The following is a 69,904-nucleotide window of genomic DNA, read 5'->3' as shown; positions in this document are numbered from 1 at the left end:
CAACAAAGCAGGAAAGAGTATCCAAATGGAAAAAAGACAGTCTCTTTAGCAAATGGTGCTGGGAGAAGTGGACAGCGACATGCAGAAGAATGAAACTGGACCACTTTCTTACACCATACATAAAAATAAATTCAAAATGGAAGAAAGACCTAAATGTGAGACAGGAAACTATAAATTCTAGAGGAGGAAACAGGCAACAACCTCTTTGACTTCGGCTGCAGCAATTTCTTATTTGACATGTCTCTGGAGGCAAGGCGAATAAAAGGAAAAATGAACTGTTGGGGCCTCATCAAGATAAAAAGCTTCTGCACAGCAAAGGAAACAATCAACAAAAGTAAAAGTCAACTAAAAGACTAAAAGTCTGATGAAGAGTTAGTATCCAAAATCTATAAAGAATTTACCAAACTCAACACCTGAAAAACAAATAATCTAGTGAAGAAATGGGCAGAAGACATGAATATACACTTCTCCAAAAAAGACATCCAGTTGGCTAACAGACACACGAAAAAATGCTCAACATTACTCATCATCAGGGAAATACAAATCAAAACCACATTGAAATACAACGTCACACTGGTCAGAGTGGTTAAAATTAACAGCTCAGGCAACAACAGAGGTTAGCAAGGATGTGGAGAAAGGGGTCCCCTCTTACACTGTTGGTGGGAATGAAAGCTGGTGCAGCCACTTGAAAACAGTGTGGAATTTCCTCAAAAAATTAAAAATAGAACTACCCTATGACCGAGCAATAACACTACTAGGAATTTACCCAAAGGATACAGGAGTGCTGATTCATAGGGTCACATGTACCCCAATGTTTATAGCAGTGCTGTTAGTGATAGCCAAATTATGGAAAGAGACCAAATGTCCATCAACTGATGAATGGATAAAGAAGACGTGGTAGATAGATAGATAGATAGATAGATAGATAGATAGATAGATATAGGTATAGTTATAGATATAGATATAGATATAGATATAGATATAGATATAGATAGATAGATTATAGATAGATAGATATAGATATAGGTATGTACACTCACACACACAATGGAATACTACTCAGCAATGAAAAATAATGCACTCTTGCCTTTTGCAACAATATGGGTGGAACTGGAGGGTGTTATGCTAAGTGAAATTAGACAGTCTGAAAAAGACAGATATCATGTTTTCACTCATATGTGGAATTTGAGAAACTTAACAGAAGACCATAAGGGAAGGGAAGGAAAAATAAGTTATCAACAAGAGGGAGGCAAACTATAAAAGACTCCTAAATACAGAGAACAAACTGAGGGTTGATAGGGTTGGGGTTTGGGAGGGGGACGAGGAAAATAGGAGATAGGCATTGAGGGGGGCACTTGTTGGGATGAGCACCGGATGTTGTTTGTAAGTGATGAGTCATGGGAATCTACTCCCAAAGCCAAGACTACACTGTATACACTGTATGTTAGCTAATGTGGCAATAAATTAATTTTTAAAAAAGAATTAAAAGAAAATGTTGTTATGGCCCATATTACAGAAATTATTGCTTGTTTTCTAGGATTATCATGGTTTCCCATCTCACATTTAAGTCTTACCTTTTGAGGTTTTTTTTTTCTTTCCTGTGTGTGGTATAAGAGAGTGGCCCAGTGTCATTCTTTTGCATGTAGCTGTCCAATTTTCCCAACACCATTTGTTGAAGAGGCTGTCTTTTTCCCATTGCATATTCTTGCTTCCTTTGTTGCAGATTAATTACCCATATAGTCATGAGTTTATTTCTGGGCTTTCTAAGAACTTCCATTGATCTATGCATCTATTTTTTTTATTATTGTTTGGGTTACTACAGCTTTGTAATATAACTTGATATCTGGAACTGTGATACCTCTAGCTTTGTTTTTCTTTATGAAGATTTCTTTGGCTATTGGGGGTCTTTGTGGTTTCATACAAATTTTAGAATTGTTTGTTCTCGTTCTGTGAAAACTGCTGTTGGTATTTTGATAGAGATTGCATTAATATGTAGATTGCTTTGGGTAGTATGGACATTTTAACAATATTTGTTCTCTCAATCCATGAGCATGGAATATCCTTCCATTTATTTTTGTTGTCTTCAATTTCTTTCATCAATGCTTTATAATTTTCAGAGTATAGGTCTTTCACCTCCTTGGTTAAGTTTATTGGTAGGTGTTTTATTCTTTTTGGTGCAATTGAAAATGGGATTGTTTTCTTAATTTCTCTTTCTACTGCTTCATTTTTAGTGTATAGAGACACAACAATTTTCTGTACGTTGATTTTGTATCCTGAAACTTTACTGAATTCATTTATCAGTTCTAGTAGTTTTTTGGTGGAATCTTCAGGGTTTTCTACATATAGTATCATATTATCTGCAAATAGTGAAAGTTTGACTTCTTCCTTGCCAATTTGGATGCCTTTTATTCCATTTTCTTCTCTGATTGCTGTGGCTAGAACTTGTAGAACTATGTTGAATAAAACTAATTAAGAATTGACATCCTTGTCTTGTTCCTGATCACAGGGGAAAAGTTCTTAGTTTTTCACCATAGAGTATGATGTTATCTGTGGATTTTTCATATATGGCCTTTATTATGTTGAGGTGTCTTCCCTCCATACCTACTTTGTTGAGGGTTTTTATCATGAATAGTTATGTTGTATTTTGTCAAATGCTTTTTCTGCATCTATTGAAACGATCATATAGTTTTTATTCTTTCTGTTATTGATGTGATGTATCACATTGACTGATTTGTGAATATTGAACCACTCTTGCATCCTGGGAATAAATTGCACTTGATTGTGGTGGATGATTTTTTTAATGTATTGTTGGATTAAGTTTGCTGATTTTTTTTTTTTTGAGGATTTTTGCATCTATGTTCGCTAGAGATATTGGCCTGTATCTCTCTCTCTCTCTCTCTCTCTCTCTCTCTCTCTCTCTCTCTCTCCTATCTCTCTCCCTCCCTCCCTCTCCCTCTCTCATCTTTATCTGGTTTGGGTATCAGGGTAATGCTGGCCTCATAGAATGAATTTGGAAGTTTTACATCCTCTTCTACTTTTCAGAATAGTTTGAAAGGAACAGGTATTAACTTTTCTTTAAGTGACAGAATTCATCTGTGAAGCCATATGGTCCTGGACTTTTGTTTCTTGGGAGCTTTTGATTTCTCATTCACTTTCATTGCTGTTAATTTGTCTGTTCAAATTTTCTATTTCTTCCTGATTCAGTTTTGGGAAATTATAAGACCCTAGGTATTTATCCATTTCCTCTCAGTTGTCCAGTTTGTTGGCATATAATTTTTCATAATATTCTCTTACAATCCCTTGTATTTTTATGGTGTTGATTGCCATTTCTCCTCTTTCATTTCTCATTTTGTTTATTTGAATCCTCTCTCCCCCTCTCTCTCTTTCTCTCTCTCTCTCTCTTTTGGTAAATCTGGATAAAAATTTATCAATTTTGTTGGTCTTTTTAAAGAACCAGCTCTTGATTTCATTGATATGTTCTATTGTGTTTTTTTTCTTGCTTTGCTTTGTTATTTTGTTTTGTTTTGCTTTTGTTTTTTAAGTTTCTATTTCATTTATTCTGCTCCAGTCTTTATTATTTCCTTCCTTTTACTGGTTTTGGGTTTTGTATGTCCTTTTTCTAGCTCCTTTAGGTGTAAGGTTAAGTTGTTTATTTGAGATTTTTCTTGCTTTTGAGGTAGACTTGTATTGCTAGTAACTTCCCTCTTAGAACAGCGTTTACTGCATCCCAAAGATTTTTGAACTATCGTGTTTTCATTTGTGTTTGTCTCCGTGTATTTTTTGATTTCCTCTTTGTTTTCTTGGTTGACCCTTTCATTGTTTGGTAGCATTTTATTAACTTCCATGTGTTTGTGGTCTTTCCAGATTTTTTTCCCTTATCTGTTTGATTTCTAGTTTCATAGCATTGGGTTGGAAAAGATGCATGTTGTGACTTCAGTCTTTTTAAATTTGTTGAGACTTGTTTTGTGGTCTAATAAGTGATCTGTTTGGGAGAATGTTTCATATGCACTTGAGAAGAATGTGTATTCTGCTGTTTTAGGATGGAATGTTCTGAATATATCTGTTAGATCCATCTGGTCCAATGTCATTCAAAGCCACTCTTTTCTTGTTGATTTTCTGTTTGGATGCTCAATCCACTGATGTAAGTGGGGTGTTAAGGTTCCTTACTATTATTGTATTACTATTGATCACACCCTGTATGTTTGTTAATAGCTGCTTTATGTATTTGGGTGCTCCCATATTAGAAGCATAAATATTTACAATTTATATCTTCTTATTGGGTTGTTCTGTTTATGATTATATAGTGTCCTTCTTTGTCTCTCTTTACAGTCTTTGTTTCAATGTCTATTTTGTCTGATATAATAAGTATCGCTACCCTGACTTTCTTTTCACTTCCATTTGTATGATAAATGCTTCTCCACCCCTTCATTTTCAGGTTTTTTTTTTTTTTTTTTTTTTTTGCATGTGTCTTTATGTCTGAAGTGAGTCTCTGGCATGCAGTTCTTATTATTTATCCATTCTCTCACCCTATAACTTTTTTATTGGAGCATATAGTCCATTTACATTCAAAGTAATTATTAATAGGTATGTACTTACTGCCATTTTGTTACTTGTTTTATGATCGTTTTTGTAGTTCATCTCTGTTCCTTTCTATCTTTGCTCTCTTCTCTCAAGATTAGTTGGCTTTCTTTAGTGATATACTTTAATACCTTTCTCCTTATTTTTTGTGTATTTATTACTGGCTTTGATTTGTGGTTACCATTAGGTAACCATTAGGTTTGTATATAGCATCTTCTACATAAAGCAGTCTGTATTAAGTTCATGGTTGCTTAAGTTTGAACCCATTCTTTACTTCTCTCCTCTCCAGTGTTTTAGGTATATAATGTCATACTTTATATCCGTTTATTTTCTAAGCCCCTTGACTGAGTTTTACAAATACATTTATTTTTACAGCTTCTGTGCTTCCTGCTTTTCTTACTTTAGATTTTGGTCTTTCCTTTCCATTCAAAGAGTCCCCTTTAACATTTCATGGGGCACTTGGGTGGCTCAGTCAGTTGAGTGTCTGACTTCAGCTCAGGTCATGATCTCACTGTCCGTGATTTCAAGCCCCATGTGGGGCTCTGTGCTGACAGTTCGGAGCCTGGAGCCTGCTTCTGATTCTGTGTCTCCCTCTCTCTCTGCCCCTAACCACTTGCATTCTGTCTCTGTCTCTCTCAAAAATAAATAAACATTAAAAAACATTAAAAAACCCATTTCTTGTAGGGCTGGTTTAGTGGTCATGAATTCCTTTAACTTTTGTTTGTCTGGGAAACTTTATCTCTGCTTGTATCCTGAATGATAGTCTTGCTGGATAGAGTACTCTTGGCTGTAGATTTTTTCCTTTTAGCGCTTTGAATATATCATGCCGCTCCCTTTGGGCCTGCAAAGTTTCTGCTGAAAAAATCAGCTGATAGCCTCATGGGGCTTCCCTTGTGTATAACTGTTTTCTCTCTCTGCTTTAACCCTGCTATTGTGGCTGAGCCACTTTTTACTTCAGTCCAGTCATCTGCAAGTGGCTCTCTTTTCCTCTTGTGGGCAGTGTTTGGTCCTTGTGGTGTTTGTTGGTCAGTCTAGGGCTGTCTTGGGCTTTATTCGACAATTTTAACAAATTATTGGGAACTTTAATGAGAGAATTTAAGAATATTCCTGTGTATAGCTGTCACCAAAAAAAAAAAAAATCATAAATAGGCCATAAAAGTATTTTAAAAATACCAACCACCAACCTAATAGAAAGAATTCTGCCCAACACATCCTCTAATCATAACACATTTAAAGAAGAAATAAATAATGAAAATATTAGCAAATTGCTTAATTTCTTGTGATATTAAAAAACACTTTTTTAAAGTAAAAATTAGCTTAGGAAAAATTAATAATTCAATAAAAAATCTATTTTAAAGTAATAACAAACACAAGTCTGTATAGCAAAATGTGTTGAAATGTGGCCAAAACAGTGTTTAGAAAAAAATGTACTCATTTAAAAGTCTTTAATAAGAAGAAATTTAAAAAGGATATTAATGAAAAAACTATTATACTGTAAAATTCTAAAATAGAGCAAAGTATTAATCTAAAGCAAAATAGGAAAATAATATAAAAGCATAAATTAATAACATGGAAAATAACTGGTATAAATCAAACATAAAATTAAGAGCTGGTTATTTGAAGAGAAGAAAACTGATAAATCTCTGTTAAATATAATTTAAAAGACACAGAATACTTCCAGTGCATAAAGAGATCTGAATGGATACCCATGCATCTATATATCTCTTGGATATCTGCAACATCTATCAGTGAAATAACATCAACACATACACACACACACACACACACACACACACACACACAACCCTAACATTCCCCAAATTAATCTTTTTTTCTGGCTTCTTCTCTTTCTGACCATCAAATGTTAGAATGGCCTGTGTTCCAATCTCTTAGACTCATCCGTACATGATCTCTTCTGGTCCCTTGGCTTTGAAGATAATCTACTTAAATTCAAATGTCCAATTTATTATATCTATTCTTGACCTTTCTGTTGATCTCTAGATGTTTATATTTAATTACCTACACAGCATTTCTCCTTCGGAGTCTAAAAAGTATCCTTTGGGGCGCCTGGGTGGCTTGGTCGGTTAAGCGTCCGACTTCAGCCAGGTCACGATCTCGCAGTCTGTGAGTTCGAGCCCCGCGTCGGGCTCTGGGCTGATGGCTCGGAGCCTGGAGCCTGTTTCAGATTCTGTGTCTCCCTCTCTCTCTGCCCCTCCCCTGTTCATGCTCTGTCTCTCTGTGTCTCAAAAATAAATACACGTTAAAAAAAAAATAAAAAGTATCCTTTGATTTAAATACCTAAACAGAACTCTCTATGCACATCCACTCATCCTCTCTCAATTTTCTTTCCCTTAGGAAATGGCACCAGAATTCATAGAGGTCTACAGGTATCAAATCTAGGCATTATGCTTGCTTGCTATATCTCTCTCATCTCATCTCATCTCATCTTATCTCATATGAAACCCATCAACTAGTGTCTTACTGGCACTGTCTTTGAATAAATCTAGAATTCAGCTGCTTCTTACCACCTCTATTGCTATTGTTTTAATTCATATGTTCATCTCTTACCTGGATTTTGCAATGATTCCGACAGCCTCCTAACCAGCCTTTCTGCTTTTGAAAAACACCTTCCCAGGAGGCTGGCTGATCCTTTAAAAACTGCCCCATGAATTCCCATCACACATAAAGGAAAGTTCAAAGTCTTCCCTCAGCTCACTTGGTTGACTCTATCACTCCTTTGGCACAAATGACAGATCACATTATCAAAAATGGTGCTACATTACCACTATCCTTCATCTCTCTCTACCCCTGTTTCTGCTTTATTTTTTCTCACTACCTAAAATTGTAGTATTTCTTTGTATATAATTGTTTTGTTTGCTTATCTCTCCCCCTGAATGCCAGAATACTTCATACAGATTTGCTCTGCTCCACTATTACTTCTTTTTTTTTTTTTTTTTTTTTTTTTTTTTTTTTTAGATCTATTCAGAATCAGCAATTCCAAAAAATATCTAAGCAAGAAGGTGGATGGGAGGTTTGGAGAAGGTAGTGCATTCTCTGAGGCTGTGGAAGCTCCCATGTGTCATGGTCAGAGGCAACTACAATGAACACAGTAGTTTCAATGCATGCTAGGAATTAGAGTTTTCACACAAAATGGAGAAGCTATGACCTCAGTAGAGACTAGCTGTATTGATTCATGCCTGCTAGAAATGTAGACAAGGCCTGAAAGTACTACCTGCCATCAATAAATAGGAGAATGGGGATTCTGGGGTGGAACCAGAATGGATTCTTTATTTTTTAAGAGAGTCTCAAGATATAAACAAAGCACGCTAGCTTTCATCCACCTCTCAGAAGAATCTTAAATCAAAGAAAGGATTAAAGAGTTATATTATTGCTTCTCACTACTCCAAGTACAATGAGTATGGAAGTGCTGTGAGAAAAGTTGGGGGCAGGGGGGTCTCTTGACAGTCTGTGAGCCCTCAAGGAAATGTGTTGCCCCCAGGTTCAGTCAGTGGAGGAACAGCACTTGCATGTGGGTTTCAGTAAGCTCAGGAGTAGTAGCTCAGACAGGTGTGTGTGTCTTGTAGTTGCAGACATTCACAGTCAGCCAGCATCTGCATCACCTCTTTTTTGGAGAACCACAAAGGGTGGTTCTGAGCCTTCTCAAGAGTGATTAGGCATTTCAGGCTCAAATGACCCACCAGTCTTTTAAACATAGATAGTACAATTCCCATAACATCCTTACGTTTCTTTTTTTTTTTTTTTTTCAATGTTTTTTTTTTTTTTTTTTTTATTTTTGGGACAGAGAGAGACAGAGCATGAACGGGGGAGGGGCAGAGAGAGAGGGAGACACAGAATCGGAAACAGGCTCCAGGCTCCGAGCCATCAGCCCAGAGCCCGACGCGGGGCTCGAACTCACGGACCGCGAGATCGTGACCTGGCTGAAGTCGGACGCTTAACCGACTGCGCCACCCAGGCGCCCCCATCCTTACGTTTCATACACAGCATTGGCATCAAAACTCAAACTGCTATACTAAAATCAAGTGGCATCCTCCAGCTCTATATTTATGGACCACAGGCTTTAGAAAATGTACAAGACAATCTGGAAGGCACAGTAAGAAAATTTCAGTTCGAAATAGGGTTTGCTTGGGAAACTCCAGCCCCCGAAAGAGAATTGTCCTGGAGGCCCCTTACCAAGACAACCACACAAATAGATCTAGAGCTGGGATAGAGGCAAAATACACATTTTCCTAAATCTGGCAATCTCATCTTGTTCAATTGAAGAGAAAAAAGCCGGGGACTAGACTTAGGAGAATCTGATTTTAGGAACCAAATGATGGGATGAGGATATGGTTTCTCCCTCTCTATTGTTAACTCCAACTCTTGAATATAAGCTCTACTTCCTCACAGGTTTCCAGCAGCTCTGGGGCTAGAGCTTCCTCCTTTATGCTAGTCTGACCTGAATTGGGGTGGGGGTGGGAGATTCTCTTCTCCTAACAGGTAGGAGCCTTGGATGTTTTTAAATCGGACTGACATAGGTCATGTGCCCACGCTTGAACCAATCACCGTGGGCAGTAGGATGCCAGGCACTGATTGATTATAACTGAGCTATTTGCATTGGTGAGGCAGTGTGTGTGTGTGTGAAATGACTCTGATTGCTTTAGGTCAAATGGGACCCATCCCCAAGTATGGTGGTGGAGTCAACCCACCTAAACTGCATTTCCAGTGGCATATGAATGGAATGGCTGTTGGAGAGATCATTGGAGTTATTACCAGGTCCTTGATTTCAAATGATTTTTGTTTTCTTTTTTGTGTGGGTTTTTTTGGGGGAGGGAGGGTTGGGGGGGTTGATTTTCAAATTTGCTATAAGGAACATGTATTTTGTAATAAAAAAGAGAATGCAATACAAAATAAAATAAGATTAGAAACAGAATATATAACAATGGAGAAAATGTTAAAACTAATTTTAAAATGTTAGGCACAGTAAAATCAAAAAGACAAGTGAAATGTATGAATTTTTCAAAAAGATTTTTAATGTTTATTTATTTTGAGAAAGAGAAATAGAGAGCAAGCAGGGGAGTGGCAGAGAGAGAGGGAGACAGAGTCTTGAGCAGGCTCTGCGCTGTCAGCGCAGAGCCGGATGCGGGGTTCGAACTCAGGAACCGTGAGATCATGACCTGAGCCAAAATCAAGAGTCGGACGCTTAACCAACTGAGCCATCCAGGTGCCCCAAATGTATGACTTTTTAATAAAATACAATATATCATCATTGGACTAAAAAATAGAAACTCACAAGAACTGAAGGGGAAAATGGGTAAGTTATCAAAGAGGCATACTTCCTCTATCTACCATATTCATCAGAATTTGAAATGTTTCTTTAAATTTTCAAAAAGTAAATCATCTCTTGATTGCAAAACATGTTATTATACTTATGGTGGACATTTGTCATGTTTGTGACTGACAAGTATCTTTTGGAAACCTTTCTAGAACTGGGGAACTTCCCATTTTATAAATCCCACTTCTCCAGGATAGAAGCCAGGCCGTGCTCTCTCAGACTCTCTTGTAGTCAGGCAGAGGCAGTGATCTAGGTTTTACCAACCAGAGACACCTGCACCGGACATCATTTGCAAAGTGAAAAATAGGAGAAAGAGTACATGATGTGGGTCATCCTGGGGCAAATGTGGTGCCAGAGATTCTGCTGTCTGTTCACTGATGGGAACCACAGGGCCTGGGCAGCAGCGGCCTGCAGGAGAGGTATATGGACAGAGCATGGTGTGATTCTGTTTTTGTTTTTGTTTTTTTTTTTTTCTGCATAGCCTTCGATTCTGTCTCTCTGCCCAACCGATTGGAATTTGTGAAATTCCAAATATCATTGAATAGATTCTCTTACTGACTAAATTATCCAGAATAGATTCTGTTACTTGCAATAAACAATCAGATTGAGGGGCGCCTTGGTGGCTCAGTTGGTTGAGCGTCCGACTTCGGCTCAGTCATGATCTCACAGTTTGTGGGTTCGAGCCTCGCATCATCTTGCTCAGAGCCTGGAACCTGCTTCAGATTCTGTGTCTCCTTCTCTCTCTGCCCCTCACCCCCTCATGCTTTGTCTCACTCTGTTTCTCAAAAATAAATAAATGTAAAAAAAATTTTTTTTAGATGTTTAACAATAAAAAAAGAATCAGACTGATACATTGTCCAGTTAATTCTATGGGACAATTATAGAACCTATCTTGCAACTTAACTATCATTTAAAAAAATTTTTTTTGAGATACTTGAAGATTCACAGGCAGTTGTAAGGAATGACATGAGAGACCCATGTACCCTTTACTCAGTTTTCCCCAATAGTAAAATCTTGCAAAACTGTAGTACAATTTCACAACCAGACATTGATAGAATATTGATATGACATTGATAGAATCAAGAATATTTCCTTCACCACCAAGGATACTTTGTGTTCCCTTTTTATAGCCATGCCTACTTCTATCCCATCTCTACCTTTTCCTAACCACTGGCAACCACTAATTTGTTCTCCATTACTATAATTTTGGCATGTAAACTTTGTTATATAAATAGAATCGGTAAGTATGTAATTTTGAGGGATTGACTTTTTTTTCACTCAGGGTTTGATTCATCCAGGTATTGTTACTTTGTTCCTTTTTATTGCTGAGTAGTATTCCAGGGTATGGGTTACCATGGTTTGTTTAACTGTCTACCCACTGAAGGACATCTGAGTTGTTTCAAGTTTACTATGAATAAATCTGCTACAGACATTTGTGTACAGGTTTTATGTGAACATGACTTTTCTTTGGGACTCACGCTCGGAGTATAGTTGATGTGTAAAATAGTAGCAGCTTATTTAGTTTTTAAGAAACTGTCAACTTGTTTTCCAGAATGGCTGTACCATTTTACATTCCCATGAACACTGGATAAGAGATCTGGTTTCTCTGTGTATGCCCTAGCACTTGGTTGCCAATATTTATCTTACCCATTCTGATACATACTGGTGATATCTCATTAAAATTTTAATTTGCGTTTCTCTAATGGCTAATGATGTTGAACATCTTTCAAGGTGCTTATTTGCTGTCTTTATATCCATTTTGGAGAAATACCTCTTAATGTCTGCTGCCCACATTCTAAGTGGATTGTTTGTCTTTTAAATGTGGAGTTTTGAGAGGTTTTTAAAAATGTATGTTCCAGATACTAGTCTTTTGTTGGATATGTAGTTTGCAAGTATTTTTTTCCCAGTCTTAGTCTGTCTTTTCATCCTCTTAACATGATTTTTCGAACAGCAAACGTTTACAAAAATTCTTTTAATGTTTATTTTTGAGAGAGAGAAAGAGACAGAGACAGAGAGCAAATGGGGGAGGGGCAGAGAGCGAAGGAGACCCAGAATCTGAAGCATGCTCCAGGCTCTGAGCTGTCAGCACAGAGCCCTAAGTGGGGCTCGAATTCACAAACCCTGAGATCATGACCTGAGCCGAAGTCGGATGCCCAACTGACTGAGCCACCCAGATGCCCTGCACAGCAAAAATTATTAATTTTGATGAAGTCCAACTTGTTATTTCTTCCTTTTACAGACTGTGCTTTTGGTCCAAAGACCTGCAAAGCAGGAACACCAGTGTCCAAGGGCAGGATATCCCAGCTATCCCAGATCAAGCAAAAGCAGAAAATTTGTCCTTCCTCTACCTTTTTGTTCTATTTGGGCATGTGGCACATTTGATGGTGTTTACCCACCATGGTAAGGATGACCATTCTTGGTAAGGATGCTCTTGGGATATAATTGACATACAGCATTGTGTAAGTTTAAGGTGATGATTTACTACACATATAAAGAGAAGAGAAGGTGGCATGAAAGAATACTAAAAAATTAAGGACAAGGATCTTCCTTTTGAGACATTATTGACATGTACACATTTCAAACTTCAGTCTTCGGGGCATTACTTTCAAGTTTTTGCCATGTTCACCACCAATCCATATTTTTTATTAATTTGCTAATTTTTAAAAAAGTTTTTATTTATTTTTCTTTCGCGAGAGAGAGCACACATGCATGCATACACTTATAGATGAGGGAGGAGCAGAGAGAAGGAGAAAGGGAGAGAGAGAGTATCCCAAGCAGGCTCTGCACTGTCAGCACAGAGCCCGATGTGGGGCTCAAAGTCCCGAACTGCAAGATCATGACCTGAGCCAAAGTTGGAGGCTTAACCGACAGAGCCACCTAGGTGCCCCCATTAATTTACTAATTTAATTAAACAGGACTTATGTATTCTAGTCTTGTATCTATAAAAGAAAAAGTATATATGGAAATTGAAATATTAAAAGCATTCCATCTAGACTTGTCACTTAAAGTGTTTCAAAAACATAAGTTTTTCTTCCCAGAGGTAATCTGCAACTTTCAATATGGCTTCCTTTGAAAAAACAATTAGAATGCCCCCAACCCTGACCCAGTGATCTGGTTTTTCCTCCTCTGGTCAGTGTCCTCAGCATTGTCTATGACATCGAAGCTTACTCTGGGTCATCCAGGATGGGATTTATTGCTCCTTAGGAAGAAGCTTCTTCGTTGTTATCACTGAAATCAAGTGATCTGAGAGGTAAACTGTCACTGACATACATCCTTGAGAGTGTAGATAAATGTCCTGTCCTTAATTTTGATGCTTTAAGCACTGTCCATGTTGGCTGGTTATGGACAACAATAAAGACACGATCTTCAAAACGTGAAATGGATGTTTGAGAGTCTGGGGAGTAACAGCCCCCAAGGCAGTCATAACAAGATCATAGTAAAGGGTAGTTGAAAGAGTTTAGACAAAAGATTCTGCCAAGGAAGAGACTTCGAAAAATAGAAACTTAATGACTGAGGGTCTCAGTAGTGAAGGCTTTCCTTCAGTTCTCAGCTCTGATGATTGCTGACTTTATAACTTGGGGCAAGTGTACTGCACTTCATGCATCTGTCTTCTCATCTGTAGAATGGGGAGAACAGTTCTCATCGCCCTCATAGAATTGAAGACTGAATGGAAAATATGTACATAAGCAAAGCATTTTTATTGGAGTCCCGGCACATAGGAAGTGCTCAGTAAAAATTAAGATACTATTGCTACTGTTATTACTAGTTAATATTATTCTGGTATCAAACAAAAGATCCTGGAATTCAAGTAGACCAGGTGGAACAGTGAAAGAGACCAGGAGGCAGTGTCTGGCTGCCGTGCGAGCCTGTGGTTGCTAGCTGGGGCTCTCTCGGTGCTTACGGCTAATGATGATGGCACTGGTGTGTGGGGCTCCGGGCCGGCGGTGGTGGCGGTGGTAATGACTCACTGCACAGGGGGATGAGGGAGATAAAGGGGTTGTGCTTCTGAGGCAGCTCCCAGAACAGAGGCTGCAGGGCGGGCAGGGCGGACAGCACCCGTGTTGCCGCAGGTCCATGACTGGCTCAGCTTCTCCAGGACAGAGAGACACTAAGTCCAGGCCTCGGTGGATGTTCGCAGTCACTGATGTAACACAGCACACCTGTGCCTTAACCAGCTCTTATCTAACCTGAATTGCCCCCATTACCATTTTCCTAGAGAAACATCATCCCAGAGGGCTCCACTGGTACAAAAGGAGTGGGGAGGGAGCTAGAAGTTCAAGGCTGAGTATCTGGGGGAAGGGGAGGTAACAGACAAGGCACAGTTGATTTGTATGCAAACAGACCGAAAACCTCTAAAATCCCGAATCATCATTTTGGTGTCAAGATGATTCCTACAGCCACCCTTAACCAAGGTCCCACTTTCTGCCACCGCCATCACCATGCTCCTTGTCATCCAGAAATAAACTATGCAGCTCATCTGTGACTGTTAACTCGCTGTCTCCTCCCTGACTCTATCAGTTCCATGACTTTATTTCCTCCCATAAGATTTTTCCTTCCAAGTATTTACATCCCTTCTGCCGTCACCCTGGACCAAGCCTTTCCTCATCACCCCTGCACCACCGAAATACCACTGTGTCTCTTGTCTTTCATCTAAGCAATCCAGATCCAGTACCACACCAGCTTTTCACAGCTACTAGGTTCATCATGTGAAACTCCTCCTCAGAAGACTTCAGTTCCTCCTTTTGAAAAGCCCTGACTTTTCTTCATGACTTTCATGATACCCCATAGTATGGCCTCCATAGGCATGTGACCTTTGTTCTTCTTCACCAACCATGGACCCGTCCTTGCCTCCATCCCGACAAAGCCACCATAGCACAGTGTCAGGAAACACTGCCGAGGGGTCTTGAGTGTGACTGTCCTATTTTACCTGGGACAGGAAGACAAGGGACAGACTTGAAATGCCTTCTCTCAGAAACGTGCTCACTGGGACCCCAGGTGAGACCTCAGTGTGGTGTGGGAAGGAGAATTTCTGGCTTGGAACACAAGTCATTCCTACAAATATTTATAAAGCATCTCAAGTGGACACGAAAGAAAAAGGGACACTGTCCCGGCCACTAAAGATTTGCCATCACTAGGGAGGTGAAGATGCCCGTGGAAGAGAGTGCTGAATGAAAGGCATGGTAATGCCTCCTTCTTTTGTAGAAGGTATCAGACCCCAGGGCAGGGGCAAGGCAAACATTAGACTCATTTTCTAGATGATGAAACTTTCTTACCTGCCTGAGTTTAAATGGCTTATGTATTATCACAGGGCTAATAATTAGCTCATCTGGGTCTCCTGGTTTGTTGGATTTTCTTTGCGCTGCTCTGCTCTGCCTGCAAACAGCAGGGTTATGACACCCTGAGAGCCATCGAGCATTCCCAGGAGCAGGGGGAATGGACTCCGAGCTGTGAGAGCTCCTGGGGGAAGGTGGCATTTACCTGAGAATCGAAGGATCCGGAAGATTTCAATCAGAGAAGAAAGAAGGGAAGAAAGAATATTCCAGAAATAAAGAAACTCCATGAGCAAAGGCACAAAGCAGGACAAGAAGAGCCACCCAAGGGCAAAATTACTTGAGAAGTGAAGACTCCCTCCCTTTGCCTCCCCTGAGAGTCTGAGATAAAGGAGGAGGAGAGGTCTGGGTGTCTCTGGACTGATAAACAGACTCCACCCAGAGGCCAATAGCATGGGTATATGGGGACAGGAGGGTCAAGTGGCAGAAGTTCCCCTTCTCCAGTACAGAGGAACTGGGGGGGGGGCGGTAGGAGGGAGGCCATTTCCTCAACCCCACTTCTCAGATTCAGCACCTAGAGCAGAACCAGGAAGGATTCTGGGAGCCAGAGAGGACTGACAGACGGCAAGTCCCCTAGAGAAAACTGTTCCCTCTGGGGTCAGGTGACTAGGGTGGGGGTGGATGGCCACTGTGTGTGAGTGCCCTGCCCCATGGGAGAGGAGGAAATGTGAGGCTTGGAGAGCAGAAACGGGAAAGGAAAGGGAGGTGTCAGGAGGGGGAGAAAAGTCGGGGTGCATCCAGGGGAGGGGCCGTTCTGAAGCCAGTCTAGGAACACTGCCCTGGGATGATAGCAGGCGCGTGAAGGGAAGTGTCAAAGCCACCTGATAGACCTGATATAACTCTCTTTAATGCACCCCCTTCCTGACCCAGCTTCTCTCCCTTCTCTCCTCCTCAGTTCAAGAGGGTGGAGACAAGAGTGGGGAAGAACCCGGCCGGGGGGAATGAGCCGGGCATGGGGAAGGGGGCCTTTCTTAAGGCAGGAGGTAAGTGCGGTCCCTGACCTTTGCGGGGCAGACGTGTGACCTCCCTTCCAGCTCTAACACCCCACAGACTCTCACCCCTCACAGTCTGCCTGGTCCTTAGCATGTTTGTGCATCTCCCAGGGGTCCGAAACAGGTTGGGTTTAGGGAGAATGAGGAGAATCATCTCTCTACGAGGGGGCCCTGGCACTAACTTTTTCTTTCCCCTCTCTCCCTCTCTCCCCCACCCCTCTCTGCCAACCCCCTCTCTCTTGTGGCTTTCCACTTCCTAGTTCCCTGCACAGCGATCTCCAGTATCTCAAGTAGAGTGGCCCCAGGAACGCCACATAACGGTGGGGTTCATGGTCCGGCGGGTGCTAGTGGCTGGCCTGCTTTTCAGTCTGCTCCTTGGTTCTTCTGTGCTTTTGGTCTACATCTTCAGGAGCTGTGGCCCTAGTGAGCACAATCCTGGAATCCCCCAACCGAGCCAGCCCTCCTCATCAGGGCCTCTGTGGCTTTGTGCCCACTGACTCGTTCACCTCCCCTCCTGCCTCACCCTCTCGCCCTCTCCCTCCCAATCTGGCCCCGCTGGGCTCGGTCAGGCCCTGTCCTTCTCCTGGGGGGCCCTTCCCTTTTCCCCACCAGGCTGTCCTTTGCCCAGCACCTCGGGGGACCCCTGGCCATTTCTTTCTCCCTCTCCCAGCTCTGAGCTCCCCCCCCCCCCCACCTGGCAGGGCCCTGCAGGACGCCCGAGTGTCATGATCTTCAGGCTCATTACCTGGCCTCTGGGAACACCAGTGTGGCCCCCTGCACCGACTTCTTCAGCTTTGCCTGTGGAGACGCCAAAGGCACCAAGAGCTCTTTTCAGGCTCTTGCAGAGGAGAACAAGAGGAGACTTCGGAAAATACTGGGTGAGGCTCGCTGGGTGGAAGCGTCTCTGCAAGTGGGTGGCCCTGAGCCTATAACTATCTTGCTGTCCCAAACCTGTGTGGTTTGTGGCACAGCTGCTGGTTTGCTGCTCCGTCTCAGTAGCTACCACCTCAGTACCTCCTCCCTTCTCCTCTCTGTCCCTGTTTTCATCTTTCCTTTGCCACTTGCCCACGACTACTGTCCTCTCTTCAAGCCCCCCACATTTCACCGATCTGCCCCTTCTCTGTTGCTGCGCCTAAATCTTCCATTTCTCTCCCGCGCCTGGGACCTCCCATGCCAGTGGCCCTCAGCACCTGCTGCACTAAAGTCCAGGTGTGTCGGTTGCCCCCAGCCCCACCTGTCTGCTATCTCTGGGGTCACTGTTAGCCTCTCCCTGCAGTCACTTCCCCACCCCCTCCCTCAGACGCTGGTGTGCAAGCTCTAGGGGAAGAAGTGGGGTGCTGGGGCTGGCTGGGAGGACGTGGCCACGCGGTGAGAAGGGGAGGCATCTGGCTGTGTGCCAGGGAATGGATCCAGCCACAGAGGGCTTGCCGGAAGAGGAGAGGACCAACCTAAAGCCCTGGGGGCGCAGAAGTCGCCTGTAGGCAGTGACTGTGCAGAAGACCGAAGAATTGAGTTCATCTCTGAGGGAGCAACCGAGGCCATCTGGGAGGTTGGAAGCGGGCCCCAGGAAGTTGGAGGATGGTGTGAGGGTGTGAGGAAAGGGAACAAGAACAGGTATGATAGGCACACATTTCCAGTGTAAGGGAGCCCAGGACGTGTGATGGGATTCACTGGAATTTGGGAGGAGTGAATGTATCCCTCTGCCCTCTTTTTGATGGACAAAAGAACTGCAGGCAGGTATTCTCTGGAGGGGCCATGCTTCCAGTTAAGGCCAAGATATGAAAAGAAAATGTACGTTTAGGATAAAAACTGTTGCTCACTACAGAGTGAAAGGTATGGTGACTGAGTGGGTGGGAGGTGCCACAGGGTAGGTGATTGCAATGCACAGGCATGCGGGTTACTGCTGTGTGTGTGTGTGTGTGTGTGTGTGTGTGTGTGTGTGTGTGTTTCCTGGGTCACCAGCCAGGGTCTGGACCTTGTTTCTTCTTGCTAAACCTGTCTGGATGAGTTTTCCTGTCTCTGGCCCCCCAAAGTTCTCTGGTTTGCCAAATGTTTCTAATTTCTTTACTCATCTCCGTCCTGCCTTCCATTTGGACCCATAGGTGTTGGTAGGTGCTCCCATCTCTTCCTTTTCTCCCGTGTCTTTTCCTCCCCATTTCTCTTTCGTGTCTCCTTTGTTCCCCTCTGTCTTCCTCCCTGCCCTCACTCTCCCATCGAGCTGACCCAGCCCTCCCACCTTCTGACCTGTCCTCAACCCCGTATTTCCCCCCTTCTTTCCATTTCCCTGGGAGTCTTCCCCTTCTGTCCCACCTTCCCTGCTTGGCTTTTCTCCTCTAATTCTCCTATGCTTCCTTTCTAGAAGAGCCAGGTTCCCGGCACCTGGGCACTGGGGAGGACAAAGCTTTCCAGTTCTACAGCTCCTGTGTGGACACAGGTGCCATCGAAGCTGAAGGGGCTGCCCCCCTCAGACAAGTCATTGAGGAGGTGAGACCCAGGGCAGTAAGGTTTCTAGATACATAACACGTGGGACCCATGCATGCTCAGGGCTGCCTTTCCCCCTTTTTTTCTAGAAAGGGAGGGGGGTGTCTCTTTCCTAGGCATCTCCAAGTTCCAGGAGGGAGATGGAAATGGCAGTACCCTCTGGAAGCATGAGGACCCTGGGTGAGGGCAGAGAAAGAAGGATAGAGATGGAGCCAGCCCTGGAGGGCTCCGAGCACCCAGAGTAGCAGTCAGGAAGTGGCAGCTGGCTCAGGAAGGGGAGGGGTGGGGGGGGGGACAGGTCTCCCAGGCCACCCCCCACTGCTGAGCCCTGTCTCTCTGCTCCCCAGCTTGGAGGCTGGCGAATCTCCGGTAATTGGACTTCCTTAGACTTTAACCGAACCCTGAGCCTTCTGATGAGTCAGTATGGTTATTTCCCATTCTTCAGAGCCTACCTGCGACCTCATCCTACCCTTCCACACACGCCAGTCATTCAGGTGAGGGGCGCACCAGCACACAGCAGGACCGGGCCTGCCTCAACTTCTAGCTTAGCATCTCCTAGAGGAAGGTTGCGGACTGGACAGATAGGACAAATGGGCAACATAGATAAGATATTTATCTTGAGGGAAAATTATCAATGTGACAGTCAGGGATACTAGGTGAGATCAGAGAAGGGAGCAGGAGAGCCAGTCCTGTAAAGATTGAACTAGTTCCTATCTTCCTGACTGCTTATCTGGATCACCCCCCCCCCAACAGCCTTTTAATTAGACCCCTCATCTCCAGTATTGTCCTCCTCTTATCACTCTTGAGTTTTGCTGGAGGGACCTTTCTAAACCGAGAGCTAATTATGCTATTGTCTCTGTCTAAATGCCTCCAGTGACCTCGCCAGGTCCAGGTCGTCAGGATCTAGTTCTTAACCCCCTAGTCTCCAGCTTTATCTCCTGCCACATCCCTTTCCCCCTTAAACCTCAAGCCATGCTCTGTCACTTCTAGCTTCAAGAATATTCCTCAGTGCTTTTCATCCACGTTTCTCTTTGCTTGCAACACTACTCCCCAACGCTATTCCCACACTCAGCCTGGAAAACTCTTACATGTTTTTCAAATTTGGGGTTTGATTATTATCTCTTCCAGGAATTCTTCACTGACACCCTAGCTATGTGTTAGGTAGACCCCTCTGTCCTCCCAGCTTCCCAAGCTCTCATCATTGAAGACCGTGTTAAAGACTGTGAGCCCCTTAAGAATAGGACCATACCTTACTCACCTCTGTTCCTCAGGACCTAGCACAGGGCCAGGCATCTAGAGGCCCATGGAAGATGTTTGTTGAGCAAGTAAATAAATATAAATGTTGAAGGCATCGGTATTGTTGTAGATAATGCAATGCCATCTATTTGGCCCCTGCCCTCAAAAATTCCACAAAATTATATGGGGATGAATATACAAGAAAAGCTGTTAATCAGTATGAGATGCTCTAAAGGGTATGTTCAGGAGCTTCGGATGTGGTCTTTAGGGAGTACCTAAGATCTGAAATAGTTAAGGAATGGCTCAGAGAGGGGAGAACGTGAGCTGAGCCTTGAAACATGGTTGAATCACACAGGTGAAGGTGAAGTTAAGGGCATGAAAAGGACTTCGGGAAAGTCCTGAGCTAAGGCTGGAATGGTATGACTCTTCTGTGGGGTCAATGAGAAGGCTGGTTTATTGAACAGAGGATTTGGGGTAGGGGTGAGGTGCAGTGGGAGATAAGAGAAGAGTAAGGCTGAAGACATGAAGTTGGGCCTCATTATTCCTAAAAATTTTACTAAAAAAATTACTAAAAAATTACTAAAATTTTATTGCAGACTTAAAAAAAAATCTATAATTTTTCTTCAAAATGGATAAAAGATACAGTCTAGATTTTCAGAAAAAAAAATCTGTGATGAACAAAGTTTTGCTATTTTAGTCAGCATGGATTTTAGCTTTGATTTTTATTTGAAAAATATCGGTTAAGACATTGATCTTCATTACTGTTTTCAGTACCTCTTAAATTTTGCACCTGAGATGGTTTCCCCCTCCCTTAACCCTGGACTTGGACCCAGCACAGGGGCTGGCCCCCTTCAGGACATGGATTAGTGGGCTTCTCCCTTGACAAACACCCCAAAACTGGTTGAAGCACCGCCCTGTCCTCACATTTTCCATGTCTGTATAATATAAAGAGTATCCTTTCCCCCCTTGCCCCCGACCCCAATCCCTCCCTCTCTTGCTGTCCTCTCTCACACCTTCTCTGTGTCCTGAGGCTGTCTCCTGTAGCACCTTCCCCATCCTCCCACACCTGTCCTCTCCTCCCTCCACGCTCCCTACTTCTCTCCAGTATCTCTTGTGTCCAGATAGACCAGCCAGAGTTTGATCTTCCCCTCAAGCAAGAGCAGGAACAGAAGATCTATGCTCAGGTAAGATGCCTCCATGGACAAAGGTCAGGCCCTGATCTCTGATGCTCAGCCTCTGGTGGCTGTGACTGATGTTGCCCCTCCCCCAGATTGTGCGGGAATACCTGGCTTATCTGAGTCGGCTGGGAGCCTTGCTAGGAGGAGACCCAGACAAGGTGCAACAACATGCCTTCCTGTCCATCTCCATTACCTCACAGCTGTTTCAGTTTCTGAGGCCCCTGGAGGAGCAGCAGGCACAGAAGAAGCTCTTCCAGCTGGTCACTATTGACCAACTGCAGGTGCCTTGAACCAGGGACTGGAGGAGGATGGGCAGGAGGGTTTCTCTCCTAAACTTTCTGGATCTCCTGAAATCCTTTCTCCTCATTCCTTAATTCCTTTCCATCCCTAACTTTCCCAGGCCCATCCCTTTCCCCAACCATCCCCTTCCCCACCCCCTCTCAAACCCTGAGGGAGAGGACCCCCCTCTCCTGCCTCCTCTCCTCCTTTTCTGTCCCCCTCAGCCTTGTGTCCCTCCTCTAAGGAAATGGCCCCTGCCATCGACTGGTTGTCCTGCTTGCAAGCGACATTCACGCCAATGTCCCTGAGACCCTCCCAGCTCCTCGTAGTCCATGACCTGGAGTATTTGAAAAACATGTCTCAGCTGGTGGAAGAGCAGCTGTTGAAATACAGGTTTGCTTCAGGTGGGACTGGGGGAGTATGAGGGCGATGAAGAGTCCGAGGACCTGGAGGCCTCAGGGACAAAGGAGATTGTGGAAACTGCATGCTGGTAAGGTCTTCCCAGGAAGATGGAAGGGATCCACGGATATGTGAGAGCAGAGAAGTGTTGGGGTGAATGGCCCAAGAGAAAATTGAGGCAACAGGAAGCATGAGAGGCTTGAGGGGCACAGGGAAGGGAAAACACACATGAAGTGAGGCATTCATGTGCCCAGCACCTGGGTTTGCTGGGAGTAGAACCCAGTCTTTGAAGAGCCTCTAAGCTATAGGAGATGCTGGAAGGCCAGTCACTAGGGACAGCTCAGGCATGCATGTCTTATCAGCAGCTAGGAGGTAGAGGTAGGAGGTGGAGGCCCATGGGGCCAGTGGATGGAGGTGGTGAAAGCTGGGGGTTCTCTTGGGGGAGGGCTGGGGGAGAGGCCATTTCTCAGCTGTGAGAGGATCCAGAGGCCCTTGCATGTGAGACTCTGTTGGGCTGTCTGCCATCCCCAGTAACTACATGGCCACTGCCTGAAGACAGGGGCTTCCTTCCAGGGACTTGGGCTCAGGGCCCTTCTTCATAGTACCTCAGTGGCAGCAACATCTAGAGATTCTTTTTAAGGAAGTGAAGGACCATTCTTGTGGGTGTGAGCAGGTTTATGTAAAGCTATAAATCAGACCTGGAGAGAGTTGACAGCAGGGCAGAGGAAGGTCTCAGGTCCCAGCTTTGCTGTGCTTAGAAGATACATCTTAAGGTGAGCTGAGATTTCTTGGTTGGGGAAGTAGATGAATCTGTTTTGTTACATTTTTTAAGTCTAGTCTTCATCTAGCCCAGACGCTTCACTCCCTGCAATTTGAGAAGTCACTTCTGCATCTAGTTCCTTCTATGACCATTTTCCAACTCACACCAAGAAAAGCTCTTCTTGACTTGTTCAAAGGTCAAGCCACTATTTTCTATAGATACAGAAGAGAAGGGGCTTCCTTCAGGAGTACCAGGTGACTACACAAGGGGAGGCTGTTCTTGAGGCACCTCGAGAGCCCTGAGTGTATGTGTGGGTCTCTTTTCCCTCCACAGAGACTTTCTGCAGAGCCACATGATCTTGGGGCTGGTGGGGACCCTCTCTCCAGCCCTGGACAGTAAGTTCCAGGAGGCACGCAGATCACTGATCCAGAAACTGCGGGAGCTGACCCAACGACCACCCATGGTGAGGAGAGAAGGGAGGAATTTTCCCAGATTGGGGGCTAATGGAGCATCTGTCATTTTGAGGGATAATTGTTGGTGTATCTCTCCCATGGAGACGGCATGGGGGCAGATGCCATTCAATGTCTGGATTTTCCATAGAAGCAGACAGGCTGTGCATACAGTGCTTATGTTGAGAACTGACATGCCAGGTACCAGAACTTTTGGCACACATCTGGCTACTTTTACAGCCTTTTGCTGAATATTAAAGTTTAAATATAAAACTTTAAAATTATCAGCAATTGCTTTTCCTTTCAATGACCTTTAAACTATTTGCCTAGTTAGTTATCCAGAACTCTGTGATTTAAGGACGTGGACTTAAAGCTTGGGATTCGTTGGGATGCAAGACATGACCAGCAAGTGGCCTCTCCTCTGTTTAGGTGCTTCCAGTGTTTGATGTTCAAGGGTGCTTCCCAAAGAGTTCATCTCTGACATCCAGTGGGATCTGTGGGGTCATAGCATGGGCTTCACAGTGCAGAGCCTGATATATCTGAGGTGGTAGTTCTGTGCCAAACACACTAACCAAAGTCTCCTGTGTTGCATAAGATGTGGAGACACTCCTTTACCAAGAACTTTGAAATCCTAGGTCGGACACATCCAGATGCAAGTGAAGGTATCCAGAACGTTAGATATGTTCCAACCTGAGTACAGGCCTCAGTGTAGTCTTGAAAAGCACGGGTTTTTTTTTCCTTCATAATTTGTGGACCATTTCTGTGTCTTGGAGAAACTCACTGCTTTGACAACTTGAAATACCCGTGGAATTCAAAGAGGGTAAATGGGTGCACAGGGACTGGCATGTAGTTATTGAGTATCAGGAGTGAGACATCTTTCTTTTTTTTAATAGGTTCCTTTTCAAATTAAATTAAATCAAATTTTTTAATGATTTAAAAAATTTATTTATTTATTTTGAGAGAGATAAAGAGAGAGCATGAGGAGGGGAGGGGCAGAGAGTGAGGGAGGGAGGAAGGGAGAGAGAAACCCAAGCAAGCTCTGCACTGCCAGCACAGAGCCTGACACAGGGCTTGAACTCATGAACCGTGAGATCATGACCTGAGCCAAAACCAAGAATGGGAAACTTAACCGACCCAGGCACCCCAAAGTTCTTTTTTTAATGTTTATTTATTTATTTGGGGGGGAGGGGCAAAGAGAGAGGGAGAGAGAGAATTCCAAGCAGGCTCCTTGCTGTCAGTGAAGAGCCTGACATGGGGCTTGAACTCACTGGGGCTCGAACTCACGACCCATGAGATCATGACCAGAGACAAAATCCAGAGTCAGATGCTTAACTGACTAAGCCATCCAGATGCTCCAGGAGTGAGACATTTTTCTAAACCCTTTAGATAGATATGAACTGAATTAATCCTCAGAAGAATCCCGTGAGGCAGGCACATCATTTTATTCCTGTTTTGTGACAGGGAAATTGAGGCACAAAAGCTAAGGAACTTGCTCAAGGTATTACACCTAGTAAGTTGGTAGATCTAGGATTTGAATTCTGGCAGTCTGGCTCCAGGGTCTGTGTGCTTAATCCTTTGGCTAAGAAACAAACAAACAAACAAACAAAACAACAGTAAAACACTCCTTTTTGGGACTTTTCTCAGGTTGGTAAGTGCCCAAGAAGCTTCTGCCCAGCCTTTCTCTTGACACGGATGAGGCTGACAGGGCTCCAGCTCCTCTTAGTTAACATTGCTACAAAATCCCTGTCAACCAATAGCTTCCTGTCAATCCCAGAACCATGGTCTGATGGCACTTCTTGAAGGACGTAAATGGGCTAATATTGAAATCACATTTAAAGGACAGGAAAGTCTTATAAATTGCTGAAGCTGCCATCTTTTGTATACTTCTATACATCTGTTATATCTATTATGTCCATCCTCATTATACCCATTAGGATTTATAGTTGTCCTTGGGCTTGAAAATTGAGTCAAGTTCTACCAACAAATAGAATAACAGTTGATATGAGGGTTACTGTGTATCAGGCACTGCATGGAACACTTTAACGTGGATGATTTTATTTAATTCTCCAGAAACACTCCGAGGTCCTTAGAAAGGGCAAGTGACTTTCCCCAGACCACACAGCTCATAAGTGAAGGAACAGGTTTCAAAACAGATCACTCCTGCTCATGAGGACATGTTGTTAATCACATACTATGCAGGATTGAGGAATGAGTGGGTAGGAAAACAGAAAATGAGTTTGAGAATTCTTTCTACAAAGGTCAAGATAGTAAATACTTTTGGTTTTGTGGCCCATTACAGTCTGTGTTGCAACCACCCAGCCCTGTCCTTGTAGCACAACAGCAGCTGCATGTGGAGTGAATGAATGGGTGTAGCTGCGTTCCCCAAAGACTCTGGCTCACACAACAAATGCTCAGAGTTCCCAAGAGGGACACATGAGGGAGGGTTTGAATGGCAGTGGTGGATCTCCATGCAGGAGGTGGGACAGAGGCAGTTGCCTAGAGAGTTTAAAGGTTTTTCTGGTGGGGTGTCTGGGTGGCTCAGTCAGTTGAGTGTCTGACTTTGGCCCAGGTCTTGATCTTGTGGTCCGTGGGTTTGAGCCCTGAGTTGGGTTCTGAGCTATCAGCTCAGACCACCACATGAACAAAAGACAGAGGTCCCTGCCCTCAGACACTTATGCACTGATGAAGGAAGGAAGACAATAAACTAAGTAAATAAAATATATTAGGGCGTGATTAGTGTTATGGAGAAACACTCCAGAGACATGGCGTGCTAGGTGGGGAGGGTGTACGAGTGGGTCAGGCAAGCTCATGCAGACTTGGAGTCATTAATCACTAATGTTTCTTTATGGTTCAGCCAGTTATGAAGCCACACAAATTACACTATCTTCCAACACAGAGTTCTCCATCTAATTCACAAGGACTCAATTTGCGGTTTTACCAAAAGCCTCCATGAAACCAGTGCCAACACAGTGAGGGAGTACATTAAGATTTACAGAATGATTTTGATGTGTTGCTTCACCTGATCTCCTGAGCGGTGCTGCCAGGGAGGTAGAACAGGTAGTACTCTCATGGTGACAGTTCGAGTAGCTGAAGTGCAGGGGTGTAAGTTAATAACCCACATTTGGTAAATGCTGAATTCTCTGTTCAGAGGTAGTATTTGGTAGCTCCTTGAGGATGAATCTGGCCAATACATGTGTTTTCTTGGCCTTAAAGCTTTTTACAAACTTTTAGTTAATCACCAGAAGTCAAAAATTAGGAGATGGTGTGTTAATAGTCACATTTCCAGCATTTGTGTGTGTGTGTGTGTGTGTGTGTGTGTGTGTGTGTGGTACATGGGAAGCTTGAGCAGCACCAGACTAGGCTTCTCCAGGGGTCACGAGTGACTGGGGCTGAGTGGTGCAGCTCTCTTCAGCCCGGCTGTGCTGTACCCATCGCCCTGGCCCCTCCATGCCCCATGGGCCTGATGCTGGCTGCTTCTCAGTTACATCACCACATGGCCCCTACCTGAGTTCATAACTCTGGCTCTCTTAGGTTATCCTGGTTTGATGAAGCTTTGAACCAGAAAAATTGTTATTATTTTGGCATTATTTGTCCTCAGTGATCCCCAGAAATCCCTTAGTAGTTACATACTATTTTCCAAGTATTCAAAAATGATCAGTCCAATGACTCATTCTAGAATTTCCTTTAGAAATTAGCATTAAGGATTCCTGGCTGGCCTGTAATCTCCAAAATCTCTTTCCCTCTATGGCAACTTAAGAAAATTTTTGTTTCCTCCAGACTCCTGGAATTTTTTCTGATTTCCGTTATTTCTTAAAGTGTTATTACTTATGGTTCTAAGCTTATATCTGCAACTTTTCTTTTGTTCCCTAAAATTAATCTACTGGATGTCAATATCTTGGATCTGAAGTATTTCTTTCATTTTTTTATATTATGGCAATGATTGTTCCCTATATTTCTCTTTGTCTCATATATTTTTAATACATATGGTATGCTGTGTCATTCCATGTCTTGAGAGACAGCGTGGATACTCATAACCCCCAGTAGATGAATATTTAACCTGTCAACCTCCATCCCTGAGACCGACATTTATTTAGAGATTCTGGAAGTCATTTTCCTGCTCATGGGAGATGTGACCCAGCACAACAGTGATGAAAAGAATCTCAGAGTTTCACAGGAGTTAGCAATGGGTAGTCTGAGGTGGCATCTGTGTTCTCCAGGAACCAGGTCAGAGTCTGCTGTGGCCCAAGCTATGGGCACAGGCATGGAAGAGGCAAAAGCTTTTGGAGAAATGGGTGGGCATTAGCAGAAGGGATCAGGAAACAGCTCAAGAACCAGGAGTTGTGAAAAGGGCAGGTAGATCACACTACCAAGCTGAAGGTTGATGCGTTTGCTGCTGCTCCAGCAGTAGAGCCTACCTCCCACACCAACAGCCTGATGAAAGGCAGTCTCCAATCCAAGCCCTTTGTCAGGAGGGCTGTGGGAGATGGACAGACACTGAAGGTGGCCCACAGATCCTGCCCTTGACCCAGTCATGGGTATCAGATCCATGTTTCCTTTCACTTCATCTTTGCTTTTCACAGTTGTGTTTTAGAGCTGCCACTAATACACTATAGAAAGCATCTGGCTCCTTATCCTCACAAGAGGAGAAGTCCTTAACAGACCTCACAGTAAGGGGACAAGAACAAAAAATGTGGGCAACCAGGTCTGGAGCAGCCTCCAAAATGGTAAATGTCCTAACAGGCAGAGGCCCAGGAGCTCCTTCTTCCGTGACAATACTGGTCTTCCGTTTCTGTTTCCTCTCTTGTGGGAAGCCCCACAAACTCTCTCTCTAATTTTGGCACCAGAAAGCATGGTAGCAGCCTAACAATCTTCCCTGTGAGGAGATCTGCGAAAAGTAAATAAGTTACAGGAATGGAGTCTTGTGACTTCATCCCACTTAACCCAAACTGGCATGTTAGCTGTGTTTTCAAAGTCCCAGCTCAGCTCTCCCCCAGGCTGGTGCTCTCACCCTAAGCCCCTTGGGCATGTTTCTCTGTTTGTCTTGTGTCATCTCTGGGCCCCCTTCATGGTCAGCTCCTCAAAGCCATCCAAGCCCACCACAAACATCCCCCCCGCCGCCCTCCACCGAGCATCTCTCTCTTATGTTGCTTATTTTTTCTGTCCCTGTGCTAAAAACACCCCAGTTGCCCAAGACTCTACTGAGTTTTTGTCTAACCATCTTTCTGCCTTTGAAGTTGATAATGTCCCTCATCTCATCCTATTTTCCCTGATTTGATCCAAAGTTTCTTAGGTCTCTGAATTCATGTTTAGTCTTTTCTTTTGCCCCCTTCTCCTACCAAACAGTATGGGGTCTAAAACCCATTTTCACTCTGACAGTTTTCTTCTTTATAAGACAAGGTCCTATCATATGATCCATGGTAACCATTTGGAGAGGCAGGGAGAGGGGCAGAAAAGAAGAGCAGAATTACCTTCTCCAGTTTCCATTTTAGATAAAGAAACATGGAAGGGTGGCTGCCTTGGCTGGGCTACCAGTGTGGTGCATGTGGCGGGTGGGGATGGAGTGGCCAACAGACCTTCTATGGTAAGAGGTTTGGTATGTAGTCCTCTCCTATCCAGGAGCCTTTCTGTTCTCCAGAAGAATACCTCAGAGAGGACTTGCTTTCAATTCAATAGTCAATAAATAAGGATGATTTGCCCAATCCAGGCTCACGAGACTAATCCTGGAGGACATAAACCCCTTTTTACCAAGCAGCAATAGCTCATGTGTATCACCAAAAGGGAAAATGAAGTAAAGTGGGACAAACCCAGAAAGACCAGGAAAGAGAGCATCCTCTGGGGGTCAAGATCTAGACAAGATTGACCTGGAGAGATGGATGAGAAAGAACCCTTGACAGGAGCCATTCATTCGAGCTTTGTCTCTGCAGCCCACCAGCCCTCGATGGATGAAGTGCGTAGAGGAGACAGGAGCCTTCTTCGAGCCTACCCTGGCAGCCTTGTTTATTCATGAGGCCTTCAGTCCGAAAACCCAAAGTGCTGTATGTGAGGGCTCTTCCCCAGCCCATGTCTCTCTACCCCTTCCCACCCAACCATTCTCTCCTAATTCTATTCACTGTGCCCTTCTTGATGGTCTGCATGGTTGGGGGTGGTGGGGGGTGGGGGTGTCAGCCAGTCACAGAGAGAAAGAGTGAACTATGTGAGGGATGCCAAAGGAGGCCAGGCCATGCTGTGTCCCTAGGGTTTGCCTAGTTTTGCTATGAGACACAAGTGTATACAACATGCACGAATTTGGATAAGTTTCCCAACTTCCCTGCTCTTATGCTTCTTCAACCATAAAATGAGAAAATTGAACTCCGTGGCCTCTATGGCTACTCCCTGTTTATCTATGATTTTTTAACAACACAGGAAATGGTATGAGAATGGAATGATATCATCTTAAGAAGTGCAAGTAAATGAGTACTGAGTAGTCTTTGCGTGCCTACTATGTGGCTAACACTCTTGTTAGCACTTGGCATGAACTACTTTAATTGCTAGTATTATCCTAATGTTAGAGAAGAGAGAACTGAAGCACAGAGAGGTTAGATAACTTGTCCAAGGTCACACAACTACCAAAAAGTAGAGTCAGGATTTGAATTCAGGCTTCAAATATTGTCATCCATTTTCCTCTATCAAGAAAGGATACAAACAAGATGGTAGACGGCTGGGAAAGCAGTAACTACACAATCAGTTGTGAAGCTGGGAAAACTTGAGCTTGTTGGAAAGCTGAAGAGCCCAGAAAGATGGAGAGAGGAAATGCATGCCTTAATAAAAAGAGTGTGAGGACAAGGGCTCTCAAGAACAGAGAAGGGAATGATGGTCCTCTTCCTTTGCTTTCTGAGTGGATTGTTGACCAAGGGTAAGGACAGCATCTCCCTCCCCTGGCAGGCTGAGATCTTCCCACAGAAAGGAACTATCTCCCCTATCGACCCTCAGGACTGACCAGCTCCCACCTTCCCTTTATGTTCTTGGTACCTCCTTTCTGTCTCCACAGATCTCTGTGCCCTGGGTTTCCAGTCACCTAGTAAATATTACTTTTTGCTTTCTCTTTGGAGTTCTTCCCCCTTCTCTGGTAGCTCCCTGGGGCCAAGGCCCTTCCTAGAGGCCCAGGGGGCAGGAACCCAGACCAAGGCTGACCCTGATCCTGTGTCTCTATCTGGGCCCCTACACAGGCCATGGAACTATTCACTGCAATCAAGGACACCCTCATCGCTCGCCTCAGGAGGGTTCCCTGGATGGATGAGAAGACCCGGAAAGAGGCCCAGGATAGGGTAAGTCCAGGAGTGAGAGACAGAAGTAAGGGTGGAATTGAGTTTTGGGCCCAGAGATCACAGTGACAGAAAGACAATGCAAAGGCACAAGAACACATGGCAATGTAAACACCAGTATGCCATACATACATCCTGGTGACAATATAAAAGGTGGGACCGGGGCAGTGAACACAAGAAATTCCCTCCGATAGACTTGGGGTAGTTAGGTTTCTTCTACCTTTTGTGTCTCTCCCCAGGTCACCCAACTGCAGGTGAAGATGGGGGGCCCAGAATGGGCCCTGAAGCCATCACTGGCCAGGGAGGAATACAACGATGTGGGTCCCTGCCCTTGCCAGCTCCTCATTAGTCCTCAGCTTCTCCTCACCTTCTGACTCGCCCAAATGGCAGAAAATCTGTTTGCCCTGGGCTATCCTAACTGACTCCTTCCTTGCCCTGGTGTTGGCTGGGTTTTATGGGTGAATATCCACACTGTGGGTCTTGCCAGCAGAAGAAAGGAACCTTTTCAGGTCACAATAAGTGTGTGTGCACACATGCATGCATACATTCTTGGGACTTGCCTGAGTGTGTTTATCTGTGCGCTGATTTGTGTGAAGCCTGTCTGCGTCGACGTGGTGTCATTGTGCTGCTTTCTACTGTACTGCGGATGTCTGTATGTCGGGGCTTACCGTCTGTGTTCAGATGTACCCATCGGCGTATATCAGTGTGCATCCGTATTTGTCTCTGTGTATCCGAGTCACCTCCTGCCTCCTCCCAGATACAGCTTGGACCCAGCTACCTGCAGTCCTTCCTGAGCTGTGTCCGATCTCTCCGAGCTAGAATTGTCCAGAACTTCTTGCAGTCTTTCCCCCAGCACAGGTATAGGAGCAAGGGAGACATAGACACTGCATCCCAGAAATGCCTATTCAAGATTAGCAGGAAAGAAAGCTGGGGGCCTGAGGGAACAGGAACAGTGACAGTAATTGGGAGGGTGGGGCCTCCCATATGTCTGGTGGGCAGGGCCATACATGACGGAGCTGGTGTTCATACGTGCTCTTCCCATAGGTGGCAGGTGTCCACCTGGGGGGTCAGTGCTTACTATTCAATATCTGACCATGTGGTGGTCTTCCCAGCCGGACTCCTCCAACCTCCATTCTTCCACCCTGGCTACCCCAGGTAGGGGCCGTTCTATGAGGGTGGGCAGGGGATTTCCCAAGGGCGATGGACAGACATTATGATGTATAGGATTCATGGTTGGCGAACTGGGGTCAAAAACTTTGAAGGACTCTCGGAGTAAGATAAACCTTTGTCTTCCCAGAGCCGTGAACTTTGGCGCTGCTGGCAGCATTATGGCCCATGAGCTGCTGCACATCTTCTCCCAGCTGTGTGGGTAACAGTGGGCCATTGGGAGGTGGGACCATTGGGAATCCAGGTGAAGGCCCTAAACGAGGCCAAAGGAAGAGAAAGGGAGGGCTCCAGGTGGCACAGTTAAGAATCTTTAGCAATGCTTTGGGGGGCTAGCCCAGTCTGTGGTACCCCCTGGTCCTCATCCTTACTCCATATCTCACCATTTCTTTCCCTTGCCCCATTTTCAACAGTACTCCCTGGGGGCTGCCCAGCCTGTGACACCCATGCCCTACAGGGGGCGCTGCTGTGCCTGAAACGCCACTACCAATCCATTCCGTTACCCAGCGGACTCTCCTTCAATGGCTCTTGGACACTACTGGAGAATGCCGCCGACATCGGGGGGGTGGCCATTGCACTGCAGGTAACTCCAATCCCAAGGGCCAGGATCTATTGAGAGCCATTCTGTCTTCACTGGTTTTTCCTTCTACCATCCCTTGTGCAAACATAGTTGTAAAGCCTCCTGCCCTTCACACCCTCACTGAGCAGATGGCAGTTTGGGAATCCCCCTCTGACCCCACAGATCCCTCTTTTCTAGGTTATCTATAGATCTCACAAGTACATTTTTTTTCCTGGCTCAGACCAGTGTGTCTGTGGAAAAGGGCCGTGAACTGGTTTTCGGCATTGTGGGTGGGGCATCAGACTTCTAAGTGGCCATGGGTCTAGAGTCTAAGGGTTACTTGCCATCCCACCCCCATATCCAGGCGTACAGCAGGAGGCTGTTAAGGTACTACGGAGAGACTATCCTGCCCAACCTGGACCTCAGCCCTCTACAGCTCTTCTTCCGAAGCTATGCCCAGGTAGGCAGCGGCCACCTCCCTCCGCAGCTCGCTCCATGTCAGATAAGTACCTTATTGGCAATGCTTGAAGAGGGGTGCCTCCCTGAAACACCTTCCCCCAAACAGCCCCAACCCTCTGCCACAGATGTCCCCGCTGTCATCTTTTCATACATGCTCCTTGGGACCATCTTTTCATATTTCTATAAATTCTTCTACCAAACTCATCACCCTCTTCAAAAACAGAAAAAAATTCTACTGCCAAATCCCTCTCTGAGATGAGCCCAACTTTTTCTTCTTTCATTTCTCCTAAAAAATGAACCTTCGACAGACTGTCTATAGACCATATTCCTTGTTGGAGACCTCACCACCCCCCCCCCCCCCAGGTCCCCACATGAGTACCACATGCTCCCTCAACAGACACTGTCCCCATTTCCTCAGTATACTTAAAGACCCCTCAGGGTGCTTGGGTGGTTCAGTCAGTTGAGTGTCTGACTCTTGATTTCAGCTCTGGTCATGATCCCAGGGTCATGAGATTGAGACCCAGCGCAGAGCCTGCTTAAGATTCTCTCTCTCTCTCTCTCTCTCTCTCTCACTCTCTCTCTCTCTCTCTCTCTCTCTCTCTCCCTCATCCTCTCTAAAAAATAAAAATAAAAAAGACTCCCTCACGGAGTTTTTACAATAAATCCCACCTCCCCACCTTTCCGTCACTTACGAATGATCTGATTACACAGCCCATGCCCTCCCTCACACACATCCTGCCAGATAAATGACCTACAGGGGCATCTGGGTGGCTCAGTTGGTTAAGCATCAGACTTCAGCTTAGGTCATGATCTTGCAGTTTGTGAGTTCGAGCCCCACATCGGGCTCTGCACTAGACAGTGTGGAGCCTGCTTGAGATTCTCTCTCTCCATCTCTCTCTTTGCCCCTGTCACGTTCTTTCTCTCTCTCTCTCAAAATAAATAAATAAACTTATAAAACAATAAGTTACATACAAATGTGTGGCCCTATCTCTGCTCTCATCTCTGTCTGCTGTCCCTACTCACTACATTGGCACCAGGTCTGCCTCGTCCTCCTGACCCTGATGGACGCTACTATTCTGCTCTTCTCCTTACCCTGCGTGGACCTCTCTTTCTCCACAGGTGATGTGTAGGGAGCCCAGCACCTGGGAACCCCAGGATCCTCACAGCCCTCCCATGCTTCGAGTACATGGGCCCCTCAGCAACATGCAAGCCTTTGCCAGACACTTCCACTGTCCGCGTGGTGCCCTCATGAACCCCTCCAGCCGCTGCCAGCTCTGGTAACCTGGCTACCACAGAGACTCCAACTTAGATGTAACAACACCTCCCTGCCCCATCCATGGAATCAGACGCTATCTCCTTTCCCTTTCCCTTCCAAAAATAAAAGCTGGCACTTGGCTTCTTACTGTCCATTAATGACTCTTTCCTAATATGTTCTATGCCTAGAAGTCAGAGAAGATAAGAGGAGACAATGCCAAGAGAATTCTGTAGACACAAGAAAAGCGAAGAAACCAATGGGTCTAAAGGTCAGTGGGCCAAAGGTTGGGCAATTAAACAGACCAGTTAGAGACAAAAGGGCTTTGGTTAAGTCTCAGAAAGCTGTCCCCAAATGTTTTCAGGACTTTACTGCTATTACTTTTATTGTTGCTGCCTCTTTCCCCTAATGTGCTGTCCAGAGCAGAGCCGGGAGAGGTGTGGGAAAGAGAAGGCCGTGGGTCTGGTGTCTCCGGCCCTGGGAGAAGGTGGTCAGAGCGTGGCGAGGCGGTCAGGCTGGGGCAATGGACAGTTGAAAGGCCAGCACCAGGATCTCTCAGATGCTGCATCCTGAGGTGACGAGCCACTGACGAGAGGCAGGAAACTGTGTGTACACCTCCCCTTGGGAGTAGTGACCTGGAGCCCGGTAGGGAAGAGGGGGTCAGTAAGCTATCATGAAGCGGAAGTAGATAGCAAGGTCCTCATCCAGGAGCCAGGCTACCACCTCGGCCTCAATGTCCCTCATAAAAAAACCATGATGCTGGCCAGATTGAAGCAGAAGGCTAGGTTAAATAGGTGGTCACGAAGGGCTGCTGTGTCTGATGTCCCGTCATCCTCTTGTTGGGCCATGTCCACAACCTGCCACATCTCCCCCACGGAGGAGGCCACAAAGTGCTCTTCAAAGTTCTCTTGATCCTGGTCTGCAACCGTGGAGAGGGGGAGGCACTGAAAGGGCCGATCCTAACCTGCCCCCGCCCCGATCCTGGCCTATACCAGAAAGGTGATGAAGTTAGAGAGTCTGAGAAGAAGTTAGGGCCTGGGGCTTTTGGCCCAATTGTGCATCCCCTTATCCTTGGCCAGGGAGGCAGTGCTCCATCTGGAGGTCTCCTCTGGTCTGTATTCAATCACAGCCCCAACTGAGGTGCGCACATACCCCATTTCTACCTCAAACGGCCTCCTCCAAAGCATTACAACACTTGGGGTTGGAGGGACCACCCCAGGGAAGGGATGGAAACTACAACCTCTTCCAAGATAAATGCACCCCTGCCCATACACACGAAAGCCACCTGTGTGGTGCTCTAGCCAGCCCGTGGTGTGTCTCTGAATACGTCCCCCGCTAAGAACCCTGCTCTAAACCCTTTACCTGACTCTCTCACGCTACAATAATAAGGGACTGGATTTCTCTCCCCACAACCCGACCTATCTCAGGTTTCACTCTAGCCTGATAGGAACTGGGGGGCTGACTCCAAAGAGGTCCGATCCCTAGCTCCAGACACTGTTGTCCTACCTGTGGAGGGTGTTTTCTCGTTCTGACTCCTCTCGTTGGGATCCAGGCTGCCTTTCTGAAGCTTCACTCCCTTGACCCGCAGCAGCAGCAAGATGGCGGTCAGGAATGCTGCCCTGCAGAGCTGGGAGCCCGGGGAAGTCATGGGCCTGCCCATCCACCACCTTTGGTCTTCCCTACTCCCCTATGCCCAGTCGGCTCCCCCCACCTCCCTCTCCTGTCCCTGTCCCAGCCCTTACCACTTCCCTGCACCGTTTTCTTCCCTTCCCTTCCATAGGACCTCTGATTTCATGAGCTTTGTGACATCACAGCCATGGGCCTGTCCCTCATTCAGGTCACTAGAGAGTTCCCTTGCCAGGCAAGAGAGTGGTGAGTGGCCAGCAGAGGCTTCTAGGATGATCCTACTGCATCATCCTGTGGAGGGCAACAAAATGACTTCAGAGTTTGTGAAGTACTTTCACATCCATTACATCATGACATCGATATAGCAACTGGGACTCAAAGTAGTAGTGTCATCATACCCATCATATAGATGAGGAAACTGAGGTTCACAAAAGAAATGACTCTTCTGCTTAACATCACACAGACAATAAAGGGCAGAGCAGGACTCTCGACCACCTCTTTTTGTTTTAGTGTTTATTTATTTATTTTGAGAGAGAGGGAGGGAGAGAGAATCCCGAGTAGACTCCATGCTGTCAGTGCAGAGTGTAACACAGGGCTCAAACCTCAAGATCATAACCTGAGCCAAAATTAAGAGTCAGGCACTTAACCGACTGAACCACCCAGGTGCCCCTTGACCACCTCTTTTGATTTCAAACATCACAGCTTCCTCTCTTCCATGCAGCCATTCTCTAAGGTAAGTGGCTTGTATAGAATGTGGCCCAGAGCAGATGTGGAAATATCGGATCCTCAAGTCCTGGGCTGTACCTGAAACTCAGGTCCACCAAAACAGAGGAAGGTAGAGAGGCATAGGTGTTGGGGGAGAAAAGAGTACACGGTGTGTGTGCGTGTGCGTACACACACACACACACACACACACACACACATGCATGTGTACATAGAGAGAGACAGAGAATGGGGTACCCTGTGCCCAAAAAGAAATCATTCCCTCATTCTTCACCCTCCCCTAGACTTTCCTCTCCCTAAGCCTTTGGCCTCTTGAACTGGTAGACAAACCCCTCTTCTCTCATTTTACAGCCCCTCATACTCTCAGACACAAAGAAAAAGTTGTTAGAGGCTCATTCTCCAAACTCCTTGCTTGATGGAAGCAGAGTCTTTTTTTTTAAGTTTTATTTATTTATTTTGAGAGAGAGAGAGAGCATGCATATGAGCAGGGGAGGGGCAGAGAGAGACACAGAAAGAGAATGGGCAGAGAGAGAGAGAGAGAGAGAGAATCCCAAGCAGGCTTTGCGCTGTCAGCACAGAGCCCAATGCGGGCTCTTGAACTCACGAGCTGTGAGATCATGACCTGAATGGAATCAAGAGTTGGACACTCAACTGACTGAGCCACCTAGGTGCCCTGTAGTTAGAGTCTTTAAAGAAGCAGCAGCATGGCATCGAGGCCAGGATCCCAAATAACAGATTTCCAGAAACTTGCCTCAAAGCCCCAATGCCTGCCAGGCCCGTGAAGCTGGTGAGCACAGACCTGCTGGCAGTAATGGGTGGTGGCTAATTATCTGCTTCCCAGAGCAGAGATGGCTGGGGATGAGGCAGGTGGGATTGGGGAGATAGGATGGAGTCCTGCCCTGGTAAACCAGAAAGCAATGCAGGCCAGAAGCTACAGGGCAGGTGCTGGGGCAGGTGGGAGGAGATTGTGGGCACACTTGAGCTATCACAACCCTCTCACACCACTCGTGGAGCCCATGCATCCCACGCCTGAGTGAACCACCAAGTGCATGTGTAGGAACGTGTACCCTTTCTGGAAGACGGAATTGTAGGCGTGGAGTACAGCTGTACCTCTGCTAGCAGAGTGCTCACCAGGAGGCCCCCCTGGGACAGCTGCAACCTCTTGTATACTTCCCGCCCACCCAGGCCAGGTGACTGGGGAGTGGTACACGAGGTCACTGGACGGTGGAGGAAGAAAGATTCAAGTAAGCAGGTGACCCTGTTCACCCCTACCGTGCACTCGTTGACCTTCATGTCCAGGAAACAATGCTTGGGTGGAAAAAAGTCACTAATGTGGTTACTTTGGGGGAGGAGCTTCTTGGTTCCAGGCAAAAAGAGAAGCCAACCCAGGCTCAGTGCGTGTGGATGGGGAGGGCCGCTGGGGGTGGGACAGGCAGGCGTGAAAAAAACTGGGTTGTACTGACCACCGTTCCTTGCGTTTCCTCACCACCTGCTGCTGGTTCCCTGTGTTGGGAGAGAGAATTCGAGCAGGAATTTAATTTGTTTTAGTATAAAAGCAATTTAAGAAGTCTGGAAAACAAAAAGGGTCAGTGATTCCACTATTCAGTGCTAATCACTATTAATGTTTTAAAGTGTATTCAAATCCTTTCCTTACATGGCTGTGGGTATGTGGGGTGGGAGTGTATTTCCTAAAAAGATAAAATCCAGGCATGATGCATTTCCCTCTCCCTACATCACATCCAAATAAGAGTTGTGACTGCTTTGACACCAAGAGGCTCTGGGACCTGAAAGTGTAGTGAGGGGCTCCTGGTCCCCTAGGGGACACCAGGGACTCTCCTGAGACTGAGGGAAGCTGCTACCTGGGGGGAGAGGGGTCCTAGGTGTTCTTGTCCACAGAAGGCTGAGGGAGCATGAGAAGGGACGAGGGAGAAATAAGGTGGTGGAGGGGGGTATGACAAAGGAGAAGGAGTGAGGGGAGAAAGCCAGCGGAGAGCAGGCAACTCCTTAAAGATCAGGGGTACGGCTGACCCTGGAACAACACGAGGTTAGGGGCACTAACCCCCCAAGCAGTCAAAAGTCCAAGTATATACTTTTGACTCCCCCAAACCTAACTACTAATGGTCTACTGTTGACTACAAGCCTTACCGATAGCAAACTATCGACTGGCACATATTTTGTATGCTATATGTATTATATATTGTATTTTTATAACAAAGTACGCTAGAGGAAATACATTGTTAAGAAAAATCATATGGAAGAGAAAATACGTTTACAGTATTGTACTGTATTTATCAAAAACTATCCTCATAGAGGTGCACTTGTGAATGGGGCACCTGGGTGGCTCAGTCGGTTGGGTGTCCAACTTCAGCTCAGGTCACTATCTCACGGTTCATGAGTTCGAGCATCGGGCTCTGTGCTGACGGCTTAGAGCCTAGAGGCTGCTTCAAATTCTGTTCTCTCTCTCTTCCCGCTCCTCCCCCGCTCATGCTCTGTCTCTCTCTCCTTCAAAGATAAATAAAGACATTAAAAAAAAAATTTAGAATTGGACCTGTGCAGCCAGCCTGGGCCAGTGAGAGGGTGAAGACCCAGAGCGGGGCACCTGTTCCCGAGCCCCCCTCTCTCCCCAACCCCAGCCCCAAGGACGGGGCCCTTGGTGGCGAGCCCCCCTGTACCTGCTCTGTGCGGCTCTGACTGGGCCGGCCCCTCCCCGCCCCCACCGCCTCCAGGATTAGCTTTATGGGTTGAGTATTTCTTAGGCGGGCCTCCTTCCTCTGCCAGTCCCTGCTTATCAGAGCATCTACAACCCCCACCTCAACCTTATCACTCAGTCCATCTCCTTAGACTGGAAGTCCCAAGGCTGCAGAGGCCATTACCATCCCACACAGCCCCAACCCCCAGCAAAGCAGAAAGTTGCCCTACAAGGTGACCCCCCTCCCCTTTCCCAGCTGGCATCTCCCTACCCCCTTGGTTGAGAGCATGGTTCCTCCTGGTCTCTGGCATCCCCTCTCCCTTTCCTTATTTGTTTTCCTTTCAATTCCCCTTCTATAAAGGTCACTTTGTCCATTCTTCAATCTTGTAGTAAAAGAAGAGGGGAGTCCCCTGCTCCTGAAGACCCCCCAAGGTCCTGTGTCCCCCCAAGTCTCTCATATCTGTACAGGCCGAAGATTCAGAAGAAAAAGCAAGTTATGGCGGATGATTTGGAGCTAAGTTTCCAACTTTAAAGCCAGTCTAGTTTTGTTACTAGCCGTGGGCCATCACCCTCCCTCTCTGTGCTCTGCCCTTCTCTTTAGAAAATTAGGAGAGCCCTCAGCCTATTCCCAGGTACCGCATCTGTCTCCCGGGTGACTCGAATTCAGTAACAAGCATTTCCAATCAGAAGAGAAATAGAAACCACCCTATTAGAAAATAACACAAAAGGTGATGTGTCCTCAGTCCTGCCTCATCATTCCTGAAGAGAGTCCCCAGATTTCTCTGTCCACCACCTCGGCTCAGCTCCTGCTGTTCCAGCTCTGGGGTCTCCCCTGACTGGGGCTCCACAAAGCTGGGAAGGAAGAGAAGTTTCACTGAGGACGTGGCCTGGAAGCCTCCGGGAGGCTGGCTGCAAGGTTGAGAACAGAGACAACCACAAAGACCGCAATGCAGACAAGCAGCGCTCAGGGCTTGGAGCCCATCTGCGGAAGGAGAACCAATAGTCACTGAACTCTTACGCTCAGGCTTTACAGACACATGAGACAGAACAATTATTGGCCCCGTTCTACAGATTGGAAGACTGAGGCCTGGGAAGCTCACTTAAGTGATCTGTAAGGGGACAAGAGCCAGCGTTCAAGCCAGAACCTGCCTGATTGTCAAGCTGGAGGGCTTTCACTTTTCTGCTTTCCTGTATCCCAGTAAGTGCTCACCTTGCATGTGGGGCCCGCATTCTGGGCTTCAACCTTGCTCCCCCTCTACATCCCACAGTCTCCTAGCCTTCCCCTGTCTCCCCTGCAGCCCCAGCCCACTGCTGGGAAGGAAGTTCCCTCCTCCACCTCCCCTCCCAGCTCTAGAGCAGGTTCTGTGCCCGGGGGCTCTCTAGAGAGAGCTCCTCCCCTCCAGGTAAAGCCACATTCTCCTGGCAGGGCCCCCAGTCGCCTCACTGCATACACACACACTCCACCCACAAACTGCACGCTGTATACACAAGTCACACTGGAGATATACTCACTCTCAGTCCCAACCCCAAACAGACCCCGCCTCCTCCTCTGTGGACTCCTAGACCGGCTCCTTTTACCACATTCCCTAACCTGCCAGTGCCTGAAAGAAGACGATATGGGGGCTCCTCCACCTAAGGCAGAGGGGCCCAGGGTCCAACTCCAGAAACTTCTGGCCTCCTGGCTGCTCAGAGAGCAGGACTGGGATCAGCATCTGGACGAGGCCCACATGCTGCAACAGAAGAGGTAGGCTGCCCCAGTCGTGCCACGTCCCACCTCCCCCTGATCCCCCAACCCTCTGATCCACTCCGCTGCTGTATCTCTGCTTGCAGTGGCCCAGCATCCAGTGTCAGGTGGTTGGGTGCACCCAACCCACTCCTTCCAAACCCCAGCTGTCTCTGTCAGTGGGCAGGAGGAGACTCAGTGTAGATTCGAAGCCAGGGACAAAGTGACACTACAGCTCCAACCTGCCTGGCTGGTGGAGGAGGGGGCTGGGGGACAGAAAGGGACGGGAACAGAAGAAGGATAGAAGAAAGCAGATTGGGGGAGGGGGAGGACAGGCAGGTGAAGGCTGGTGGGAAGGCACGAGATCCTGCAGGTTTTGGAAGACTTGTTGCCTGGAGAAAGAGCGAAGCATTCCCATTAGCGTGAAGGAAAATTGCTTGTGTGAAAAAGAGGAGGAGAGCTGTGTTCTGTAGAACTTCTGGAGCTGACCAGCTGATGAGGGAAACTCAGCTTATCTACCTTTTATTGAGTGTCTACTTTGTGCAGCAGAATGCTGGGTCAGGAGGATCATCGGTAGATTGAATGAGGCCTGTGTCTGCCCGGGGGATGCCTGCAGGTCAGGTGGGGCTGATATGTTTCACGGAAAAGCAGCGGCCAGGGCGGGGACCTATATCCTCCCAGAGGTGGGCCTCTGCCTCAGAGCATCTGGGGAACCTGTCACCTATCTGAGAGCTGCCTGGGGATGGGGTGAGCAGACAGTAGCAGGCCTGCGGTCCAGCCAGGGCTGGCCTCGTGGGCAGGTGGCCTCTACAGTGGCACAGGATCCCGTGTTGCAGAAAACCCCTGCACTTGGTTTAATGCGCTGCTGTGGTCAACTTGAAATTCTTAATTTTCGAACAGGGAGTCCTACATTTTTCTTTCGCGCTGGGCTTCACAAACGGTACAGCTGGCTGTGGCTGCAGTTGGAGCCCTCATTTGGGAAAGGCTCTCTGCTTGCTCACCAACCCCCACCCCAGGCCCTGTGAGGGAACCTTTGGCCTCCCCACCTCCCTCGAAACTTCAGGGTGAGGCCAGAGCAGTCTTGGAGAGAGAGCTGGGTTCTGGACCTGCCCTCCGCAGAGGGCGGTGCGCTAGAGGCCTGGTTGCTAAGGCTGTGTGCGGTGCGTCCAGCACAGGGGGTGAAACCAGGTTAGCCCTGGTTACCCTGAGCTGGGACTATTCACCCTGAGGGTCTAGGTGAGGTGGGGAGGGCGCTGGCCCTTACTCTGCTGGTCCCTCCTGAGAGTACTTTTCTAATGGGCAGACCTGAGCTCCACCTCAAGATAAAAAGCTTCTTCTTTAAATAAAAATGTTCTTCCCCCTGGCTCACAGGGCGATTGGAAGAGAGGATGGGGGACCTGGGGACAGCAGGGGAAGCACTGGTCGGTCTGTTTGCCTCTCATTTCTCCCCTCGTGACCCTCCCCTGCCTTGTATTCACCCTGGGATCTGATTTGTGCCTGCAGCTTTAGCTTTTGTTTGGTTCATCCAGGCAGGGAAGAAACAAAGATGAACTGACAAGAGGTGCCTTAGGACGGATACCACAGGGCTTCTGCTCCTAGCTGCTAGGTTCCCAGAGGAGCCCAAGGCTATGATCCTCCTCAGTTATGAATGGGGTAAAACACGGAAGGAATCCGTCCTCCGCAACCCCCCCCCCCCCGCCCACACACACACAGCGTGGATCTGACTCTGAGCAGCTCTGAGGGGTATTTGGAATTTTGGCAGCTTGTAAATCACCTAAGTTCCAACAGCTGGCCCCTCTCTGCCTCTCTGCCCCTCTGGTCTCTCTAACTCCCTTAGCCTAAGGAGAGCTAGCTCAGCAGGCCTGGGAGCAGGGGTGAAAACATTTACTCAGCTTAGGTGGATTCAGCTAGGCCCGATGGCCTCCTGTCAGGGTCATCAGGGCCACCAGCTCTGCAGCATGGGCCCCTTCTGCCCCCACAAGTCTTCTGCCCACCGGAGCCTTGAGGCCTCCCCCCCACCAACCGCCCCCACCAGACTTGGGCAGAGCTGGCAATGACACAACCACGGGGGAAACTCTCACCCCAGTCTGACCCTCAGCTAGAGTCCAGTTAACGACTCTTTGCAATGTGTCACTGCACACTTTGTGTGACCCGTATCTGTTCCACGTAGAGAAGGTCTCTGATCCTCTCTCTGCCTTTGGCCTCTCAGTGATTCTGTCTCTACTGGACTCACGTTCATCTTCTCCCAGGATCCGAGAGTCTCCACTGCTTCAGGCAGCCAAGGAAAATGACCTGTGTGCCCTCAAGAAACTTCTGCTGGACCGAAGCTGTGATTTCCGACAGAGAGGTGGGTTGGGTGTGATGGAGCCAGGCCACCTGCCCTGCCTCGCCCCCGGACGCTGAGGATTTCTGCGAGGAAGCGGGGAGAGAGCCTTGAGCCAGAGCCCCTTCCTCAAGATGCTCTTGGAGGCGTTTGACACTCCTATCTTACTCCCCTCCAGGAGCCTTGGGGGAGACCGCGCTGCATATAGCGGCCCTCTATGACAATCTCGAGGCCGCCGTGGTGCTGATAGAGGCTGCCCCGGAGCTGGTCAAGGAGCCCACCTTGTGTGAGCCATTTGTAGGTGAGGAGCCCACACAGTAGTTCAAGGTGGAGACAGGTGTGGGAGAGTCTGATGTCACCTCTTAAAATGGGTCTCCGAAGGGTGGCCTGGGAAGAGGTGCTAGAGGGTTCAGGAAGGTTGCCCTTGAGTTGGAAGGCATGCAGACATCCCAGTCTTGGCCTTTAGCATCCGTGACTTTCTTTCTTTCTTTCTTTTTTTTTTTTTTTTTTGAGATTCATCTCTTCATAGAGGGCTCCAAACGCAGCTGCCCTTTATTTATTTATTTATTTATTTATTTATTTATAATTTAAATCCAAGTTAGTTAACATATAGTGTAATAATGACTTCAGGAATAGAATTTAGTGATTCATCACTTACACGTAACACGCAATGCTCATTCCGACAAATGCCCTCCTTCATGCCCATCACCCATTTAGCCCATCCCCCCACCCAACTCCCCACCAGCAACCCTCAGTGTGTTCTCTGTATTTAAGAGTCTCTTATGGTTTGTCTCCATCTCTGTTTTTATGTTATTTTTGCCTCCCATCCCTTATGTTTTCTATTTTAAATTCCGCATATGAGTGAAGTCACATATTTGTTTTTCTCTTATTTCTCTTAGCATAATACCCTCTAGTTTCAACCACATTGTTACAAATGGCAAGATTTCTTTCTTTTTGATCACTGAATAATATTCCATTGTATATATATATACCACATCTTCTTTTTTTTTTTTAATTTTTTTTTAACGTTTATTTTATTTTTGAGACAGAGAGACAGAGCATGAACGGGGAAGGGTCAGAAAGAGGGAGACACAGAATCTGAAACAGGCTCCAGGCTCCGAGCTGTCAGCACAGAGCCCGACGCGGGGCTCGAACTCATGGACCGCAAGATCATGACCCGGGCCGAAGTCGGCCGCTTAACCTACTGAGCCACCCAGGTGCCCCGGTACCACATCTTCTTTATCCATTCATCAGTCGATGGACATTTGGGTCCTTTCCATACTTTGGTTATTGTTGATAGTGCTGCTATAAACATTGGGGTACATGTGCCTCTTTGAATCAGTGCTCCTGCATCCTTTGGATAAATACCTAGTAGTGCAATTGCTGGGTCATAAGGTAGTTCTATTTTTAATTTTTTGAAGAACCTTCACACTGTTTTCCAGAGTGGCTGCACCAGTCTGCAATCCCACCAGCAGTGCAAAACGATTCCTATTTGGGGCACGTGGGTGGTTCAGTTGATTAAGTGTCCAACTTCAGCTCAGGTCATGATCTCGCGGCTGGTGAGTCCGAGTCCCACATCGGGGTCTGTGCTTACAGCTCAGAGCCAAGAACCTGCTTCAGATTCTGTGTCTCCCTCTGTCTCTGCCCCTCCACTTCTAGTGCTCTGTCTCTCAGAAATGAATAAACATTAAAAAAAAAGGTTTCTCTTTCTCCCCATCCTCGCCAACATCTGTTGTTGCCTGAGTTGTTAATGTTAGCCATTCTGACTGGTGTGAGGTGGTATCTCATTGTGGTTTTGATTTGTATTTCCCTGATGATGAGTGATATTGAGCATTTTTTCATGTGTCTGTTAGCCATCTGGATGTCTTCTTTGAAAAAGTGTCTATTCATGTCTTTTGCCCCTTTCTTCACTGGATTATTTGTTTTTTGGGTGTTGAGTTTGAGAAGTTCTTTATAGATTTTGGATACTAACCCTTTATCTGAGATGTCATTTGCAAATATCTTCTCCCATTCTGTTGGTTACCTTTTAGTTTTGCTGATTGTTTCCTGTGCAGAAGGTTTTTATCTTGGTGAGGTCCCAATAGTTCATGTTTGCTTTTGTTTCCCAAGACATGTCGAGTAAGAAGTTGCTGCAGCTGAGGTCAAAGAGGTTGTCGCCTGTTTTCTCCACTAGGATTTTGATGGCTTCCTGTCTTATGTTTAGGTCTTTCATCTGTTTTGAGTTTATTTTTGTGTATGGTGTAAGAAAGTGGTCAAGGTTCATTCTTCTGCGTGTTGCTGTCCAGTTTTCCCAACACCATTTGCTGAAGACACTGTCTTTTTACCATTGGATATTCTTTCCTGCTTTGTCAAAGATTAGTTGGCCATACATTTGTGGGTTCATTTCCGGGTTCTCTATTCTGTTCCATTGATCTATGTGTCTGTTCGTGTACCAGGACCATACTGTCTTGATGATTATAACTTTGTAATACAGCTTGAAGTCTGGGATTGCAAGCATATGTGACTTTATTTAGCCATTCACTGTTTCCTTTCCTTTCAACTCCTCTCATGTTCCCTGTAGGACAAAACTCTGTTTCTTTCTCTTATAGCAACATTACAGTGATCCCATGTACACCCTACCCACAACAGTCAAGAGGTGGGGACAGTGAGGTGGACAGCCTGTGAGACAAATTGCCCTGAGTCTCAGGCCACTGTGCTAAGCCAAGGGCAGAAATCTATGCCAGGACCTGTCAGGGACCTCCTGCCTGCCAGTGAGATGTTGTGTCCTTGGAAGAATTGGGGACAGCCCCATCACTGAGACGTCTCTCTTTCTCTCTCTGGGCCAGGTCAGACCGCCCTGCACATAGCCATCGTGAACCAGAACGTGAACTTGGTGAGAGCCCTGCTTGCCCACGGGGCCAGCGTGTCTGCGAGAGCCACAGGCACGGCATTCCGCTGCAGCCCCCGCAACCTCATCTACTTTGGTGAGAGCGGGGCCAGGGCTGGGAGGAAGGGACATGGGGAGGTGGGCAAGAGCAAAGGGAGGGCGGGCCGAGGAGGGCTCCGGCCCCCGGAAAAGCCGGAAGCGGCCGGGCCTTCCAGGGTTTCAGGCCAGAGCCAAGCCTCCCCGCGCCGCGTGCTCCATCCCTGCCTCTGCTTCTGCTGACGAGCGTCCCCGAGCCCAGAGCTGCCACGCGAGGGCAAGGAGGCAGTCCCTCGGGGACGCTGCCCATCCCCCAGCCCATCGGGCCCTCACGGCAGCGAGCCTTCTGTGTCCACAGGGGAGCACCCCTTGTCCTTTGCTGCCTGCGTGGGCAGTGAGGAGATGGTGAGGCTGCTCATTGAGCATGGAGCTGACATCCGGGCCCAGGACTCCCTGGGTAAGAGCTGGGGGCCGGGAGGGCAGGGGCCACCCCAGGTCGGGCAGGGCATCAGCGGGGACTTCAGCGCAACGGCCACGTGACGCCCGCGTCCTCCCCCAGGAAACACCGTGTTGCACATCCTCGTCCTGCAGCCCAACAAGACCTTTGCCTGCCAGATGTACAACCTGCTGCTGTCCTATGATGGGCGCAGGGACCACCTGCAGTCCCTGGACCTCGTGCCCAATCACCAGGGTCTCACCCCCTTCAAGCTGGCCGGAGTGGAGGGCAACACCGTGGTGAGGGACACTCCCCTGGCCCCATGGCGGCCTTTCAAAGACCCTTGGTGCCCAACTGCCCGGAGGGTGGGGCCCCTTCCTCCATACTCCGTCGCTAAATGCTCAGCCTCAGGGACCCCTGGGCGGGAGGCTTTGAGAATGTCGCTTTAGGACATCTGCTCTGGGAGCCCGGCGTTCTGTTCCCTTTGCCCGTCCTCCTCTTTCAGATCCTTATAGGGTGTGTGGGAAAGAAAGACAACCAGAAAAAAGGAGGCTCACGCAACTAACTGTCCATCAGTCGCAAAGAGCGGGCCGTAGCCCTCGTCAGCGGTGGAGACCCCCCGGCCCAGCTTCTCACGCTGACCCTCCGACTCACCACCGTGTCTTCTCAGATGTTCCAGCACCTGATGCAGAAGCGGAAGCACATCCAGTGGACCTACGGGCCGCTGACCTCCACTCTCTATGACCTCACCGAGATCGACTCCTGGGGGGAGGACGTGTCCTTTCTAGAGCTGGTGATTTCCTCCAAGAAGCGAGAGGTATGGGTGCCACAGATGACCAGGGGCTGTCAAGTGTCTGAGCAAAGCCTGTCCATTTGCTTACATCCTGGGCTCCAGACACTTCCCTGATTTATAATAAATGGAGATGAGAACCGAACCATGGAGCCTTTGGGAGAAAAGTCCAGTCTGACTGCGTTCTCCCTCTGCCCAGCTCCAGCCCTTTCTGCTTACCTTTCTCATACTAACCTTTTAGCTGAGGGACTCTCCAAATGGAAGCCACTTCGTAGCATTCATTCATTCATTCATTCAGCACACTGAGGACCTTCTGAGTCCCAGCTGCTGTATAAGGAACTGAGAGTACAGAAATCAATCAATCATAGTTCCTGTCTGCTTCCTCACACCCTACTCCCTGTCCTCAGTAAGTGCAATGGAGTACAATGTATGCCACCATAGGAGTCTGCACCATGCACAGTGGCAGCAACACTGAGGTCAAGTGACTTGTCCTGGATGGGCCAGGGAAGATGTCACAGAGGAAGGGCTTGAGCTGGGTCTTCTAGGGGAGCTGGAATTCACCAGGAAGAGGAGGGGAAAGAGCTCCCCAGAGAGCGGGAAACACGTGCGCCATTCTGATAGTACTGAATTGAGTGAACAGTAGGAAGGGAAAATTTGTCAAAGACTCTAGGAGCAAGGAACAAATGCTTCGGGTCCTCAGGAACTTCCAAAATAGTGGCAAGATAGAATTTCTGTTGTTTATCTGCAACCTGACAATTTCCTAAGAACCTTTCTAAGGCCATAAAATGCAGGCAATCGTTAGTAAGAGAGAACTTGAAAGGTCACTTAGTGTGATCTTATTCAGAGAATATTCCTGGAAGCAGATAAACTTCTATCAGGATTTCTTAGGAATTAGAACGCCAATCCCGCTGTGTGAATTGTGCCGACATAAATCCTTGATGTCTGGTTTCAGTGAGCTCTCGGTGTTCTCCTCCAGGTTTTATTCTTGTCTTAGTCAGCTACTTTTCCTTTCCTTCAAAATTCCTAGCCCCTTTTACATCTCTCATAGCCTTCCCCCCTTAGTTCCCTCGAAGCCCAGACTCCTACATTATGGCAAAAATTGAGGCTCTCTGCAAAAATCGGGCTCCTCCTACTTCCTGCCTTGAGCTGCCAAATATATCAGAAACTGTCCACCATCTCTCCTTCCCTCTGGGTTCAGCAGAAAAGGTATTCTGTTGGCTAATGGTTCATTCCTACAGCTATGGTTTGACTTTTGCCTTTTCTTACTTTCTCAGACGCCTCATCCCCTCCACCCCCCACTCTCATTTGTGCTTAACCCCCTGCTGTGTACTTCGGTCAGACTCCAGCCCGCCGCGGAGGCTTAGATGGTTGCCTCATCCAACTTTCCGTGCCTCTACTGCTCCCCTCCAGTGCCTAAGACTTGCAGAGAAAATAGGACCACTTCCTTGCTTGAACCCTCTGTGCTCCCTATTGCATTCGGAAAGATAATTCAAACTCCCCACTGTGCTCCCAATACCTGATGGTCTGCCTCTTATCTACGTCACCCCTTACAACTCCTGCCCGCCACTCCCCACGGGTCTTCTCATGTCCCCAGATGCACCTTGTTTGCAGATGACCACCTCTCTCACCTGGCTGCCTTGGCGACTGCTGCTGCTTGTGGACCGATCTCTAACTCCCCCTTCTTTCTACTAACTACTGCTCATCCCTCAAAGCCTCATTGGGGTTCTGGCGTCTCGTGCTTACTTCTTTAACAGAATGAATGGTGATGATGCTGTTGTTGCGCTGCCCTCTGGGACCTGGCAGGAAATCCAGCACTCCTCACGGTGCCAGTCACCCCCTGCCCCCCAACCTATGCACTGCTTCCATGGTAGGCTCGCCAGATCCTGGACCAGACCCCAGTGAAAGAGCTGGTGAGCCTCAAGTGGAAGAGATACGGACGGCGGTACTTTCACATTCTGGGTGCCCTGTACATGCTCTATATGATCTGTTTCACCGCCTGCTGCATCTACCGCCCCCTCAAGTTCCGCTTGGGCAACCGCACAGATCCCCGGGACAACACAGTCCTCCAGCAGAAACTGCTGCAGGTGACTCTTCCTGGAAGGGGATGGAAGGGAGTGGGAGCGCGGGGTGCTGGTGCTGGATGCCTGAAGGATACCTACCCAGGAAAGGCACTACTCACTGGGCTCCAGCGGCTACAGGCTCCTGGTCATGCAGACAGAAATTCGGCATGAGATAGCCGACCAAAAAGGGAGCTTAATGAGTAAAAAACACACTTACCCAGGGACCTGTGGTTTTTCTCGCTAACCCTGAAAGAATACTTGCTGTTACGAACACCATACATTTGTGAACTTCCTTATAATTTGTAAGCCCTATTGTTCAAAAGGGAGGAAAATCATACTCCAAGTACGTTTCTGAGTCCATTTCTGGTCTGTTAGGGCAACACAGACGTCCCTTCTGGCCTGCCCTCTCTTCTGTGTGCTGTCAACATGAGGGCATTAGCAATCCTGTGTCAGCTGTCAGACCACCTGTCAGGTCCCCTGCACAAGGTCCCTGGATTAAGTAGCAGGTTGAAGTAAATAATTTCTGTGGCTCCTTTTATGCCTGTGGGCTTGCCATTCTGTAGTGTTGTTCAGAGACCCAGGGTGTTAAGGATGGCTGGGCAGAGGTGTAGAGTAGCTGTAAGAGTCTGCTGTTGATGGGAGCAAACTCTCCCTCTTGGGTGACAACATTAGTAGGCTCTAATGGGAGCCCCTGAGCATCTACAGTCAACGAGTGTGGCTACTTTGGGTTGGTTTACAGTTCGTGGCTAACCACACTTTTTGTCCCGGGGACCTGAAATAGCCAAAGGTGGGTGCAGGTATGTGGGCAGAAGGCAAAAGACAGGGGAAGAAGAATTTTGCCAGGCGAGTAAGAGCTAGGTGACTGGAGATTTATGTTCCATGGAGGATGGGCCAGCCACAAGTATGGCGCAGCCTCGGCTAGGAAGAGGGGTAGTTCGGGTCAGAAAGAGAACATAAGTTGCTTGCTTCGTCTAGGAACAAAAACCCCGAGTCAAGTTAGGCCAGAGAGAGTGGGATACACAGAGAAACAACAAGGCAGAGCCTCATTAAACCGCAGAGTTGGTCACAACACTCCACCTCGCTTGCTCCTGTAACTGCCTCTCAGTATATATTCAGCGTGCTCGTGTATCCAGAGCCTGTCTCTGACAAAGGAGGGTTTGCTGCCCAGAGAGGATGGTCCTGAGTGTGGAGTGGCTGTCCTGTTACGGTGGGCACCAGTGTGCTGGGGGGAGGTTTTATTCCATGCATCTCAAATTGGGCACAAAGGCTGGCCCTGGTGTGGAACCCACACAGGGGGAAGTAAGGACATTGAGAAGATGGCCAAGTGAGATGGGTGAGAAACTAGAAATGGGGAAAATGCACACCCATGAATGAGCTGAGGGTGACTGGGCTTTTCCAACATTCTAGGCCCTATTTCCCAGATGTGTTGTTCTCCCAGTCCCCCTTTGTCTCAAGCTTACCTAGGGATTTTCTGGATTTAGATTGTAGATAACGTTCTGGCCTGAGAATTGGGTGATAACTGAGCAATTGAGTACTCTAAGTCTCCTCCCTATGTGCCCCTTTCTCTTTAGGACAGGACTAACATGTTTTTTGACCCAGATAGTCTATATTTAGAAGATCCCCTCCCCTTGCCTCAGGACTAGGTGAAGCATAGTTTTAGCTAAGACAACCTCCCTATCCTTCTCTTTTCTTTCCTCTTTCCTTCCTTTCTTCCCTGGTACCACTTTTACCCTTTTGTCTTTCACTTAGATAATAGCTACTTTAACCCAAATAGGAGACTATTGACTTTCAAATATTCTTTTCTTGGTCAGGGGAGAGAGGCTAAGGGTTACAAATGGTCTTATAAGAGGATCGGGTAGCAAAGACCACCAATGGAAGGTCCCTGTTGTTTGGTGTTACCCCTTGAGCCTTGTCCTGAATTTATGGAATATCTGGGTCCTCTTATTCAGTAAATAAATCAACCTGGATAATATCAGGGGCTTCTCAGCTGATCACCATGATCTGAAAGATCCTGATTTCATGACGTACTGGGCTTATTAAATAATAGGAAATTCTCTTTTTTTCCTACTTTATATTACTTGAGAGTCTTAGAGCAATGAAAATGCACCAAGTGTGCCTTGGTTTGATTTTTTAAAGTTTATTTGTTTTGAGAGAGAAAGAGCATGGGAGCATGAGTGGGGAGGGGCAGGGAGAGAAAGGGAGAGAGAGAATCCCAGGCAGGATTTAAAAAAATGTTTATTTATTTATTTTGAGAGAGAGAGAGAGAGAGAGAGCGAGCATGTGAGCTGGGGGAGGGGCAGAGAGAGAGGAGACAGAAAATCCCAAGCAGGCTCCACACTGTCAGCGCAGAGCCTGATGTGGGGCTCAAACTCACAAACCATGAAATCATGACCTGAGCCAAGGTTGTACTTAACTGACTGAGCCACCCAGACACCCCTTAACTTGATTCATACAGTTGTTGACATGTTAGTTGGCCCATGGGGATTTATCTTAGACAAATGAATACTTTAATATCCAATTATACTAATAAATTGGACGCACAGGGCTCTCAGTCACAGAAGAATTTTCTCTGTGGATCTCATGGGATCCAGAGAAGTCACTGTGCTCCATGAGAGCCACCCAGCCTCACCTTCTCAGGACAGTTGAAATGAATGGAAAAACGAAAAACTCATCTATTTATATGCAACAAAACAAACTACACAAAAGCAGACATCCACGAGGATGGAGTTAGTGTGTCTCTATCCAGTTTCGGGGCTATCTTAAGGGGTTACTTCACTCTAAGATGCCTCATTGTTCAGCCATTAAAGTTGTGCTTTTCCAGAGTTTCCTAAGCACGCTATTAATTAACTGGATTGATCTCCTACCTCCATTCAGCGTCTAGTTGGTTTAGGCAGAATGACATGCATTGCAGTCCTAGTTCTCTTGGGTTTCCAGGGGAGCAGAAAGTTCAAAGTGTGGGAGTCAGGTGGCTTGGATTTTAGTCCTGACTTTGAAACCAAATAGTTATTTGACCCTGCACAGATCCTACCTCTTACTAGATCAGTGACTTTTCACCAAGAAGGGAAGCTGGTGAAAACACTGGTTCCTAAGCTACACCACACCTAATAAATCAGAATGTCCATTGATGGTATTTTTAAGAACTCTCTGAGTGATCGTAATATTCAGCCAAGGCTGAGAACTACTGGCTTCCATTTCGGGTATCTATTCGTCTCTAACTTTCCAGTCTTAAGTCAGTCACTCTGGTCCTTTAGATTCCTGATGTGCTGTTTAGCAAAAGGGCATTGCTCTCTCATCAAATTTCCTTTTTGTCTCCTGAAGATTTCCTCCATCTTTCCTCTGCCTACCGAACCTAGACATTGTTATAGGTGTTAGAAATTCAACATGGTCTGAGCAAAATACACACTATCTCTCTGCCCTTTTGCAGTCTACAGACTGGTGTACATTAATTAAAAGAATAGATATTTCATTACAATCCATCATTGTTACAATTCACAATATTTTTTCCTCTGGTAAGGAAAAGGACAGGATGCTAAGAGAGCTTACAGCAGGCGCCTGGGCATGCTGAAAAGCCAGAGAAGGTTTCCCTGAGGAAGACACCTAAGCTGAGAGAGCTGGATACCAGTTAGAGGTGAAAAGTTAGTCCTAGGCAGAAAGAATGGACACACAAAAGCCCTGAGGCAGGAAGAACTTTGACAACATCTGAGGACTGAAAGAAGAGCTAGAACACAGGAGCCGCGGTGAGGGCCTCCAGATGAGATTGTCCACGTGGATCCTTCTCAAATCGTGAAGTGCCTTGTAGGCCATATTGAAGATTTTTCTCTCTATCCCAAAGGTAATGGGAAGCTGAGAAGGATTTAAAAAATTTTTTTGGTGTTTATTTATTTTTGATAGAACACAAGGCAGGGGAAGGAGAAGAGAGAGGAAGACACAGAACCCGAAGCAGGCTCCAGGCTCTGAGCTGTCAGCACAGAGCCTGATGTAGGGCTCAAACTCACAAACTGTGAGATCATGACCAAGCTGCAGTCAGTCACCCAACCAACTGAGCCTCCTAGGTGCCCCTCAGAAGGACTTTAACTCGGGGAGGGACTTGACAGGACTTCTGGTTTAGAAAAATGTCTGTGTAGGATGGAGAATAGATTTGAAGGGGCCAGGTGGATGTGGGGAGACTAGTAAAGAGGCTGTTCTAGTTCAGCAAGTAAGAGATAATGGTGGGTTGGCCTGGGGATGTGCTGGGGGGTTGGCATCACTACTGTACAATGGATTTGGTGCAGGGAAGAAAGGAGAAGACTGTGGCAGGAATGACTCATAGGTTTCTGTTCATTTAAAAGCATGAAATCTTGCCATTTGCAATGACGTGGATGGAGCTTGAGAGTATCATGCCAAGAGAAATAAGCCAGAGAAAGACAAATACCTTGTGATGTCACTCAAAGGTGGAATTTAAGAAACAAAACAAAAGAAAAAAAGAGATAAACCAAAAAGAAAAGAAAAAAACCCACTCTTAACTACAGAAGACAAACAGATAGTTAGCAGATGGGATGGGTAAAATGGGGAAATAAGAGTTTATCTATCTTGATGAGCCCTGGGTGATGTATAGAATTGTCAAATCACCATATTGTACTCCTGCAACTGATTTAACACTATATATTAACTAAACTAGAATTAAAATGTTTTAAAAGACAAAGAATAGAAAGTAACCCTGCCATAAGAAAGAATAACTAAGAAGACAGCAAACAAATTGAATAATTCAGAAATAATTTATTAAATATTTGCTTTGTGCGAAAAAAAAAGAAATTGTCCTCTACCTGTCATGGTCAGTGGGATTGATCTTTTCACATCGTTACTCCTCACAAGCTCTGAAAAACCCAAAGCACCACAGCTATTTGAAAAACCCAACTGACCTCCAGCTCTACACAACTTTGTTCAGCGTTCCTAATCAACTTACTGTGAGACAAGCACAGCAAATTAAAGAAGAAAAGAGGCGAGGAGAAGTAGGGAGCCTGGTAGGTGAAAATAGCATCTAACTGAGCATCAAACTTAGTGCTTGCTTTGTGCACTTTACATGCATTTATCAGTGCTTGGGGGAGCTGGTTAAAATGCAGATTCTAGGAGGTTCCTGGGCTGCTTAGTTGAGTGTCCAACTCTTGATTTGGCTCAGATCATTATTCCAGGGTTGTGGGATGGAGCCCCGTGTCGGGCTCCATGCTGAGCATGGAGCCTGCTTAAGATGCTCTCTCATGTCTCCCTCTGCCCCTCTCCCCTACTTGCACTCTCTCTCTCACCCTCTGCCCCTCTCTTCTGCTTGTGTGAGTGCTCCCATTCTCTCTAAAATAGAAAATAAAGGGGCACCTGGGTGGCTCAGTCAGTTGTGCACCTGACTCTTGATTTCACCTCATGTCATGATCTCACAGATTGTGAGTTTGAGCTCTGTCTTGGGATCTGTGCTGACAGCATGGAGCCTGCTTGTGATTCTCTGTCTCCTCTCTCTTCCCCTCCCTGCTCTCTCTCTCTCTCTCTCTCTCTCTCTCAAAAATAAATAAATAAACATTAAAATAAGTAAAATAAAAAATAGATTTATTTTTTATAAATAAATTTTATTTCCGCAGATTCTGACAATAAAGCTCCAGTGAGACCTGAGATTCCTAACTAGCTTTGGGAGAATGCTGATGTTGTAATTCTATGAACCACATTTTGGATGACAAAGCATTAGATCATTTAATCCATATAGATATCCTAATAATTAAAGAAAATCATCACCACTTTAAAGACAGTGAATCTGAAGCCAGAGAGCTTAAGTACTTTGGCAAAGACACTCAGCTAGTAAGAGCATCACTGGAATTGGGATTTTGGTCAGCTTTATTTCAGAACTTCACCTTTAAATACCAACTGAGGTCATTTCTCTATCCAGAGTGATGTGCCGAACACCAGTGTTCTTTCTTAGTGGACCCACTGCGTGAGAAACTCGTGTCCCCAGGCTTTGAGGGCTACCCACACTCACCTGTGTCCAGCTACAATTGATCTGTCCCTGCAAGACAAGGGACATGGAGTGTGAGGGGCAGCCTGGTTAGAAAATCCCTGAAACTCCTCATTATTAGCCAGCAGGACTCTTTCTGGGCACTTCATTCCTTTGCAAGCTGGGGTCTTGGGGAGGTAGAGAAGGTCTAGGACTGGAATTTGACCACTGTTTCTGCTGTCTTCCCACCTCCTCTGGGTGGCCCATGCTCCCTGCCTGTCTCTGAGTGGTTCAGGTGACTTTGACTCTGCTATGCCCACCCGCTCTGGGCATTTCCTTCAAGGCAATGAGCTCAGTCAGCTGGTAAATGAGAGCAAGGCCATTAGGCTCACAATGAAGTATGAATGATCAGCCTCCTCAGGGGATTTGGCTGTTGACAACTCTGAAAATTCCAAGCCATATGATGATGTAAAGAATTCCAGTCATTATTGAAAGACATTTATTTTTAGAGTGGGGTGGAGTATTTTCTCAGTGCATTATTAGCCAGGCTTGCTTAGGTGACCTTGAGCTACGAATATGGAAATCCTGAAAAGGCCTAATTCATTGTGACCTTTTCCCCATATGCCTCCAGAGAGGTTTCCCAGTCCCACTTCCCGATTCTGTCTTTATCTCCCCTTTGCAACTTTCTGATCATGCTCAGCTTGCACCTGCCTTCTTATCCCCTCTTTTTCTTCCTTCTTTCTTTCAAATCAATGGAACATCCACTACACGGTGCATTGTGGGTAAAAAGGAGTAGTACGTCCCTGCTCTCGGGGGACTCTGAGATTACCGGCGAGGCATTTGTGGTCTTTATGAAAAGATTGCAGTGTGCTGGGTGAGGTATGTAAGCAGAGTGGTGCCATGTGCCAATGGGAGAACCCCTGAGCGGGGTGTGGAGGGGCAGGAAAGGAGGCCCAGGAGGAATGCTGTGACCTGAGTCTTAAGGCTTAAGTAGATGTGAGCCAGTAAACTTATGGAGGAAGACATCCTAAGAAAAGGGCACAGTCCATGCAAAGGCCTGACTTAACAACCGAGAACCCCAATAGTTCGATGTGCCCGGAGCATCACACAGAATATGGGGACACAGAGGAGAAGCCAGACCAGCAAGGCTTCTGCACATCACGTTTGCTAGTCTGGCTCTTATTGTTCTTTATTCTCATCTAATCAAAAGAATTAGAAGAACACATGCACATGACTTGAAAATCACATGACAGGTATAATGAAGAGCAGCAGTGTGGGGGCCTCTCCTGACCCAATGTCTTATTCCCTGGAGGTAACCCAGGTTTTACCTCTTCAAGTTTTCATTCCTGTTGCTGTCTCCACGCTACTGAATAATATGCTTCCATCTTTATTCATTAATTAAATCTATACATTATTGGAATATAATGGGATTATTGTTGGAATATTTGGAATTTCTGCTATGGTAAAGATCTAGAGAGTGCCCTCCAATCTTATCTCCCCTTCATTTCTATTCTGAAGACTTCAGGGAACTAGGAATGGTAGTGAGCAGCTCAGCCATGTGATGCTACTTGCATTTTAGAAAGACCAGTCCAGAAGCATGGTGGATGGTGGGTTGAACGAGGGGAAATGGTTTCATGGTAAACCAGATGACAGATGCTGCAGGTTTGCATTAAGAGAGTAGTGCTGTGACTTGAGAATGGACGGGGGAAGCCTTTGAGAGAGAATTGAGAGACTGAATGTATAGGACCTTGAGAATGAGTGCCTCTTCTACTTTATTTTGTCGAACATGACCTTGATTCAAAATCCTTTCAGAAAGACCACACATCCCAAAAGCTGTGGATCAGCCTTTCAACAGAGACAGAAAATCTCGAATACAATCTCCAGAGAGTAAAATTCTCAAAATTTAAGGGAAAACTCATTTACCAGTTTAAGTTTAGGGTTCAATTCACAAAGGTAGTTAATTAAGAGGAAATTCTTATTATCAGTTCAATAGACACCAGTAAGTCATTTATAAAATTCAATGTTCCTGTCCGTTTTTTAAATGTTTATTTATTTATTTTGAGAGAGAGGGAGAGGCAGAGAGAGAGAGAGAGAGAGAGAGAGAGAAACCCAAGCAAGCTCTGCACTGTCAGCGCAGAGCCTGACCTCACAAACCGTGAGATCATGACCTGAGCTGAAATCAAGAGTTGGACGCTTAACCAACTGAGCCACCCAGGTGCCCCACTCCTGTCCATTTTTAAACCACTAAAATCTTTCTGAAAGATTTTACAAACAAAAGAGTATCTATTCCGAACCAAGAGCCTACGTTAAACACATGGTGTGAAACACTAGAATTCCTTTAAAATCAAAAGAAAAACAAAGTGTTTTAAAAGCCGAATAGTTCCTTTATTTTTTCATCTTTATTGATGTATAATTGACAAAGAAAATTGCAAGTTTCCTAAAGTATACATTGCGGTTATTTGGAATACGTACACACCATTAAAGGATCCCCACCATCTAGTTCATTAACACACTCATCACCTCACATATTTATCTTCGTTCTTTGCTTTTGATGAGAACAATTAAGTTCCATTCTCTTAGCAAATTTCAATTATATAATGCAGTGTAATTAACTACAGTCATGTTTTACATTAGATTCTTGGAGCCTACTCATGTTATAGCTGAGAGTTTGTGCCTTTTTACCAACTTCTCCCTATTTCTTTCACCCCACCGTCCCTTTTCTACACTCTGTTTCTGGAATTTTGACTTTTTTTCTTTCTTTCTTTTTTTTTTTTTTTTTAAGATTCCACATATAAGTGGTACCATGCAGTGTCTCTCTTCTCTGTTGGGCTTATTTTACTTAACATAATGCCCTCAAGGCCCATCCATGTTGTTGCAAATGGCAGCATTTCCTTCTTTTTTGTGGTTGAATAATATATATATATATCTATATCTATATCTATATATATATCCCCCATATCTTCTTTATCCACTCATCTATTGATGGACAGTTCCTTTATATAGATGAGCCAAGGAAAAAAAGGTCGGTGGCGGTTCTTCAGACTACTAAACCAAGATACAAAGTTTTAAAAAGAATTCAAAGTTTTTGTACAAACACATATGCGGTTATTTTATTTCTACATTTAATATTATTTTGTTTCTGTATTTAATATACTTACCAGTTATTCCACTACTCACTACCTAATTCTCCAAAAGGAGTTGGAATGTTTTACAATTAAAGAGAGATGCTATAGGAACATTAAGATAAAGAAAAAGAAGGAGGCCCGTGAAGTGAATTTCAGGACAGAAGAGGGGGTATTCAGTTAGAGCTGAGGATTTAAACAAAACACAAAACAAAACAAAATAAAACCAACCTCTGAGCTTCCTTGGAAGCAAAGCAAAAGGGAAATTTCCCATTAGATGATAAAATAAAATTGACCAGTTTGTCAAGAGAACATCAATTCTCTAAACAACAATAACAGCAACAACAGCAGCAACATCAACAATAAAGTAACTGAAGTCTAGGCAAGTTTGTTAGATCACATTGCTCACCAACCACATAGACATCAGCTATTTTTTTGATCTCTCCTGGTCCCATATGATTTACCTGAAACATTTTCACCCTCTGTTGGTAAGTCTGGTTCTACTCTTCCATAAAGGTTATATCCTTGTCTTCTACTGAGCTGTCAGTTTCTGAATATCTGTGGGGCTCCTGGTGGGTACCTTCTTTATATCATAGATCACCTCCTACTACATAGCATCTCTTCCTATTTCAAAACTATGCCTCTCACTGGACCAGTGAATACACACTCCAAGTAGCCTGCTGAGGGATGCTCAGAGGTTCCAGTTTATCAGCAGAGCAGAGATGATTAGCATTCCTTATGCCTAATGAGGGATCACATCCTTCCTAGTTTAGATCATCAACTTTCCCACTGGCCTCAGGGACTCTCAACTCCGTTCTTGGGTGCACTACTCAGAGAGGTGACCTTAGAGAAGAGATTTCCTAAAATTTTGAAGTGTACCTGAATGTGTTGAAATTATTTGTACATTTCATGTGGGGATGACATATATACGAACACAGTTTTCTGGTAAGAGGGTCCACAGTCTTAATGATATTCTCCATAACCCTCCAAAAGTTGAGGATCAGTATTGCAGCATTCTTTCACTACATGTGTGTAATGTTGTAAGCCTTTTACTGTGAAACAACATGCCCAGAAGAAGGATGGTCTTCTTTTATCTTGACCTTAGGGCTGTACCTTCTACACCTACTGCTCAGGATAAGATGGGGACCCTTCCTCAAAACTAAAATCCATTCAGTGTCTCTAACCCTCTTTTCTGACCTTTTCTATATTACCACATCATAATATAATCATAACTATATCTATAGTGATTTATGGCTTATAAAGTACATCCAGATACATCCTCTAATTTAATATCTACAATAACACTAGGAATAAGCATTAGAGTCTCCATTTTTACAGATGAGAAACCTCAAACTCAGAGAGGTTTAGTGCCTTATTCAAGGTTCTGCTAAAACTGGTAGATTCTGGGCCTATTCTGGAATCTGAATTCTGTGAGGTGTTTATAGAGTAGTCTACCTTCCAAAGACCACATGAGATTGGAAAAGTTGGGCTTTCAACATAGCCAAAACCATCCCAAGCCAATAATGCCTCTTCCTGTTGGTTTAGTCTTCTTAACTTGATGCTGTGAAATGTGATTTCAGCCCCTTGGTACACACATCATAAATTACCACTCATAATATATATTATAGTGATTTGCTAGGGGGTGGCTCAAGTTATTTAGAATGTATATTAAGCCTTGAATACATAGGTTAATGGCCTGGTCATAGAATTAAGCACAATTGACAAATACAATGGCAGGGGAGGAGGGTAATGGTGGTGGTGAGGGGAAATTTGCTTCATCTGGGATGGACTTTAGTTGCTTTAGACCACCTGCCCCAAAAGACTTGATTCTCAATCCATCAAAAAATACTTCTTACTCCGAATTTACTCCCACAGGAGGCCTATGTGACTCAGCAGGATAAGATCCGTCTGGTGGGGGAACTGGTGACCATCACGGGGGCTGTGATCATCCTGCTCCTGGAGGTGAAGTACAACCAGGGTCCAAGCTGAGGCCATCCACCTGGGGCCCCAGGCTGAACTGCAGTCCACATTGTCTTTTTGTTTTACTGGCCTTTTCCCAGATCCCGGACATCTTCAGGGTTGGTGCTTCTCGCTATTTTGGACAGACTATCCTTGGGGGACCGTTCCATGTCATCATGTGAGTGTCTCTTCCTTTCAGTCCCATATCTTCCCTTGCCAGAATTGTTCCAGGTCTCTATTCACTCTTTGGGACCTAGACTTCAGCTGACTCTCACTTCTAGGGATTTTTTGCCCAGTGGGCTCATATGTGTGTTTTGGGTGTAAGGACTAAGCCTGAGTGGGTACCACCCAACTCATCACCATGCTAGAGGAGACCTGGAATATTTCCTCTCTCACTCCTTGTTCCCTGCCCCCTCCCCCAAGCATCACCTATGCCTGCATGGTGCTGGTGACCATGGTGATGCGGCTCTCCAACATGAACGGGGAGATGGTGCCCATGTCCATTGCCCTGGTGCTGGGTTGGTGCAGTGTTATGTACTTCGCTCGAGGATTCCAGATGCTTGGTCCCTTCACCATCATGATACAGAAGGTCAGTGCCTTCCCCAAAGATTCCTCTGGCTTCAGCAATAAGTCCTTTCCAGACAAAGGGAGGAGATGGAGCTAGGTGGCCTCCAGTTTAGCAGGATAGCTGCAGAGAAGCAGGTAGAGAAGGGTCATTCCAACCTCCCTCCCCTTCCCTTTCCTGTAGATGATTTTTGGAGACTTAATGCGCTTCTGCTGGCTGATGGCTGTGGTTATTCTGGGATTTGCCTCAGGTAAGAGCACTGTCCCCCCACACTACTAGGTCATGTGATCCAGTTCTCCAGAAAGTTCACTCACTCTTGCTCTCCGTTCTCATTTATACTCTCTTTCGCTTATTTCCCCCCGGTGGATATTGAGTCAAAAAGCACACTCATATCCATAGGATCAGGGTCACTTAAGATGACCTAGAAGGTAGATGATATGCTCTGAATTTATGGGCTAGTAACATTCATGTTGACTAACAGCCCAGGAAGATTTTTAAAGAAGAGATAGATAAAGGGCTTTGGAGAGACAGCGCCATTAAACAAGAAAGACTGGCCAGTTGTGGATCTCAGAAAACTATGTGGGCAAACAGAGTCAGTGCAATATTTAACTCTTCTGTCTCTACACTTCAAAAGAAGAAACAGAGAATTCAATAACACATAGCATCCTTTTTTTTTTCTATGTGCATTTAAAATTGGGAGAAAAAGAAAGAAATCAAAAAGGAAGTACAGAAAATTATTTTGGAGAGTTTGAGGATGAGAAAGGAAAACAGAAGAAAAAGAGCTGTAAAGAGAGATTGGGGAAAGAGGGAGCAGGGACTTAGTCGCAGCCCAAGGCACACGTGGAATGTCAGGGTAGAGAGAGGAACACAGTGAGAAAATAACAGCCAGGATAGAGGATGAAGGCAGTGAGAAAGTAGGAGAAAGTTCTTATGGAAAGGCACTAAGAGGAAGGAAGAACAGTGAGATATGGCAACTCAAATCTAGTCTTCTGTGTCTGCAACCAAACATCCGTAAGACAAGGGGATGCCCTAGGCGCTATTTGAAGACCTCTCAACTCTAAAAGGCGATGGCCTTTTAGAACAAAAGGCACTATTCTTGTCCTAGGAATTCTCATTTAACAGGAATTCCCACCAAACAGACCAAAAAAAAAAAAAATACCCCAAGATCTGAGTTTATGAAAGGGTAAAACTGTGGTAGTCTTGCCTGTTTGGAGTATTCCTTACATATTCTTTCTCCCCACCCTCTACCCCATCTGCACACATCATGAATTACTGCTCACAACATGTGTGCATATAGTTACTCATTAAGCATATGTTATATATAGTATATGTATGTTATACAGTACATAGTATCATGACCTGACAATTGAAGTCATAATGACAGAGTAGTTTTCTGTAGATGCCCTATACCCAGGATCTCCTAAATTGTCTCTTCTTGGTTGTTGTGCTTGCCTTGTCCATCAGTAAATAAAAAAGTGATGTTTTGTCATAGATACTATTTCCATTCTTGAGATCATTTAGTTTATATTTCAGTTCCCCACACAGAGAGAAGTCTTTTAAAGGTTCTAATGCTGTACTAATGTTCCAGGATGCCCAGTATCATCCAGTAGGCTACACACTGAGCAGACCTTTTCCATGATGATCCAAGCTCACCCAGGAACCTCAGAATGATGGATGGTCATCTAGGGGCCACTGAGATTTTTTTTAAAGGTGCTTTTCTTTTGGCCATTTCATATGGTCAGTTCTTTAAAATTGTTGGAGATTCCATGCATTCTTGTAACAAATTACCTTTTATTTATTTTTTAATTAATTAATTAATTAATTAATTTTTAAATTTCCATCCAAGTTAGTTAGCATATAGTGCAACAATGATTTCAGGAGTAGATTCCTTAATGCCCATTACTCATTTAGCCTATCCCCCCTCCCACAACCCCTCCAGCAACCCTCTGTTTGTTCTCTATATTTGAGTCTCTTATGTACAAATTATCTTTTAAATATTCGATTTTCTAAGATGTGAAAAGCAGTTAGGTGACTTATTTTGTGTATATCTATCATATATATAATACACACACACACATTTTATGTACACATTTTGCTAAATGGCTGGGTGTTACCATTGTCCAGAGTAATGAACTTGGTCATAAGACATCTTAAGGCTAGCCGGGTCCACACATAAAGTGTGACTTACATGTACACAGTCATATATGTACATTTATGGGCGTGTATGTGTGTCTGCAAATGTGCAAATGTATGGAGATATAACCGGGCCCATGCTTATTGTGATAATTCCCTATTTCCCCATCTCCATGCCCACTTCCTGGGCGGAGCAGCGTTCTATGTCATTTTCCAGACAGAGGACCCATCCAACCTGGGGCAATTCTATGACTATCCCATGGCACTGTTCAGCACCTTTGAGCTTTTCCTCACCGTCATTGATGGGCCTGCCAACTACGAAGTGAACTTGCCCTTCATGTTTGGCATTGTCTACTTTGCCTTCACCATCATTGCCACGCTGCTCATGCTCAACCTGTTCATCGCCATGATGGGTGATACACACTGGCGGGTGGCCCATGAGCGGGATGAGCTCTGGAGGGCCCAGGTGAGTTTACTAGTGTTAGTCTTACTAAGGGGAAGAGAATGGAGAGAAAAATCAAAGTGGAAAATGTTATGCTACACGATTCTTAAGAGAGTCACAGAACAATCCAGTGTTGTCACCTCAACAAAGGTACATTTGGACAGAGGAGGAGATAAAAGGAGGGGTAGTTTAACACCCAAGAGCTGAGGTGTTGATCACAGGGGAAAAGTAGATACAACAGTCAACCTCGAGCCCAGTGAGAACTAGAGACTGTCTTATATATTCTAGTGGGTTTTTTTTATTTTTGTAATTTTACTTATTTTTTTTAAGATTTTTAATTTCAAGTAATCTCTATACCCAGTATGGGTGCTTAACTGACTAAGCAAGCCAGGCATCAGCTATATATTCTAGTTTTAAATTTTAATTTTTAATCTTATCTTCTATTTGCTTCTCCCTGTTTCTCTATGATTTTTTCTATATATCAGTGAAGATAATATAATTTTAGAGTTGGAAGTATCTTTAGTGGTCCTGTAGTTGAGTTCTTACTCAGTGATTAGTTATTCATTGGTCAAAAGGTCATTTAATATCTTCTTTAATGCGGACTAGGACCTTCTTATTATCATATGGATTTGGGTAGTGGTTGGGAAGAAGAGAGCTTTTTCATATTTCAAAACTTTTTGTTATTAGAAATGTCCATGTTGCATGGAGCTGAAATCTATCTTTCTACAATTCCATTCTTTGGCCCCAGTCTTTTCTTTTAATATACACAGAACACACTCTTCTGTATGAACACCATCCAAAAATTTGAATACAGCTATAATTTATCCACTCAGACTTTCCATTCACTTAACAATAATTATGTAGAGCCTGTTACGTGTTGGGAAATGTCTGGGAGCTGGGGACACCAGCATGAACACAACAGATGCCATCTGCGTATCATGGAGCCCACAGTCTGGTTGGGAAGACTGCCATTAAATAAAGGACTTCATGGAAGTCTGTAAAACTACAGTAGTAAAACTATCACACAGAAGTAGAAGATGCTAAGAACAGGACACAACAGAGGAGTCTGATTGCAAAGTTAGGAAATGCTTTCCTGATGGAGTGACATTTAAGATGAACTCCTAAACATGGGTAAGAATTATCCAGTTAAGGAGAATGACAGAAAAGGATAGAGGTTAGGATTTATATCAGTCAGGACTCTTGGCTATAGGGACAGAGAACCAAATGCAAACATACTTAAAAAAAAAAAAAAGAAAGAAAGAAAAGAAAAAGAAAAAGAAAAAGAAAAAGAAATAAATGGCATTGGAAGCAAGATGTGTTGGTCCTCGTAACTGGAAAGTTTAAAGAACTAAACTATCTTTAAGCATATCTGGCCAAAGTGTGTATTTCCATTTCAGTAACTACATCAGTTTCTCTGTTCTGCTCTCCTATCCAGTCTGCTCTCCTAAGTCAGTCTCTCCCATCACGTTGGTGAAATGTCTTCTAGAAGCTCCAAATTCCCAAAGGAATGAACAGGTGTACTGTATTGCACAATTCCAAGGGCCCCATCTGTTGTATTCGCTGTGCCTTCTGATACTGTGCGAGGTGTAACCCCTCAAAGAGCATCTTCTCCCCCAAGAAGCCAGTCTAAGTTCCATCTCACTGCAACAGGTTTGAGCTATAGGTGCATCCTTGAATTTGAGGTTAAGGCCAAGGAGTGGTGATGGTGGTAGTGGAATTTAGGGGAGAATCAGCTAATCAGCTGGGGTGCAGTCCAGTCTACCCTAACTGATGGACAGAGTGGTGAAGTGACAATGGTCCAAGCAAAAGGGGTCTATTACCAGAACAAGGTGGGGGCCTACTGATGGCACAACAGGACACATAAATGTCCTTTTCAAGATAAAGGAGAGCTTCTATATAGGGAAAGGGAACACATGATTAAAAGTCCTGAGGTTAGGGGCACCTGGGTGGCTCAGTTGGTTAAGTGCTGGACTCTTGATTTCGGCTCAGGTCATAATCTCACAGTTTGTGGGTTCAAGCCCCGCATTGGGCTCTGCACTGACAGTGCAAAGCCTGCTTGGGATTCTCTCTCCTCTCTCTCTGTCCCTCCCCTGCTCATGTGCTCTCTTTCTCTCTCTCTCAAGAAAGATAAACTTTCAAAAAAAAAAAAGTCCTGATGTTGGAGGGAACTTGGTCCAACTAAGAAATCAAGTAGAAAAATACAACATGGGGAATTGGGCTACTTTAAGAATTGCTAGTTTTTTCAACTAACCAAGCTTTCTGCACTTGTTCATGCCTAAGAGATCATGGTCCTTTCAAAAGTAGAGTGTTCCTGATAGGATTGGAGTAATACAATATAAAGAGGGGTCATGCCTTCCCTTGCTTTGGACACTGTAGTAGAAATAGCACCTCAAATTGAGCCAGGTCTTGGGGCACCTGGGTGGCTCAATCATATAAGTGTCCAACTCTTGACTTCAGCTCAGGTCATGATCTCATGGTTTGTGGGTTCAAGCCCCACATTGGGTTCTGCACTGAGAGTGAAGAACCTGTTTGGGATTCTCTCCACCCCCTCCCTGCCCCTCCCCCACTCTTGAAAGAAAGGAAGGAAGAAAGAAAGAAAGAAAGAAAGAAAGAAAGAAAGAAACTAACTTAAAAAAAATTGAGCCAGGTCTTTAAAGAAATATACATCTGGCCCTTATGAAGGTCATGATCTACTAGAACCCATGCATCTTTGTTATTCAACTTAATTAGTAAAGCCCCTTTACCACTTCCTATACTTACCCAGATACTTTGTTCTTAAATATAAGTGTAGTACCTTACATTTGGTTCTCTTAAATTTCACATTATTGGTATTTGACTAGCATTCCAGTCTGGTGAGATCATTTTTATATGGCTTTTGTCACCTCACATTATTACATATCCCTCCCAGTTTTGTGTCACAGTCATATTTGATAAGCTTGTCTTCTATGTTTCATTTAAGTAATTAATGAGGGCTGGGCAAAGGACAGAACATGTGACATGCCACTAGAATTTTCCTTGCCAAGTTTGCAGTCATTAACCCACTCTTTTTCTTTGGAGGATATGGGTATTTAATTTGCTGCAAATTCCCTGAACACTAGAAGCGTCATTTCATCCCACAATCATAGAGATTCTATTTAATCATTTTATTTAAATCAAGATAACTAGTCTGGCTTTCCTATGAAAAAGCAAATGAGATTAGTTTGGACTGACTCATTTTCTATGAATGTGAATAGTAATGTAGGGGTCACAGTTTTATTCAAAACACCCATAAAATATTCTCTCTCCTTTTATGATGAGTGAGTAAAGCAGATAGCATGATGCCTGGCACAAGCTAGGGCATGGCTCAATGGCTGTCATCTCCCCAATTTCTGGTGTCCCCATCTGACAGATTCCTCTTTGTTCCCATGTTGGTGGCTTCTAGTGTTCCCTGAGACCTCATCACTCTTCCTGAGTTTCCTCTACCTCTCACTCCTCCCAGGTGGTGGCCACCACAGTGATGCTGGAGCGGAAGCTGCCTCGCTTCCTGTGGCCTCGCTCTGGGATCTGCGGGTACCAGTATGGGCTGGGGGACCGCTGGTTCCTGCGGTGAGTGACTGTGCATATGTATAAACTGCTAACAAGCATGAAGCCATGGGAGTAGGGTGCCCAGTTTCACATTTATCACACATATTTCCATTCCTGAGATCCCCAACTGGACCCAAAGGAGACATCATCACTCTATAAAGTGAGACTGCATTAGCCTGTTTAGGGGAGGGGGGTGGAGCCAACAGGGAGAGCGACAAGATGGCTGATAACTGATGCCAGGCTGTGAGTACATCAGGGTAGTAGTGTGTGTGAGGTTATATACGTGTCCATGCTCAGATGTGGGCATGGGCTACCCAACTTGTTCTAGTCTTGTTCCTCTCTGACCCCCATTTCTAGTAAATTCTTGCCTTGAACCTAACCTTCTCCATACTCTACCTTCAGCTCCTGACTTGGCTTTTCTTCTCTCTTGGTTTTCTCTTTCATATTCACAACCACACACACACACACACACACACACACACCACTACCCTCCAAATCCTGATTGCTTACCTCTTTGGTCTCTATCCCACTTTACCCTTCATTCCACTGCTCTTCCCTTCATTTCATCCTAGGACTCTGGTCCCTTCCTTGCCCTGTCCTCTTGGTCCTGTTTCCTACAAGTGCTCTTCCCCCCTTTCCTCCTCATGGCCCTTTTTCCTTCACCTCACCTGAGTTCCTTCCCCTTTGCCCTCCTCAGAGTTGAGAACCACCATGATCAAAATCCTTTGCGAGTGCTTCGCTACGTGGAAGCTTTCAAGGGCTCAGACAAGGAGGATGGACAAGAGCAGCTTTCTGAGAAACAGCCCTCTGTTTCTGTGATCGAAAGTGGGACCCCAGCCAGAGCCTCTCTGGCCCCTCCAACGCCTTCCCTATCCCGGACTACATCTCACAGCAGCAGCAGCCACCGGGGCTGGGAGATCCTGCGTCGCAACACATTAGGACACGTGAATCTTGGGCTGGACCTTGGCGAGGGAGATGGAGAGGAAAATATCTATCATTTGTGATGAGGACCCCTGTTACTATTGGCCTGACAAACAGATGGGCCTAAATGGAGGGAAGTATCTGATTGTTTTCCCTGTTAATCATGAGAGGGGATAGGCAGAATAATTCTTCAAGGTCATGTCTCATCCTTCACATCAGCATTTCTGGAGATGGGCAATGGACATCTGTTGTCCCACATATCTTCTGGTTTCCTGAAAGTCCCACATCTTGAGAAAAGAAGGTGTCTCTTAGAGCAAAGTTGGATTTAGCCATCAAAGACATGAACTAGGGATGCTAGACTAACATCTGGATCATCTTTCTTTCTGCCTCATGCAGGCACTAGAAAGTAGTGAGCGGTGAAGCCTGCTTGGTTCCACAAGGCTTAATGTGGGAAGATCCAGGCATGGCACTGAGGTTATGGCCCTTCCCTTTTCCCCTGTAGGACTCTCTCTCACCCTGCAACCAACCCCCAACTAGAAAACTGCAATAAGAAAGGTTCTTTATCCTTGCTTTATTTTTCAGAAATTTTATTGTGGGAAGATACACATCACATAAATTTACTATCTTAACCATATGTAGGTATACAATTCAGTGGCATTAGGTACATTTACACTGTTGCATAATGATAACTACTATTCATCCACAGGATGCTCTCATCATCTCAAACCAAAACTCTGGTACTCATTAAACATTAACTCCCCACTGTCCCCTCCACACAGTCCCTCATAACCAATATTCCACTCCACGGAGTCTATGAATTTGACTACTCTAGGTACCTCATACAGGTGGAATCATTCAATATTAATCCTATTGTGTCTGGCTTATTTCACTTAGCATAATAGTTTCAAGATTCATCCTTGTTGTAGCAGGCATCAGAATTTTATTCCTTTTAAGGGTCAAATAATATTTCATTGTATGGATATATCATATTTTATTTATCCATTCATTCACTGATGGGTATTAGGGTTGTTTCCACCTTTTGGCGGAATAGCAGTATGAACTATTTCTGCTATGAAATAGCAGAACATTTCTGCTATTCACTGCTATGAACATTGGCATATAATTCTCTTCAAGTTCTTGCTTTCGATTTCTTTGGGTGTATCCTTAGCTGTGGAATGGCTTGGACTTATGGCAATTATTATTTAATTTTTTGAGGAACTGCCACACTTTGTTGTTTTTCTTTTCTTTCTTTCTTTCTTTTGTTCTTTCTTTCTTTCTTTCTTTCTTTGTTTTCTCCTTCTCCTTCTTTTTGATAATAGCCATCCTAATGGATATGAAGTGGTATCTCATTGTGGTTTTGATTTGTATTTCCCCAATGACTAATGACAATGAACAGCTTTTCATATGCTTATTGGCCATTTGTATTTGGAGAAATATCTATCAAATCCTTCATCTATATTTTGGATTCTGTTTGTTTTTTGTTGTTTTTGAATTGTCTTATCCTTGCTTTTTGAGACTCAGAGTCTAAAGGGTTTGTATCTCATTTGTGTCTACATGTATTTTAAATAAGTGGTAAATTATGCCTTTTGTGCTTGAACAGCTCAATCATTTCTTTATGGGACTCTTCCCGGTCTGTCCCTCAGGTGGCTCATTAGCAGCTAATCACCCTTGTGCCTGGGGGTAGCAGATTTCTGGCTGTGTCTCCTGCAGCAGCCATCTTTTGCCCCCACCTCCCTCTTCCCCTGTGCTGAGTTTTGGGATGGACAGCAACAAAGCAGGATGGGCCATCCCTCTCCAGGGAGGAAAGTGGGAGCTAGGTGTCCAGGGCACCCAGTACCAGGCTCTTGACAACCTCCCTCTTGTCTCCAGTCCTTTACGTCTCACCTCAACCCTAATATCACCCTCACCCAAAAGCCATAATAACTTTTAAGAGGACTGTGGTCTGGAATAGCAAAGAGGTAAGTCGGATTTGTGAAACCACAGGCAGGTTCATCCAGATACTCATACAAAGCATAGATGAGTGTGGAACGGGGAGGAATCACACGAAGGTACAGGCACAGGGTCCTACACACTTGACCACCAGTGGCATGATTTCTAAAAGTGCTTAGTCATCATGACTCCTCTTATTTTCCTTACAATGGAAGCACTTCCTCTCTTGTGTAAAGCTAAACTCTCATCTGAGTCCCAGATTCCGTTTCCTTTCTGTCTTTTCAGACACCCATATCCA

The 69,904-nt window shown here is 45.6% G+C and overlaps 3 protein-coding genes across 8 annotated transcripts; 2 read left to right on the top strand and 1 right to left on the bottom strand.

Moving 5' to 3' along the window:
• Positions 1-15,718: 15,718 nt before the first annotated feature.
• Positions 15,719-33,855, top strand: KEL (Kell metallo-endopeptidase (Kell blood group)). 6 transcript variants are annotated; one of them, XM_042926897.1, is made up of 19 exons: positions 15,719-16,223; positions 16,493-16,655; positions 16,934-17,110; positions 18,592-18,716; positions 19,061-19,082; positions 19,159-19,207; positions 20,980-21,133; positions 21,220-21,408; positions 21,651-21,799; positions 22,899-23,028; positions 28,939-29,049; positions 30,220-30,318; positions 30,555-30,632; positions 31,073-31,173; positions 31,360-31,470; positions 31,613-31,680; positions 31,893-32,062; positions 32,403-32,498; positions 33,617-33,855. In XM_042926897.1, the coding sequence occupies exons 1-19, from the start codon at positions 16,089-16,091 to the stop codon at positions 33,776-33,778; spliced, it is 2,289 nt and encodes a 762-aa protein (XP_042782831.1). In that variant the 5' UTR covers positions 15,719-16,088; the 3' UTR covers positions 33,779-33,855. The 6 variants fall into 6 exon arrangements, with proteins under 6 accessions (XP_042782831.1, XP_042782832.1, XP_042782833.1 ...); XM_042926899.1 differs by having other exon boundaries at positions 15,720-16,223; positions 21,055-21,133; XM_042926898.1 differs by having other exon boundaries at positions 19,061-19,207; positions 21,071-21,133.
• Positions 33,856-34,106: 251 nt separating this feature from the next.
• LLCFC1 (LLLL and CFNLAS motif containing 1) lies at positions 34,107-35,629 on the bottom strand. Its single transcript, XM_042926904.1, has 3 exons — positions 35,492-35,629; positions 35,256-35,376; positions 34,107-34,668 (listed from the first exon to the last, which is right to left on the bottom strand). Exons 1-3 carry the CDS (start codon positions 35,525-35,527, stop codon positions 34,490-34,492), a joined length of 336 nt encoding a protein of 111 aa, XP_042782838.1. The 5' UTR covers positions 35,528-35,629; the 3' UTR covers positions 34,107-34,489.
• Positions 35,630-36,024: 395 nt separating this feature from the next.
• Positions 36,025-68,045, top strand: TRPV5 (transient receptor potential cation channel subfamily V member 5). Its single transcript, XM_042926905.1, has 17 exons — positions 36,025-36,108; positions 39,178-39,985; positions 40,322-40,531; positions 42,760-42,857; positions 43,012-43,134; positions 45,659-45,796; positions 46,094-46,192; positions 46,295-46,470; positions 46,842-46,988; positions 48,833-49,045; positions 59,969-60,055; positions 60,154-60,230; positions 60,476-60,641; positions 60,801-60,867; positions 62,948-63,216; positions 66,671-66,777; positions 67,454-68,045. Exons 3-17 carry the CDS (start codon positions 40,404-40,406, stop codon positions 67,758-67,760), a joined length of 2,202 nt encoding a protein of 733 aa, XP_042782839.1. The 5' UTR covers positions 36,025-36,108; positions 39,178-39,985; positions 40,322-40,403; the 3' UTR covers positions 67,761-68,045.
• Positions 68,046-69,904: the final 1,859 nt, after the last annotated feature.

The sequence above is a fragment of the Panthera leo genome, chromosome A2, assembly GCF_018350215.1.
Source record: "Panthera leo isolate Ple1 chromosome A2, P.leo_Ple1_pat1.1, whole genome shotgun sequence".
In the NCBI taxonomy this organism is placed as follows: Eukaryota; Metazoa; Chordata; class Mammalia; order Carnivora; family Felidae; genus Panthera; species Panthera leo.
Note: the sequence above shows the minus strand (reverse complement) of the source record. Positions and strands in the feature narration are given on the sequence as shown.

What these genes read in the sequence shown, in the direction of transcription:
- KEL (XM_042926897.1), top strand. Translation starts at nt 16,089, where the DNA reads ATGCACCCCCTTCCTGACCCAGCTTCTCTCCCTTCTCTCCTCCTCAGT. An exon ending in CACACACGCCAGTCATTCAG is followed by an intron (nt 19,208 to 20,979) that starts GTGAGGGGCGCA and finishes CTGTGTCCTGAG; the next exon opens with GCTGTCTCCTGTAGCACCTT. An exon ending in TCACTATTGACCAACTGCAG is followed by an intron (nt 21,409 to 21,650) that starts GTGCCTTGAACC and finishes CCCTCCTCTAAG; the next exon opens with GAAATGGCCCCTGCCATCGA.
- LLCFC1 (XM_042926904.1), bottom strand. Translation starts at nt 35,527, where the DNA reads ATGGAAGGGAAGGGAAGAAAACGGTGCAGGGAAGTG. An exon ending in GAAAACGGTGCAGGGAAGTG is followed by an intron (nt 35,377 to 35,491) that starts GTAAGGGCTGGG and finishes CCGGGCTCCCAG; the next exon opens with CTCTGCAGGGCAGCATTCCT. An exon ending in CGAGAAAACACCCTCCACAG is followed by an intron (nt 34,669 to 35,255) that starts GTAGGACAACAG and finishes CCACGGTTGCAG; the next exon opens with ACCAGGATCAAGAGAACTTT.
- TRPV5 (XM_042926905.1), top strand. Translation starts at nt 40,404, where the DNA reads ATGGGGGCTCCTCCACCTAAGGCAGAGGGGCCCAGGGTCCAACTCCAG. An exon ending in CACATGCTGCAACAGAAGAG is followed by an intron (nt 40,532 to 42,759) that starts GTAGGCTGCCCC and finishes ATCTTCTCCCAG; the next exon opens with GATCCGAGAGTCTCCACTGC. An exon ending in CCGGGCCCAGGACTCCCTGG is followed by an intron (nt 46,193 to 46,294) that starts GTAAGAGCTGGG and finishes GTCCTCCCCCAG; the next exon opens with GAAACACCGTGTTGCACATC.